Consider the following 68424-nt stretch of genomic DNA (forward strand, 5'->3'; position numbering starts at 1 on the left):
AGCATCCAGCTCCTGGTTTTAACCAGCTCTGTGTCAGTCCGCCAGATAAGATATTAGTAAAAAAGTGATACTGGGCAGGGCTTGGAAGATGGGGCAGTGAAAACAAGAACAGGTCATGCTATTTCTGGGCTCTTCCTTGGCGTGCTTGCAGGAGATATTGTGGACCATTGCTCCTAGGTCAGAACAGTTTTACTGTACAACAGGGAAAGGCAGGTCTGAGGAGGGCGGAGGGGCAGCAGATTGATTGGCTGACTTGATTAGCTGCTTGTAATGAAGTGGCCGTAAAAGAACCAGTAATGAAGATGCTAATGATGGTCTCTGCACATTGTCCCTGAGCAACAGTTTGATCTCATCAGGAAAAAGCAGGTACTTTTCCTGAACAAACAATGCATGCATTGCAGAGGCATCGTTAACCCAGAGAAGTTGCTACAGCAAGCAGCCACAGGATGCTGAAGGCATCAGCAGTGCAGGAAAGTCATCGCGGATGGCTACAGGCAGCATGTGCCAAGGTCTCTGCTGGAGGTGGGGGCCAAGCTCCTTCACTGGTGGTGTTCCTGTGTTCCCAGGTATGTTGCATGTCGTTATTAGGCTCACAGAGCAAAACGCCTACACCCAAGAACACTACAAAGTCACCTAAAACTCCCAGCCAAAAGCCTTATTAACATCCTTTTCCCTGCCTGTCCTAGGAATATGAGTCACAGAAATTCTTGCCAAGTGCAGGGTGGGAAGCCATGTCCTTTGGCCGCAGAGGGGTAGAGGACACATTACACTGCTGCAGAAGAAGTCAGCCCCTGGAGCTGAGAAAGCATGAACCAAGAAAATTGCCTCCTTTTCTTCCAAATAATGCACCAGAACCCAATGCATCCCCTTACCTCGGGGGATACGGGAGTATAATCTGTACTGGTGCAAGTCCTCCTTTGTGGACCAGAATGTGAGTTCAGATTGCAGGTGTGTGCTTGGTTTACTCCCTTCTCCTGCTAAAGTGCGGAATGTGCTTCCAGTGCTAAAGCTCTGGAATAAATGCCTGCGTGCCAGTATAACTGCAGTCATAACGGGTGTGCTTGGGAATACCGTCACTTATTTCAAGCAGTGTCTTTTCATGCATAGACAAGACCTTGGGATCTCTGTGTGTTTCCTCTATGAATATGGCTGGAAAGGAACACGTAAAAATAAGTTTGGGAGGCATCCATGTGTACAGATAAAGAAAAACAGTTCCCCCAGGGTATAAGGCACCATATGGCTGGTCAGTCACAGAGGGCCCCCTCCCCCATGCCACAAATGTATCTTGGCTTCCCAAAATAAAATAATTAATTAAAACCCCCCAGGCTCTGGCCTGGCTCCTGTCTTTACCGGCTGTCACCTATTTAATCTTGTCTCCCGTTCTGTGTTTGTTCAGAAATCCCTCTCTTTCAGTGCAGCTGGAAAGGTTGTTACTAACAGGCAACCAAGCCTGAATGCTGACAATATGAGATGATTACAAGCGCCCAAAGAGCAAACATGCAGACTTTTCAACAGAAGATGCTCCTGCTGCCCCAGCGGGCTTCTGAGATACGGCTCCGGACAGCGGCAGCGATAAACAAGGGCTAGTGTCAACTCAAGAGGGGAGGCCACAGAGTTCAACAGTAGCTCTGTGTGGAAGCTGCCGTACTCAAGAGTTTTGACTTTTCTGACAGGAGGCGACTGGGTAAAAGACGCAGTAATTAGTTGCTTTATGTCAAGGAGGGCCACTCGGTTTATCTTGGTTTTGAAGTGGTAGGAACAGAAATGGCCGAGCTGGTAAATAGCGAAGAGACTGAAGCATCACAATCATTCAAAGGGTGTAATTTTGGTGCTCCAGGTTATCAGTCCACTCTTGAGGACTCATACACAACAAAGCATCACAAAGCAACACAACAAAGTCATCATAAAACTTCCTTGAACTGGTTTTGGTACAGAACGACAACCCATGGCACATGCCCTGCCACATGGGAGCCCCTGCTGGAATTTCAAGTTTGCACATGACACCAAACGGGGAGGACTGAGTGATTCATGCTGCCATCCAGAGGGACCTCAGCAGGCTGGAGAAATGGGCTGACCGGAACCTCATGAAATGCAACAAGGGAGGGACAACCCCAGGCACCAGCACATGCTGGGGACTGCCCAGATGGAAAGCACCACGGCAGAAAAGGACCTGGGAGTCCTGATGGACACCAGACACAGGTCCCGTGAGAAAAATCCCTGAGAGCTCCCTGTAACCCCCCACGGGAGGAAGCAGCAGAGCCCAGAGGGCAGTATGGCACTGCCAACATAAGTCCTTTTCTTGCAAGTTTGCAGTGTATCCTTTCTGTCCAGCATCCCAGCTTTTGTACATAGAGCCTGGAGCTACATGCTCTCCAGCCTGGAGAGCAACATGTTTTCTGTCCCTTCCCAGTGCTTACCAATTCGCCCCAAAACTGGGCAGAATCTGCTCTTCCCAAGGCATGACAATTAGTTTACAGGCTGCTGCTGTAAACACCGCCCCAGCAGCCTGCTCAAGTTTTCCCCAACGCAACACAGCTCTTCTTCACTGCACTTTAAACATTATTTGCAACAAGGCTTCAGCTTTCCATGAAACCCCCGGCTTTTCTTCTTGCTCCAAACAGACCAATTTCTTAGTCTGTCTTCAAAGGTCTTTCAGCAAATGCCCCTTCCTAGACACTTTACAGGCAGGTTCATTAATGCAAGACAGTGGGCAGCAAGTTCAGGAATAACTGATTTTTCCCAGTTGCTCCCTGCCAGCTCGCACTGACAGCTTCCCTGTGAAAGACGGCAGTATTGCAGAAAAAGGCACCTGTAGGCTGAGCATGGCAACTAGAGGCTGCTGGTGGGCTCAGGGCCACTGAGTTCAAGGAGTCTAGGGCCTAGTCCTCAGGACAGTGATGTAGTGGCAGACAGCATCCTGGAAATGGATATAGTCAAGGCTAAGGGACCCGTGCATTAGATAAAAGGGTGCATTAGATGCAGAAGAGCACAGATTGTTCACGGGGATCCCAGCTGCATCTGCTGCCTCTTCCCTCCAGCTGCTGGAGCAAATCTTTCACACACAGATGAAGACTATGTAAAGCCACGTGTAAGGCCATGGCCAACGCTTGAGATCCACATTATTAACTTCAGAGTGCCCCGATACCCATTTCAAGCCTCTGTCCTCCAAAATGTTCTGTGCTTGTTGGGCTTTTTAATCAATGCCAGCTAAAACTCAAGTCCGATTATAAAACTTCTCTCACTTCGCTGTGCCCGTCAACACAAAAGGTGGCCCAAGGAACACACAGCAAACAGCACTAATCCTATGACAGTCAAGTAGTCCTCCAGGAACCAGTTATTTTAAGTTCATTTTGTACAGATCTATACAGTAAAAGCACATATACAGCATTTCTGTCAGCTTTATTTCTTACTGGAAGAAGGAAAAATTTGGTAACAGTTAGAAAATGAAAAATCCAAAACAAAATGTGAGCTTAGAGAGCATCCCATTAGATTTCATTTCACCTTACCCAGCTGCAAGATGGCAATGTCTTACTCTGTAAAGCCATCCTCAGTGGTCCATTTTCTTCATAGCTGTGTATTTCCTTCATACTTGGCAGCCCAGCAAGCCAAATTTTCATTCATGCCGAATCCTGTTTCACTCTGGCAGCACTCCAAGGGATCTTCAATACCAAGCACCACTTAAGTATGCTGTCCTCCTCTAGTACCTTAGCTTAGTGTTAAGGCCAACAGAATGTTTATGTCAGCCGTGCTTTCTTCTCTACCTGTAAGGCTCAGTCTACTTTCAGTCTGCCTGCCAGGTCTGGCAGTGACTTCTACAGACTCTGCCAAAAGTCATTCCTGTCAGCCATATTCCAGCTGTGAATTTTTTAAACGAGATCCATCACCATGGGAAGATTTGCTCCAGGACCCAAGCTCTTGGCTGTCAGGAAGACACTGCTCCCAGCGAAATCCCTTCCCTTCTCTGCTCTTACGTTCAAGATCACTCCAAGAACCTTGGGTGGAGTCTGGTACCGCATTCATAGAACCACATCATCATAGAATCACAAAATCATAGAATGGGTGTGGGTTGGAAGGCACCTTTAAAGACAATCTAGCTCAACCCCGCTGTCATGGGCAGGGATCTTTTTCACTAGATCAGGTTGCTTAAAACCCCATCCAATCTGACAAACACTTCCAGGGATGGGGCATCCATAACATCTCTGGACAACTCATTCCAGTTTCTCACCACTTGCATAGTAAAGATTTTCTTCCTTGTATCTAATCTGAATCTACTCTCTCCTAGATTAAATACAGACCCTCAGTCTGTATTGCTGTTGGGGAATGCCCCCACTCTGGTGCAGAACTTTGCACTTGGCCTCGTGAACCCACATGAGGTTCACTTTGGCCCACTTCTCAAACCTGTCAAGGTCCCTCTGGATGGCATGCGTTTCCTCAAGCGAGCAGCTGTCCCACTCAGCGGAAGGTCCACTCAATCCCACTGTCAATGTCCTTAATTAGGATATAGTCCCAATACAGACCTCTGAGGTACAGCGTTTGTTACTGACTTCTATTTGGACATTGAGCTGTTGACTGCAGCTTTCTGGATGTGTCCATCCAGCCAATTCATTATTCTTCTCACAGTCCACCTGTCCAACCTACAGCTCTCCAATTCTTCAAAGTCCCTTGCAAACCAAATCATTCTAGGGTTCTATGATTCTACGATTTATTGGGGGGGTTAATTTTCTTTAACCTTCCTTTTCTGACCAAAGCCTCATGGGGGATTTCATCAATGCATACAAGTACATGAAGGGAGGGTGCAAACAGGAAGGAGCAAGGTTCTTTCCATTGGTGCCCACTGACAGGACAAGAGGCAACAAGCAAAAACTGAAACACAGGAGGTTCCTCCTGAACATCAGGAAACACTTTTTCATTGCAAGCATGACCAGGCACTGGCACAGGTTGCCCAAAGAGGCTGTGGAGTCTCCATCCCTGCAAATATTCAAAAGCCATCTGGAAATGGTCCTGGGCAACCAGCTGTATGTGGCCCTGCTGGAGCAAGGAGGTTGGACCAGACAACCTCCAGAGGTACCATCAAACCTATACCACTCTGTGATTCTGGAATGTTGTCTCAAATTAGACATCCATACCTACCTCTAACCTTTTACCCTAATGATACCTAGCGAACATGGACTTCCTGAAATAAGCACTTCTAATCACTCTTAGGACAGCAAACTAAACTTCTGAGAATAGCATCTGCTAACACTATCCATAGCTCATGAGATAAAGATGTTCCACTACGTCTCTCAGCAGGCTTGACTGTACAGGTCAGATGCTGTTTAGATGTCACAAAAACAAAACAATGCACACGGAAGTAAGAAAATGAAGAAATCAAAAGAAAAAAAAGAATTAAGAAAATAATTTCCTAAACCCAGTCAGGCCCTCTTCCAGGTAACGGCAAGAATACATGCAATCACATTGTTTCTTCCAGACATTTACTGACCAACCACATTCTTGAAGGCCTCCAAGGGCAGAGATACTATGCCCTTCCTGAAACTATTACCCTCTCCTTAAATTCCAGAAACTTTCCCCACAGTCCATAGAATCATAATGTGTTGGGTTAGAAGGGACCTTTAAAGGTCATCTAGTCCAACTCCCCTGCAGGAAGCAGGGACATCTTCAACTCGATCAGGTTGCTCAGAGCCTCATCAAGCCTGGCCTTGAATGTCTCCAGGGATGGGGCCTCCACCCCTTCTCTGGGCAACCTGTTCCAGTGTCTCACCACCCTCATTGTAAAGAACTTCTTCCTAATGTCTAACCTAAACCTACCCTGCTCTAGTTTAAAACCATTGCCCCTCCTTCTATTGCTACAAGTCCAGTCCAATCTTCCTTGCTGGAATTTAAGCTGCTTCTTGCTTGCATTATTAACCAAGTGGACAGGATGGAGAACCTGCCACATCCTGCTCAACCTAAACAACCCCTGTTCTTTCAACATTTCCTTGTAGGTGGTTTCCTATAACCTACTATTTTCCTCTTGACGCTCCCCAACTGGCTCACCACCGTAACAGGTGAGTGCCTGCACTGATCCCTACACATCAACTGAAATGCTGAACATAGTAACAAAAGTTTAATTTCAATCCTCCTGCAGATACCAGCGCTCTTTCTACATCCCACCTGATTTCCTTTGGTCACAACATCATCCTATGTTACTACGTATTCAGCTTGTTATCAGCCATAGCTCTAAACTGCTCTCTGTTTCACAACTAACCTGAGCATCTTTGCACAGCATGGTCCAGGCATATTACTGCCCTGAGTGATACCAATATGCCCCTGCAGTCTGAAATACGGGTACATTGTACCAACTAACATTCAAGCTAATTACTCTGGTGACAAAAGAAGTTATTCAGAAGTTTTAGGGCCAGCAGAGGAACATTATGAGCACGCAGTACGATCTGCAAAGCACCAGGCGTGACATTTCACCTAGTAAATTCTGGATAAGACATCAGACTTCTCTTTTAAGCTGCAGGAAAGATTTATTTCAGGAAAACAGGCACAAACACAACAGTGTTCATTTCCCTCCTTTAAGAACAAAACTTTCATTGTGCCTTCCTTTTTTCAAGGGGAAAGTTCTCACCCACACCCCTTAATTACAGCAGCGGAGTGGATTTGATGAGACTCATTCAGCTCATAACTCATGTGCTCTGCTGCAGTCTCCATCAATAGGACATTTATGAATAAAACTACCCTCAGTGGACAAGTCATCATTAGGCAATCTAATGCTATTAAGCAAGTTCATCAGCTGATGTAAATCGGCTGCTGGTGCCCATTTATCAAAACAGAGGATGTAGATCATTAAATACAAGTGCTAGATAGTCTTTTATGTGCCAGCATGCAGTTTCCCGAGTTCATGCATTTTGTTCTGCAATACATAGTGTGACAGAATTACACGAAGAGAAAAAATCCAAGCCTAAACAGTGAGGTAGCTGCCCCTGAATTTCTTGAACTGCTGTGCAAACCCAGAGAATTCTGCCAATGGGCAATAAAGGACAGAACTCAGTTCCTGAAAGTCATTGAACTGTGACAAGCCAGTCCTTGGAAAGAAGGAAGGTGTCCATACCATTAAACAGATGCTACTCGTTTAACATCTCATTCACCTGTGCAAAACAAAAAATTCCAACTGACAGTACAAAGCTGAAACTGTTTCTCTCTTGCGTTGACAGACTTTAAGACTTATGAAGAGGGGAGAGAATTCTAAAGGATGCAAACTGCTTAACACTGGGAGCCAGCACCTCCAAGACTGTTTCAAGGGAGCAGGCACAACAAAATCAGCTACTACTTTTTCATTTGGACAGCAGAGAAAGACTCAACCATACTTTCAGGACTCTCTCCTACCTGTATCATTGCAGTTTTGTCTACCTTCCATTTCTGACTTTAAAAGAAGAGTGAGGTGGAATACAGGCCCTTCTTCTATCAGAAGATTCTTTACGGAGAGATCAAAAGCATCTCCCTCGGATGCTCACTGCTCTGCACGGCCAAGCATCATCTGTTCTGTGCAGGAATTACAAGATTGTTCTACAGGCTGTTTGGCTCAGACCTATCCTCTGGAAGAGCTGCATTGCGCTCCTGTTGTAAATGAGCACGTTTTTCAAGTGTTCAAGATGCTGCAGTTTCCGATCATTTCCACAGTGGGGTGGCAATTCACCACCACTCCCAGTATGAGCTCTCGTACCTGATTCTAGAAATATAACCTTTCTTAAGCTCATACACAAATGATGATTCCAATTTTCATTTTGTAAAAGCAGAAAGTTATTGAACAGAATCATGAAAATAGGAACTCCCTCCAGCTGGAAGGCAGGATTAACTACAGTCAATCCTTAACTACAGTCAGTGTTGGCTGACATTTGTCTGATGTGTTCTCAGAGACCCCCGAAGTCAGAGGCTTCACACATTTCCAGAGGTAAAACACTCCAGTACTCTGTGCAGCTGATCTCAAATTGTGTTCCTCCCATCTACTTCTATTTCCTACCAACCGTGGAAAGGGAGCACATATATCCCTTCCTTTTTGTAACCACTTTTTACAGCTTTTGAAAATGGCTCTTTGTGGTCCCTTCTCTTCAGCCAACCCCATTTCTTCAATCTTTCCTTGCAGTTACTCCAGAGCTTTCAACATCCTGCTACCCTTTTAGCTCGTGGGCATTCCTTGAATAGGCTCTGCTATCTTTAACAGTTACATATATGTAACTTGCTTTGTTTGCTTTATAAAGTCAAGGCACTTCACATATTGTTGCTTAACACCTTAAATGCGTGCCATTAAGAGAATTTAGGAATTTAGAAGTTGCCCTCCTCCCTTTCAAATTGAAGGTAGGTAGTAAGATAGGAAGGTAACACAGAACTAAAAGTAAGCTTCCATTTCAGATGAGGCAATTCAGGAGAAGCTAACAGGAAACAAATGCATAAACCTAGGTGTTTCCATGGGGAATGGTCATGCTTCAGCCCCACGGCAAGCCTTCAAAAAGCACCAATTCTGCGATGTTTACACCACTCCTTGGGACACAATCCTACAAGCAGGAAATCTGTGGTGAGGGCACTGCACAAAGTATGACTGGAAACATGTGTTTGCGCAATTGCATGATCCTTTTTTCTACATATGGGCTCCTGCTTTATTCCAAGTATCTTTGTTGTGTCCAAGTATCTTTATTAAAAACTAAAAGCTCAAGCAGACGGTCAATAAGCAGTGTAAGAAACAGTTTAAAATTTTTCTCTGTGCGTTTTGTCACAGTAATGCAATGCAATGAAATGTGTTAAATGCTGCCCAAGATGACAAAACAAAGGATGAAACAACATCTTGAGTTGCAAATTAGAGACTCCTTTTAATCGGTGTTAAATATACATTTGTATCTTCTGAAGAGAAAACATTTTAACCTGAAGAATAACTTACAGGTATAATCAACTATTGAAAACATCCTCCCCTTCAGCGACATGCGTTTTTTTCCATTAGTCTTTCCATCTACAAATACAAAGTCAAAAATCTGACAGGATTATAGTTTTCTGATAGTATCTTTTCATTCACTCAAACATCTATCACATTTAAAGTTCACAACAACAGAATTCTGAACACAAAAGACACAAGGACATTGGCTTTTTTCATTTTAAGGAAAAAATACAAAAAATTCTACCTGAGAAATTATCCCTTATGACGTAACGTTTACTTTATGGAGTAAATGGCATTAGCAGGATTTTACATCTCTCTCTTCTTAATTAAGCAAAGCTAACAAAGTTACTATACCAGTTGAAAAGCCAGCATGACGATTGCCAGAAGCTGAATAATTTACTCCAGTGCTTCGGTGGCAGGAGACCACTGGAACCGAGAGGACTGGCAGGAAGAAGCATGCAGCACACTCCAGGACAAAAAGAGCAGGGAAGCCCCAGACTGCACCTGGAATGATACAGTAGTAAAACGGCTGCACAGCAGTAGCTACTTCATCTCTCCAGAACTGTACCCATTTGAATACACAGCTGAAAACTGCAGATCCACAGAACGCCAAACACAGACTCAACCTACCTCTACCCAGAGAAAGATGGCAAAGCCATGACCCGTAGACAGCGCTTCTGCTTTAGCAAGGGAAGAATGGATACAGGTTTGTTGACAGTAAGGACGAGCTCCATTCAGTACCTTGACACTTGTTCACAAGAACTCCTGGGTCTGTACCGTATATTATAGTCATAACTCACTATAGCAGCTCTACTGTCCTTGTCTGCCCTGCACAGCAGGACTGGAACAAATTTGGACACACATGCTGATATGAAAGCTATTATCCTTCTCCGAAGTACCAAAGAAGAAAGCTTACCTCACCGACCAAAAAGCACAATCCAAAGTCCAATGTTACACTAACACTTCACTTGCAATTATGCTACTGCAAATTCAATGGAAAAATTGGTATTTGTACACACTTCTGCTGACACTTAGAGAAGAGAGCTGCAATTGTCTGAGATGTCTGTTCTGTGAGCCCATGTTAAATGGAAAACTATCAATAACCCCATTTCTATCTACCTGTAAAAAAACAGGGATAGCTATAATTTTCTAAAATCTGGTCAAAACATGGAGAACATGCTAATTGGGACATCAAAACCCAGATTATTTATTTTTTATGGGAAAGACATCCCCATGGCATACACCTTCATATTCTTACAAGAGGAAAAAAAAGAAGCAGAAAAAAGCAGATAACATTCCCTGTCATAACTGCATGCAGTGGTTAGCTCACAAAAAATGGAAGTGTTATTGGAAGGAGTGTGATGTGCATAGTTTCTCCTTCCATTCATTTAGTATTACACCGTTACCCTGTGTCTCCTACATGTAAAGCAGGTGGGTCACACGGGTTCTGTGTGACAGAAACATTCCACTGCCAAGAGCAACCTGTTGCATATTGTACAGATATATCGGTCTCAAATCAAGCATATTTGAGGTACCCATGACTCTGGTGTTTAACAGCTGAATATTCACAGACTCTCCTCTGAAAAAAGAGGAACTTCTCTATGGGATTCTCCCACCCTATCCCTCTCTTAAGCTTGAGAAGTGAACAGTCCCAAGATTTTGATGATCCCAGGAAAGTCTAAGCCACCTGGCCACTGTTCACATTTAAACAGTCAACTGCCCATAAGTTTACTGCAACATTTCTTCCCTATTCTCTTTGTGCAGCTTTTCTTTCGGATTCCGTTCTCTTCAGTTGTCTTTAACCTTTTCCTTTAACAACCTGGAAAATGCACGAAGGTGAAAAAAAAATACCTGTTAAGGAAAAAAAAGTAAATGTCTCCTTAGGAAACAGATGAGAAGTTACAAAAAGAACGGATCTTGATGCCTTCAGGAAACAGGAAGTTACAAACCGACAGTTTCAAAGATGGCAGGCATGCTCTATTAGCAGTCAGGTGGTCAGTAGATTTGAATGACATCATCCCACTCATCGACGGGCCAGACACCGTTGTACTGCACATTGGACGGTGAGCTTTTCCAGTCCCATGTCTTCACAGGAACCTTCCAGTCCGGGCCATAGTTGGCTTCAACATACTGAAGGGTTTCACAGGGCACGTGTACCTTGAGTTCTACAAATTCAGTCCAACACAGAGTGAACTTTGGAAAGAGATACCTGTGTCATAACAAAAGAACACGGTCACTGGCAGAAGACTGAAATACACCTCTAAGTAAGTTCATGGAGAGAGCAAACAACTGCAGCAAGTGGCCATGCTACATTTATAATTGTTTTTTTTTCTTATTTTGTAATTTTCTATCCGCGAAATATTATTAACATACAGGCCAGGGGTGCTATTATTAACAGTAATTGGTTAACATTTGCCACATGTTCTTAGGAAAGAGCATTTCTAATTCTTTTGCTGTTTATTCCCATATTGGGAAAAATTCTACCTATATTCTTCCCAATATGGGTAGAATTTCCGTATTCTACCACCTACAGGAAATCACTTAGTCCCTGTCTCAACTTTTCCACTTAGAAACTAGATTTAATAGTTACCTCATTTAGAAGGGTGTCAAGAGGATGATAAACTTTATTTTTGGGGGGAGATTTTGATAAAAGCAGCATTGAGTATTTTATTATGAGTCAGGCCTTTTTTAAAAACACGTTTTTACCTTTCTTCAATCTTAACAAACAAAGCATGCAATTTCCCTTCAGTAATCATGGTTAAACATGGTGCCAGACTTGGAGAAGCTACAAAAAATTAAGATGCAGCTGCCACCCTGTACTTTCTGAAACCTTCTTGGCCCATTCAGACTTTAAAAATAATTTATTCTACCAAACTGACCTTCTTCTTTACCTGTTGCTTTCTGCAGAAGGTCAAACATAAGCCTTACCTATAAGTATGCTTACAGCAGCAAAGTTTACAGGTAAATTTCACAGTTTGGTCAGAATGACATCCTACAGAAGCACAGTGTCAAAGTCCATGTGTTAAATAAGTAAATACCAAAGCATATGTACTACTCCTGCAGAGGATCATTCCCACTTCTGAAGCTGTGAATTCTTCCACAGCAAAAAAGTGATCTTGAATTTCCTTTTCGCAGCTTAAAATGAAACCGTAAGCATTAAACCTTTTGAAAAGGAAGGTTAAAAGATTTGTACGTTTGCATGAATTAGAAACCCCACATGCTCCTCTAAGCATAAAGGTAATTTTATTTCTAAGCACCGAGCAAACAGTTTCAGAAAATAAAACCTTGCTTTTATGCCTTAAATGGAGGGAGAGAAAAAAAGTGATCAATCACTTTTGAATATATATCCGGAGACTACTCATTAGCTCTAAACTAAAATAAAAACCCAAAAAACCCCACATCAAGCAAGGGGAAAAACAAGGTAAACAAACTTTATTAGTGGATCTATAACCATCAAACAGCTATTTAGCTGTTATTAACCCAGGAAATTGTTCATCCATCAGAATTGCAGTGGGCGTGCATACAGAAAAGCTATCAGCAACCCACTGAAATAATATATCCTCCAGTGAGTGAACTCTAAGTAATAATTCTAAGGAGAACAAACAGGTAATTTAAATAAACTAATCCACAAATTAAAAAGTCAGTTGGAAATTTCACTAAAGTAATTGTTTAACTATTATTAAAACCAAATGTTTACATTCACTGATGAAAGATGTAGCTTTCAGTGATGCTCCACAGTACTGGAATCCTTGTTCATCATTTGCTCATTCCAAGTGGCTGGAATAAGGCTACGTACTCTTGCACATATACACTGCTCACCATTTTTTCTTACAATTTCAGTCTCATCAATCTCTGTACTGGAAAGATTCTATGCTTACACAAATTCCTCTATCTTAAGAGCCTATTTGAAGATTAAAGCATACAGTATAGATTTGATTCCCAGATTCAGTTTTTGTAAATACTTGTTCTCTCCTGAAGAACGCAACTGTCCAGCACTAATTTTGTAAACAAACAGGAAGTCTCAACTGCCATAACTTCAAGCCAAGATAAGTAGGACGTACATGCTTGCTCGTGTCTGCAGTGTTGAGGAAGTATTTGTGTACATGAAAACGCAAACCATACAGCCATACTTGTAAGGTTTAGAAACCAGCTCTCCAACAGAGACTAAATATAACTAATGAAAAATATTTTAGAGACTGAGAAATACTTTCATTCCTCATACTTTTATTTATCAAGATAGATAGAAAGTATGCCAATGCAAATATTTAGCTTTCTGAAGAAAATGTCTTTTACCTTTCATTTTTAAAACATAAATACCTTACAGTAGAACTCTCACCCTATCTGTGATGATCTAGTAGCAACCAGTATCTCTTCTGATACCACATAAACAGCTGATGAGTTTCCTTTAAAATTGTTAAAGCGTATTTAGGATTCAGCATGATTAAACAATCCCTTGTCTTTTGACTGACCACCTCACTTTACCTTCCCCCAAAATTTTGAAAGGGACGAAGACTAAGCAAAGTTGAGGGTCATTCTGGTGTTGCAGGCATTTAGATCAAGCATGCTAAATCATCACTTCTCACAGCTACAAAGCTGTGATATTTTCTCTCTTTCTGAGAAGGTATTTGGAATAATACATGTCTGGAATTATTTGGCTAAACATTCTGAACAGCCATCTTCTGTCAGGGCTCGAGGCCTTTGTAATGGTAAAAAAGCAGTTTTCTTGCTCCTTTTCGGTATGGATTAATTACAGTAAGATATGCCTTAGAAACACCAGTTCAGAATGACAGGCTTCCTTACACTACTATGTTTAAGCAAATTAGTTCTTATTGAACTAAAAAGCCATGTTTGTAAACTTTGAAAAAAATTACCACCAAAAATAAGTACTAGGCTACAAGGAAAGGAAAAGTGTTTTATGAAAGCTGGAGTTCCGAAAGAGCTGTAATATCCTAGGGTACAGGAGGTGGACCATAGCACGCCTACTTTCTATTAGCACATAGCACATCTACCTTCTATTCTCATGCATGGCACCAGTCAAATCAAAGTCATATACTTTAATCTATTTCTAAGTGTGCCTTTTGACTCTAGTCATCAAAGTAACTTCCCCAATCTTTGTTTATCATTTCAAAAGAAAGATAACTAAGACAAGGACTCAGACATTATCACCATTTGGATGGCAGTGTTCACTGAGCTCCCGTTAGCTAAAGATAAGCAAATACTGTTCAGGCAAAATATGAAAGATAATAAATCCTGTCGAAGTCAACAAGGTTTTCAACTAGTTTGCAACTGTCTCTTTCTGAGCTAAAGTGCGTGATGGAAAGAAACAAATCTAATTATCAAAACCTATATTCAGTTTGCTGAGTAGATGAGGGAGCTGTTGTACTTATTTGCTGATTTAATACTGAAAGGTATGAAATGTGGGATCTTATTTAAAATTCCATTTTCAAACATGAACAACAAGGTCTGCAGTAGTCACCTGCATTGCTGTCAAAACATTACAGTCAATAAAGTTTCCAAAGTTACCACCAAATCCAAAACTTTGTTTACTTTGCAAGGACAGTTGAGGCTTTCTGCCATAACCCTCCATCATCAAGATGGATACCTAAGGATTCACCTTTTCCTGTGAGATTAGTTTGTGCTACAAACATAGTTTTACAGATTTCTTTCTCATCTTAGCTGTTTATTTAACTCAGAGCTTGTCACAGTCCAGATAAGATCTGCTTGATATGTGACATGCCAGCATTGCTTTGAGTTTCACAAGAGAATCGACATTTTACAAGTCCAGCATCCCTCTAGTAAGGCATAGTGCTGTTCTCTTTCTACTTACCCGGTCTCAAAGTGCAAAATCCCCACTGATTCTCCTCTGATAACTGATCCACAAAGAGCACAGACTTTGCTAGTCAACAACACACAACATGCCAACACCATACACTAACTTGTTTAATTTCTTTCCTACTAGAGGTACGAATCCAGTTCATACTTAAATTTCTTGCCCGATTTGGCCTGAGTTCCACCATTCCATATGTGGTCATCCTCTTCATAGAAGAAAAAAATATCAAGTTTTATATCACCTTCTCCCTGGAAAGAGAGTTCCAAGCTGTCTTCTACCTGCAAGACAAAAATACACACTGTATATACTCATAAAAATACAAAGCTACTTATATCAGCAGGTTTGATCAGGTAGGCAGGGTGACTCCTCTGACTGAAGGAAATACACTAACTCCGCAATTTCTTTTTTTTTTTTTCATGCCTTGAGGACATTGGAAATTTTCTGCACCTCAGTGGGACTACCTTGTCTTTCCTCCCTCTAGCCCCAAAGGCTTCAGCACTATCCCTTTGTCCTCTGGCACAAGCAAAACAATCTCAGTGAATAAATACGTGATTAGTAGGCGACTTCACTCAACGTGTTTCCTCTATGATAAAACACTCAATAGCATCAATAATAATGTATCACTTGTACTGTGGCTCAACCTTCATATTCCTGTAACTTTGTTTCTCTCTACCATTCTGCAGCCTACACTCTGAAAAAGCTAAATAAAGATCCACATAAACTAATAATGAACAAGACCGGTGCCCCCTTAAGCCATCCTTCCTTTCTGCTAGTTTTACATACAGGGCTACAGATAACCTCAGAGCTACCACCAATCCTCCCATACGATGAGGCCCATCCACTCTCAAAAACTAGGTTCTACCTTGACTCTTAAATTTCCCTAGCACCACCAACACAGATTAGACCCCTTTAAAACTTATTAAAAACTTCTTCTGTGGTGGAATTCAGATTCTCCAAACAGGGCTGAAGCTAGTAAGAAGGGTATTTTCTCACACGCTGTCCAACAGAACACACAAAAAGCATCAAGATTTTATGTTTAGGTAAAACCCTAATACTAAATGGCTGCTGAAGAGACTTCAGATACCCACGTGTACATAAGTGATCTGCAGCTGTACTCAAATTTACAAACCTACATAAAGACATATGAAGCAAACTGTTCATTATATATGTACCTTGCCAAATTTGTGCTTCAGTGGTAACCCTGCTTTCTGAAAGGCTGGAATGATATCTGCTTTGTAGTCCCTTATGAAGACTCCCAAATCCACATCTTTGCTGTGAGGAATGACATTGCACTGTCTATACCAGCCTGAGGAGAAAAAAAAGAGGAAAAAAAAAGGAAAAAACCAAACTATTTAATTCAGGAACGTGAGAAATATATCAACAGAACAAAAGCAACATAAAAATGAACTGCCATAAGGTCACCCGGCAGAGATCTTTGAATGAGGCTATAAACAAGACTTCTGCCTTTCTCTAGTATGAAAGGAACCACGTGGAAGAAAACAAATGTTACTCACTTATAGCCAGCTCTTTTCTCCAGAAAGCCAAGAATGAGAGAGAAAACACTATCTCTTTCAAAGATAAAATATCTTCAGTTTTGTAATCTAAATGTCTTTAAAAAAAAATATTCTTTATCTGGGCCCAAATCTAATCAGCAATGAACAGGCACAAGGCTAGAGCTCCGCTTTTAATTTGAGACTATTACTTTAAATAATATCTGAGATGTTAATCATCTTTCAATCACCACTGCAAAACAGTAAGCCAAGAAATGGGACATCCTTTTATCTGTTTCATTAAAGCAGCTTTTAGTAACTGTTCATTCTGAAAATTATATACCCTAGGACTAAACAAATACAAGTCAAATATGCACACACATGAGCGCTCACTACCTATTCCAGTAATAAAAGAATCTTCACCAGTGATAAGGTACTACTACTTCCATCTTCAGCAGAATTGAAAACTTCCAGTACCTACTCCACTATACTGATATTTTATTAAAAGGATGCATTTTAAAATAAATAAATAAATAAATAAATGTAAACTATATTTTAAAAGTCAGTGATAAGCACCAAATTGCATGGGAAGAAAAACCAGGTGAGAGTCTACCCATCACTGTGTTGTCCAACTAGCATTTAAGTAAATTCCAACTCACACAATTTAAAGAACTGCTGATTACTCTCTAAGCAGTGATCAACCCAACACAGATAATTGCTAACAACATTAAATGCTTCACTGGAAATTTGCTCAGCATCTCCAAGGCTCAAGTTTCTAAGAAAAAGCATTTTGTCAGGTGCAAAAACATCTATTTCAATACAGCTTATGCCATGTATTACTTTCCAACCTGGTACATTTAACCTCAGCTGACATCACAAGCAACAGAGGATGAAATGTTTAAAATTTCAGACGAGTTTAAAAATGAAACATAACACAAATGTTTTACCAAGGCATGTTCCACTGCTCAGCCAGAACTTTACTCCTAAGTTATTCAGTGTCAGGGCAGCCAGATGGAGCAAGGATTTTGCTTTTTTTCTGAACTCTACTGCATCAAGAGAGGCATCATCAGGATAGAGCTGGAAGGCAAAGGAAGACTATGCAACTTATTGTCAGGGAACAAACTTGTCTCTTCATTTTTCAGTGTCCCAAGACAAAAATCACCTTTAAAAATTTACTTAACTAATATCCGGGCAGTATCTGTTTTCACATACACAGCCCAGTTTGAGAACATGCACTGGAATGACAAGTTAAAATTTAAACTCTAAAACATCAATCTTCGGTTTTTTCAAACTAGTAGAATGTAAAGTCACAGTAAAATAGAACAAGAATATATGTATTAGACGCTGATCATCAGCACTTGGGAACACCACAGATGAACTCTAGTTCTGCACAGGCTGAAGTCGATACTCAAGAGTCCTGGGGGAGAACAGGGACGGAATCAGTTACTTCCAGCACAGTAGTTTATTTGGCGCCACCAAGTGTTACAAGCGGATGTTGGCAACTTCTGCCACAGAGCAGAAACAACGTGAACAGAAAATCATGCCTGTCTTCCAGTTACAACTGTGGCAAGATTCTCTGTTAACGCAAAGCCAAAAGCAACAACTCAGCCTGGGCAAACGTTACTAAATCAAATACAGGAACAATGTACCACTCACCACTCAGCTTCATGACTGATTTCAGTAAGAGCTCTTGGGCAACAGTTGAAATGAACACTTACTTTTCAAAACAGATGCCTGCTGCTTGCTTATTTCAATATTAAAGCTCCAGAAAAATTCAATATACCTTCTGAGGTACATTTGCTCTGCCTGAGGCAATTACTGCCTGGAGGTTTTACAGCTGCAGTGCAGCATGCTTACAATTTCTGTCCTCTACAGGGGCAGTGACAACACACAGGTGCCCTTGGGTTCAGTAACCCTCCTGCTACACATATAGGGAACTACAGCCTGCTAGACTGGACAAAGATGGTCTTCCCTTCCCTCCCCATACTGCAGCAGAAAGTGTTCTACTATCTGCTAAATCAGGTAGCAATACTCTAAAAATACTGCTCTAAGTAGTGGTGAAAACATTAGTTTACATGGTCAAAAAGCAACGAAATAAGTCATTACAGCAGGAATATACCGTTTCAAACAAACTGAACTAGGAATATGGAACTGCAGTGCACAGTTCAAAAGAATATAAAATGAAGTATTACTCAGAACTTTGGGAATTTCCATAAGGAAAATTTTCTTAGTCTTATTTACATGAAATCTATTTAATCATGAGAACTGTGGACGTGTTGGTCACTTCTTCTCTTTGAAGTTTTGGAAAATGGAAAAAAATGCACTCACAAGTGAAAAAGACAGACCATGACTTTCAGTTAAAGTTTTAGTTTTATTACAATTTACTAAACTCTGCAGATTGACTCTCGGGGGCTGTATTTAGCTTTATGTATGTGAACAGTCCCATCTAGGTAAAAAGCAGTGAACCGTTTGTAAGCTTGGGTCAATCAGTGAAAAAATACATTATATCTCAGAGACGCTACCACTAACCTGAAAGAAAGCCCGAGCTTCTCTGTACCTACATTCAAGAAATCTAGAGTGTGACATCTCCTCTAGGAAATTGGACGGATTTTTTGGAATTTGGACTTTTAAGTCATCAATGGAAACAAGCAGAAGTTCTGGCCTGTAAGGAAAGGAATATGGGTTAATGTATCCATTCAATTCATTTACAAATCACAAGCCATTTTTTCTACTAGCTCAGGTTAAAATCTTAATGCATGCTACTGGCAGTGATTCCTCTGTCCAAATACACACAAAACCAATTACAAAAGAGGAGCAACAAGAGCTTCAACAATTTCCCCATACACTTCAAAATTTTGTTTAAAAAGAAATTCTACGCTTATAAGCCCACAGTTAGTTTGTCAGATCACTGATTCTTTACTAACTCACGACTCGCACTGAATTTGTCCAGAGTTTTGTTCAGCGCATTTGAAAACGCAGGCTATTTATTTAGTTGTCTAAGTATACACACTTAAGAACCAAATTTTACCCTGTACCTTGAGGCTATTTGCATTTAAAAACTCTTTAGTCTTCACAATGAATGAAATGTGCTATTTAACAGAGTCAACTTCAAATGTTTAGGCACATAACTGGTACAGACTCCATATTTTAAAAAGAAGAAAGAATGGTGTCATTTTTAAAGGAAAAGTTAAACAGATTTATTTGGACCTGTTTGGCTGGTTTTCTCTAATCTATGGCGTATACACATACCCTATAGGAACACTGTTCGCAAAGCCTAGTGGTATGTGCTTGTCTTTGAAAATAGTGACAAGATTTGCCATGATCTGTATTTCCTGAAACACTGCTATTGAAAGCATTGTAAGAAAAGGCAGACATTTACATTAACTTTACCAATGTACCGCAAAGTTTAAGACTAGGGACAAATAACACCACCAATTCAAATGTTCATGAAAGAAAGGAGTCCACTCAGCACGTTAAGGGAACGAGTTAGATGCAATGCACGTGTCTTTGTGGTACAAATGTCACCTCTCTTTATTCATGTTCTTTAACATTGATTGTTTGGACTGTTACTGAATGTTTCTGTTGCTTCCCCTTTTCATTTAATGTTCCGTAACTGGATTCAACTTTTGGATACATATTGTTATAGCAAGAACACCAAGTATCTATCAGCTAGTACTAAATCTCTTGACACTTCTACTTTACCCCTGTGTTGATAGTACAGATGCCTATCAAACAGATTTCAAACTTTTAAGTATATTAACGGTAAACTACTGACTCCAGCAGAAGATCCTCTGGACATGACTTCTTTGACTTCTCTCATCGTTCTGCCTGCTTCAACTTGGCTACACAGCAACTTCCTCTTAAATTCTTAATTTATAAATGGTGGGAAGCTCTTGTTTCCAGGTAAACAGAATTGGGTTTACCGTCATACTGTAATTTACCTGCACTTTGAGGGCTGAACCATACATGAGCTAAATTTTACCACCTGAGTTTAGCAAAGAGAGTAATTTCATACACAGGAAAAAGGAGTTATTTTGGAAATGTCATTATGGCTTTTTCCCTCCTCTGTTTTGAACTCACTTTTCATATGCTCCAGGGTAGCGACCGAAGTGGAGTTTCCGGAAAGGCACAAACTTCCTGTCCATATGTTGCTTGAGTCTCAGGGGGCCATGCCAGAGATAATTACCGCTCCTCTCATAGAAGACCACCAGGTGAATAGCATGAGATGCCAGTTTAAATATGTAGTGCAAGGGAATTTCAATCCCAGACAGGTCATTCATCCCGTCCAAGCGGGGGTCCTTGTTTATAATCTTTAGCCATTGGAACCCCATTTTCTCAGCAGTTCTAAAAAGGCCCATCTAAAAATGAGGGGTGGTGGGAAGGAAGGGAAAGAGAGAGAAGCTAAAGATTAGAAAAACCAAAATTGAATGCTAAATGCTTATTATTAACTGTCATTATTGCCCATTTTCATTTCATAATCAGACCTAAGCATAAACTACTCAAAAAATTCCAAGACCTTAAAGATCGGCAACCACAAGCAATTCCAACCACTACATTTCCTTGCCTTAAATTTTGTCCCTCAAACTATTCGGTAAAACAACAAATAAATGTTGTAAGCCATGCTTGGGCTAGGTTTGCTCCTTGACATAGCACCCTTCTCTGCATCCTCAAACTGTTCTCTAAAGTTATTCTTGTGCTGAACTTGGCATTTGTAAGTCCTTCAATAATGATACCACTAATACAGGAACATTTACTCCAAAATCTTCTTTTATGATGTACACAAATACTTGTTTAAATCTCACCAAACACCGAACATTGCATTAAGTAACAAGCTTTCATGTTTCCATAGAAAAAGGCAATGAAATTCTGGGTGACAAAAAAACAATTCATTAGCATCTGAAGACCCTTTAAATGAACGCCCCGTTAACCCCTGTTTTACACAGGCATATCAGCTTCTCCTTTGGATGCTACAGATATTATCAATGAGCCACAAAGAATGGGGAGATGGATTTATATTAGTGTGCTGCCACACAACCTTATTCTCAGTTACTTTAATTCCTTTACAGCTATGGGTAAAACAACCGCCTGATCAGATCCAGAGTGCCATCACTCTTCACTTGAGTGGTCACAGACCATTTTAACGTCTCCTGCTTTTTCTTAAAAAAAAAAAAAAAAAGCAAGCTGTTTGTCATTGGTGTAAATGGTGTTGAGTACAAGGATGTACTAAAAGAAACGTAAACCAGCAGACTATGATAGTCTTTCCAGCCTTGTCACATCAATACCTGCTTTTTGGCCTTGGTAGATCCCCAAACTCGAGATTTATTACAGCTATACCTACATTACAGTCTTACAGTTTTCATTCTTTCTTTCTAACAGACCACCTTCTTTTATCTTTTTGGTGTGGTGTCTTACTACAAGCAGACAGCTTCTAAAAACTTTTAGTTATCTATAAATGACTCTTAATGTACCCAGGCTAGTGCCTGGATACCTTTTATTTTTTTTTAAAAAAGTCTCCTCTGCCAATACCTTTACAAGATTTCCACACTATAAATTCAGAGGCCTTAATACAAACATGAAAGCATTATGTCGCAAAATCATAGAACAGTTGAATGCACTGTACTGAACTGAAGAAAAGATACTTACTTCATGTCTCCATGTTTTGTCCAGGAGTGCAAATGTAGTGAAGTCCCTTGGAGCACAAAAGTACTTGCATTCTGGACTAGGGCCATCAGGAGAACTTTTGATCTGTTCAATGTCTTTATCAACCAGTCCCAGAATCAAAGGATCGATCAAGTACACCGGTATATTGTGACTGGCTATTAAGCCTAGGAACTTCCTAACCACGTGCTGTTTGACAGAGGATAAAATTAGAAGTTAGAAACACCATCTTTAAAGATACAAATGTTAATACATTAAAACTCTTTGACAGAAGGAAAAAAAAACAACAGCCCACTGACAGAAGGAAATCTTATCTCCCAATACATTTTCTGAGTGTACACTTTACTTCCATGAACAATTGTAGAAATGGAAATTTCTTCTTTCAGAAGAACAGGCTGCTCTCAGGCTTTCCAGGTCTCTAAGACTAGAGTAAAAACCTTTCAGCTTCAATTAGAACTTTCTACAAGTTAAAGCAGTCTAGCTCTGGAGTGTTAGACTTGAGAATGCACTCCAGGCTAAACTCTAGATTCTTTCCAGCTCTAGATTGAGTTGGAAAGCACTTGAATAAACCAGAGATTATAGGGTGAGATGTGATGCACAGGTTGGTGCTGAGGGAGCTGGTGTCATTCTGAGGCTGCTCTGCAACAGCTTGAAAAGTGATAGTGGCCAGGAGCTGTTCCTCAGGTCTGAGAAAAGGCAAATCTCATGCCATCTTCAAATAGGAGGACCAGGGAACTCTAGTCACCTCAATCTCAGTCCCTAGGAAGCTTCTGGAGCAAAAACCCCTGGAAAGTCACATCCAAGCACACGAACGACAATGATGTGACTGGGAAACCCAGCCAAAGGCAAACTGCACCTAACCACACCGATTGCATCTGAAGAAATCTGTAGGCAAACTGAGAGCAATGGACACTGTTCATGCTCGACTTTAGCAAGGCTTTTGACCCACTCCCAAACAGTATCCCCGAATCTCAGGCATGACGCCCACTGTATATGAAGGATGATTCATTTGAGAAGGTAGAAGCAAGTCCTACCCAGTCTTTGGATACTAGTGTACCAGGGCACTCAACCATGGCAACACTGCATAAGGGGTGAAAAGCTGTAGCAAGAAGGTCCTGTGCCTGATGAGAGGATTTATTAGCTTGACTCTGGAGAATTTTAATCCAGTACTTTTAAATGTCCGTGGCACACAGAAGATCTACAGCAATCACAGCCACCCTGCTATTCAAAATGTAGCTCTTGTATTTAACCATAACAGCTAAATTTCATGACTTAAAGTACCATTCTAACCAGAAAAAAATACTTGCCTAGAACAGCACCGTCGGGCTTTATGTCTGTTACATCTGAAAGTTTCTAGAAGATGTGTAATAAGGGAAAACAACAGCCTATGACCCAAGCTACCTGCTCAGTAAGCTGACTCTGGCTTTCTAACTGAAGCTTGAACCTTCCTCCTGTCCAGCTGCTGAGTCAGTTCAGTCAGACTCCACAGGTCAACCTCCAATTCTGGCATGGGGCTTTGGCTTCAGAGAGATGTAAAAACGTGAAGACAGAATGTGGATCAACAAACAGAATTTAGGCAGCAGCATTACATGTTCTGTACAGGCAGAAGCAAGGCTACCCTCTACAGTAATTTCAGCTATATGGAGCTGAAAGGTAAACGATGTGCTAGTATAATTTCTGTGACTAAAACTAGCAGATCGGAGTGCAACAGGTCCCGTGCAGGACCATGGAGCATTCCGCTTTGTTACTAATGATCTTGTAAGATCAAGTTAAAACATAATGAGAACTCTGTCCACAGACTGGGAGGTTGGAAGCCCACTGTGACCATGTCAACCTAACGCCTAGTAGGTAGTTCCAAGGGTTGCCACCTCCAAGAATAGTGAGACATTCCTGGTGCAAGCAAGCAGTCCACAAAACAGCTGGTTTGGATTATTCCCAAGAACAGCTCTTAATCAGAGCACCTTTCCTCTTGCTCAGCAGAAACAAGGAATTTAAATGGATATTTTGCTAACTAGCAACGTATCATATTGCATCCAAAGCGAAAGGCAGCCAGCTCCCAGCGCATCGTACTCTTTAACCATCTGTGCTGTCTTTCCACTGGGAGATCTGTTAACAAAAGACTTCTGTAAAAGTGCTTCCAAACAAATGCTAACTCAAATACCATAACTGAGCTTCTGATTCCCTGAGGCCAACGTGATGTTTTGGTTGCACTCAATCCTGCCAACCTTAAGTAAGACACAACAAATAAATATCCTATTTCAAGTACCTAATAGCACTCCTAACACTGCTCCTGAACACTGAAAATACAGCAACCGGTGAGTGCTGAAATGCAAGAGCTTCCTTCTTGTGAAGAACTTTATAACCCAGCATAAGCACGTAACACAACACTGAGCAGCAGGTTAAACAAATAGAGTAAGCAAAAGAGTATTCTGTGACTTAAGAGCTGCAGCCAATTCTTTTACCATGCTACCAACTACCAAACAAGCTGCATGCCAAATAAGCCGATCCTTTAAATACTCAGTCTGAAAGAACGCAAAAGCCTGGATCAAAACTTGTAAATCAGAAAGAACAAGTTTTGCTTCTTAAAACATCAACAACACTACTATGGACTGCACAGGCAAAGGCTGCTCAGCTGCTAAGCTGTAACTGTTTCTCAACTTCATTTTAAACTGATGTTTTGAAACACTTCATAACTTTGCTCAGTGAAGGAGTCCTTCATACTACAAAATCCCCAGTGAAGAGGAAAGAGAACTGGACCCCGAGTTTGCAACTCCATGTGAGTTCTCTGAGACTTGCAGAAGAACTGTATGAACCAATGACACCGTACATACCCATCTAGTGCTGTCTTGGCCTGACTGGCTTCCTCTGACTTTGGAAAAAACTGCTCCATTCTATCAAAACCAAAGAAGGGGAGGGGGAAGGAGAAAGAAAAGAAAAAAAGTAAGTTTCAGTCAAATCCCTGCTTAGGATTTCTTAACTAGACATTCAGGGGCATTTATCCACTTAGCACTTTTATAATTATGGCTGTGGTTATGTCTCTGGTCACTTAAATACAGTATTGAATGTGAAATCATAACCAACTGGTCTGGCTTAGTGTATTTGGAAGGACAACACAAGCCTTTGAGACTTCCAGACACACAGGGATAGTGTGATCGGGCCTCAGGTTTCTAAATCAATATGCCAGTAAGCGTAAAACGGGAAGGTGACACACACTGTTAGGCAAATAAATACCACTGGGGGAAAGACAGCAGGACTATGCCTCAGTCTTTCCAAACGTAATCCTAGAGAATTAAATTTGAAAGAAAGTATATTCATGTGATAGAGCCCAGGCAGTTAGTGGCTCAGCTTTTAGCTTTTTAAAAGTATGAAAAATTTCTCATTCAGTCTTGCTCTTTACAGTCAAAAACTATAACAAAGAGGACTAAGGTAGCACTAAATTGCCTGCATTTATTAAGAATGTCCTCATCAAAAGAAAACAAACTCAGGAAATATGATACCTATGTAGTTCTTCTGTAAAAATAAAATTAGTTCCTTTGTTGAACCTGCATTGCAACTGTAAACTATGAAACCACAAAAAAAAATATATTTTATTTATAGTAACATTTACCTCTTTTCTGTTCAGAAAAATCACACTCAGCTAAACACAGGTGGTATAAAAGAAGAATTTAATTGATAACATCTAGAAAATTAGGAACACTCAATCACAAAGCGCTAAGACAACTGCAGAAAAAGCTGGGTTTTCTTTTAAAAACATCACTGTTGAAAAACCTGCAACCCATAAATGCTGCCTTCCTTGTTTCTTCGGAAACGCCTTAAGGTAGTGCTCAGTTTGACTTCACTTTCAATAAAAGTCACTTAACAACAAGAGCAGGAAGGCTTGTAAAGATTAGAAGCCGTGGTGGCCCAAACCTGCGCCTAAGAACCCCGAAGAGCATCCCGTTTTCAAATGAATGGGATGCCTCCGGCGGACATAATGACTTGTGTACCAGGCTGACAACTGACACCTGGATGTACCCCCGCCACCAGAAGCTTGCTCGGGCTACCTAGTCGCTTCGTGTCAACGCTACAGGAATTGCTAGCCATGCGGGGGAAGTCTGAGGGTGGCATTACTGCTGCCAAAGGGCTCTGAAGAGAGCAGGCACTATACGGGGTTATTCCACAGCAGCAGGCCCGTGCGGGACGGCTCTCTCTTACCTTCTGTGACAGGTAGAACTTGTAATAGTACAACTGGAAGAGGAGGAAAACCAGGCTGGTCAGAGAGAGGAGCGCCAGCACCACGTTCTTATTGATTTTCTGCATTAGTCTTCGGGGCGCTCTCGATCACCGCCTGGAACCCGCGGGGCCTCGCTCATCTTCTCCGCTTTCCCGGCTCCTCCCTGCGGGCCGGCCGAGGAACGCGGGGCGCGGCGCAGGCCGCACCGCCGGCTGCAGGCCCGAGCCGGCCGCCGCGGCGGCCCACGGCAGCCCTGCGGCAGGGGAGGCTGCTGCGGGGCCCTCGGGGACCGTCAGCCGCACCGTACCGCCTCGCCCGGCCCTCCCCTCCGCTCCCAGCCGGCGGGACAGCGCGCCGTGCTCCGCAAGCTCCGCCGGTCCGGCCGCCCTCACCCGCCGCGAAGCACCGCCCGCCGCCCTGCGCGCATGCGCGGCGCGGGCCGAGGCCGGCCCGGGGCCCACCAGCAACAGTGGGTGCCCCGGCCTCCCCCCCGACCCCCCCCCCGCCCAAGACCAAAGGAGGAAAACTCAGGCACGTCAGGTTTGAAATGTCTGTATTAATACAAAAAGTTGGCATCACACACACCGGTCACAGACATCAGAGTAGCCCGCGGGCTCGGTGGCGCTGACAGACACCTGAGGGAGGGGCAGGCAGCCGGGCCAGGCCCGCAGGGAAACCACGGCCTGGCTTCCCCCCCTCAGACCGTTCCCGTTCAAGTGAGGCTGGGAGGTGGAGGGGGGCGGGGAGCAAATCGGAATAAAGATTAGTTAGTTCCAGTTAGTTCCCTCAGTCTTACTATGAAAGAGCAGTAACGTGGGAGGGTGCAAGGAGGCGGGGAAGAAACAGGATTGGTACATCAGCCTCTGCTTTTTCTACTTGGAGGATGGCTAGAGAAATAAACCTGCCACCCTCTGCCATCCGTATTTGGTATTTGGAGAAGCACCTATCACCTGGATGTCTTTAAATCACTCTTTCTGAAATAAACATCCCCTTACTGCAGTTCATACAGCTTTCCACAGGAACAGTGAAAGCTACAGTTTCGTGATGTATTCAGAACTCAAGGAAAACCTTCATCTCCTCACAAGTTATTCTGAAGTTACTTTAGCAGACTACCAGTAATCAGTATTAAAAAAATAATAAATTAAGAAAACCCTCATTTTGGTCATACAGAAGAAAGTTCCTGTCTAGCCACCAAACACCATCATCTTCAGTTGTCACCAGGTGTATTACTATATTTAACACTACAGAGGGAAAGGACAGACCTTCAAAAGGTCTAATCCAATGCCAAAGAACCACCCCTCCAATCCCTGAAGCGGATTCCCCCTAGGAAAAAGTAACTTCACAGGCTGCAGGCATCCCTCTCCAGCTGCAAGTACAAGCAGTGTGCACCAACTGCCACAAAGTATCACCAATATATTGGTACTGGACAGAAGACACTAGCTCAGAAAAAAAAAGTGTCTAAAAAAATCTAAAGTGCTTAAGGCAATTCTTCATATCCCCATTTACTAAGAACAACTGGACTAGTGTTAGCAGCAAAAATTTGACATCTGTGCAAACTATTATATAACAAATTCATCCTTTAAGGGTAAAAGGTCACATGTTAAGTTCATCTAGGACGTCAGTTAAAATAAAACTTGCAAGTCACAAGTCACAGTATGAAACAGTTCAAGCTTTCTCCTAACTAAGTGTTAAAGAAAAATTACATTTTTACATTGTGCATATCAAATTTACCTTGTAGGTTGCACAACATCTTGCCAAAAAACTTCATAATTTAAATGCTTTTACGTAGGGCTGGAGATGACTCATGGTTCTTTCTCACTACACATTAACTTACTGTAAACATTCCCTTTTTTTCCAAAAAAGGGAAATTTAAATAGGAACTGTAGCTGAACACCCCAAGATTAAGCCGATGATTGGGCAGCGTAACCAGGTAGTAGTCTATTTTGATGTCTGTTTACCACAGTCCTTCAATAGAACAAGTCTCAAAACACAAAGCATCCATCTTAACCCTTCTCTCTCTAAACAGCACCAGGGCCCAAACATGCAAGTATCACTCCCTCACGTACCACTGAATTCGTAGCAGCTGAGCCCCTAGAACTCCCAGTCAGGTGTTCATTGCAGTAAAAAGGGAAGAAACAAGGAAGAAATATTTAAGATTACTACACAGACTATTTGGATAGTAACAACATCTGTAGATAATGTGTGAAAGTTTCAGACACGGTTCATTTAAGAACCATGTCACCTTCCAGTAGCTTTGCTTCAAGACCCTGAACAGTAGACTGGCAGAGGAAGGTACATTTAAGCTGGGAATTGTTTTGGACTTTCCTCTGCAAAAGACATTACAGCTAACTTTGATCACAATGCAAATATTCAGAGATGCTCAAGTTCCAGACATGAAATGAACATTAGAGGGCTCAACCATCTGCCAACTTCATGATTTCTCAAGAGAAACAAAACTTTCTAGAGCAGGTAAACTTAAATGTTGTTCTTAAGTTTTCCACTGAACATCACAACCAATTTATTATGAGTTGTTTCAAGGAATTTCCTCCTCTTGAGAAATCTCAATTGACAAAAAGGACCCACTGATACTAACAAGATTTAACATGATTAGATGGTTATGTTTTTACAGACTAGAAGATACACAGAAAAAAAAAAAGTACTTGGGCGCTGTAGGAAAGGAGTCAATTCATTATGGACCCTATCAGCATGAATTTGAAACAGTTTTCAGACGATACTAAGAAAAAAAAACTTCAGTTAGGAAACTGTTGATTCAAGTGTGTATCTCAAAATTTTTTCAAGGCTCCTGGACTTGTTTAGAAGGAAGAAAGCACATTTAAACAGTCTATAATACACAAGTAACTCTCATTGAAGAGTTGAGATTTTCCATGAAGAATATGACATGACTTTTTCTTAGCTCCTCCACTATTATGAATCATTTAACTATCATTACTAAGCTTCCAACTAGGAGTTGATATAATAGAACATCCAGGCTCAACATTTCACTTGATTCATGAAAGAAATGTATAACCACAGATCGGTAAGTAGATCATATGTTAGCTAGCAAAGCATTTGCTCACTTTCCACTTTTTCCTTGCCCTTAAAAAAGGGGAAGGCATTAAGTCGGAAGTTATAAAGACATCCTCTAGAACACGGTCCTCTGAAAGCCAGTCTCATAGGCACATATACATGGCATATGGTACAAGCTTGCACATTAAGAGTGGGAAGCTACATATATAAGCTCCGTTTCTGCTGGATAAAGAAATCTTGCAATTTTTGGACTTCTCTGGTTATCCAGAAAGTTCCATGAATCCTCACTAGGCAGTCAAAATGGGAAGCAAAAGTGTGTGCCTGGCCTCAGAGGGTACTACCCTATCACCAGGAATCCAGTGCTGCTTCCGCTCAAAGCCAGCTTTGATATTGACACAGCTTTTTGAGAAGTCTTAGCCAGTCTTGAAGCTGGCTTGAGAAAAAGCTGAAAGATGTTTTAGCAATAGCCCTACCTCCCCATCTTCTCCAGGGAGACAGATTTAAACTGAAGCTCTCGCACCTTTGCTCCCAGCCTCAGCTGCACTGCAGCTTTGCTACTGGCAGACAAGATTTCATTTGTCATTCACATCTGATGAACAATGTTAACTATTGATTATCAGAATCCAACCAGAATAATGCCACAAAACTGGAAAGGCAAGAGATGACCCAAAATTAAGAGCTGCTGAGACAGCAGTACCATGCTGTAGTTTTTAAAAAGCTCTGGACGTCTGGTTCTAAACCTCTTACCTGAAATACTTCCTAGCTCAATGGCTGGCTATCAGAATGCATCTTCACTGAGGACTTAAGAATGTTTTTAAATGCCTTTAAATTTTTATATTTTCTGTAACTTGTGATAAATAGGAGCCAAACTTTAAGTATATGATAGTTAAACATGTTAGTCGTGGAAAACAGAAGGATTTATTTCTTCATATCAGGCCTACAACTTCTTACAGTATTCTTATAATATTCTTCTGAAATCATACTGACATGATATTTTGCCAGGCTAGGCTAACAAATCAATACTCTTCTGAAACACGTTTGACATCACAGGTTCTAATGGGAAGCCCAGTAATAATAAAATATACTGTCAAGTAAGTCATGTTAGGAGAGCTAAGAAAGTGGTATCTGTTATATTCTTCATAGAAAAATAATATTCATAACAGAATTAATACTAAAAATCCATAACAAAATGCTTTAATACAGTGATAGAAAAGTCCATAGTTACAGTTCTTGATTTCTCTGCTTCTTTTTCAAATAGGCAACAGTTTAGTTTTCTGTCTGGATTCACAGTAGGTTCCTAACACTTTAGCCCCAAACCTTTGCACTGTCAGTACCCAGGCCTTAAACAGCAGTAGGTAGCAAACCCAGTTTTATCCAATGCTCACAAGCTTCTGTGAGTAGCAGCTACAGAAAAAAAAACATTCAGCAACAGAAGTGTTTGACAGACATTACTAGGCAGTATTGTTCAGGCTGCCTGTTGAGCCACTCAATACATTTTCACCTTTCTGGAGCGTTTTCACAGCACTTGGGACCTGCAATCCAGTACTCACTGTAAGCCCACCACACCAGATCTATGGGAGAAAAAACCCAATTAATATTCTGAACATTATGAAGCATCTACATCTCTCTTCTCCCATCCCACAATGGAACTAACATAAAACTTATCCTGCAGCTGCATTTGTCTTCTATCTTGCTCTCTAGTCATAGCACTCTAAAACTTTCTAATCACACAGAAGCTAATTTTTAAGACCATAAAGTAGAAGTTGCTTCATATACTACGCTTTATAAGTTTATACCCAAATCTAAGACCTAATACTAACAGACTTGCTCCTAATAGCAAAACTTCAAGACCAATGTGCTAGTAGTAAGTACTTGAAATTACATGAAAAGCACTATTCTCACTATGCTCCAGTGTCTGAAAGCAGCACTTAGTTTTAACATGACATAGCAGAACTACGTCAATGTAAACGTAGTATGAAAAACTAAGTTTTGAGAAGCTCCAGGGGCACAGGTGCCAATGACCTCTAGACTACAACTGAGTTACATGAAAGAATGTATCTCCATGTTTATGAATAAATTTGAGAGCTGTATTTAAGTAGCTTGCAATTTTTATTTTAACGGCTCAGACAAACCCAAGTAGCATCTGTAAAGACTGCTATCACCAAGTACTAGGAGCTGTGTGAAATGCAGACTAACAGGCTGAAGCATGGTAAGCAAGTGTTTTCTTGGATGCCTTAGGAACTGAATTAATGAGTCAGCCTCAGCAACGCTATACGTGTCCCAACAGTTCTGCAGCTATTCTGTTCCCCATATGTTGAAAGGGATCAGTACAGCAACTTGTTAGTCACCTCGAAATAAATAGCTAATCAAGACTCCTATTGTCAGTACATCTAGCCAACATTAGAAATTGTGAAAGGAATTCTGCCCGATTCAGTTGTTCAGAGATGCTAGATGTAAGGCTGCCTGGGAAAGTTACTACTTTTCCATTCCTCCTCCACACCTAAATAACTTTATTAATTGGCCTATTCACACTTTAAAATTACCATGCTATGTTTTCTATGGGCTGAATTACAAGAGGCTAGACATCAGTGCCTGGACAGTTGAGCTGTTAGTATGAACTAGCCTCCTCCAGATTCCTAAGATTTCCCAGACCTATGCACTGCTCCCAAAGTATGCTGCACTTGGTAGCATCTTATAACACAGCTAAGGCCTCCAAATTTACTTAAACCAATTACTTACATTACTAAAGGAAAATCAATATACAGTAACTAATCCTTCTCCTGGGCATTTTTCACAAGATACGAGTTTTTAGAATCGCATGAAGTTTTCATTGACTAGCTTAGAGCAAAAAAAAAGTTACCAGTGAAGTGGTAACCAGTGAAGTGACTGTCAAGAAAATCCCACTGGGCTTTTAAGGAATTGAAAGATAGAGTCTTAAATCTCAGAGGGAAGCATCTGGTATTCTGTCTCATGACACTTGCTCTCATGGCTCACAGCATCTTTGGCTCCCATCTGCATCAGTTCAGGGCAATTATTGTAGCAGGCTCATCTGCTACTGCAATGTGCTGTTAATTTACCCTACAAAAATTTAATGACTTTTATTTACGTAGCTGAGACATCCAGGTACAGAGTTCTCCTATTAGAGTGCTATCATAAGCACCACATGAAATCAAAAAGAAAGCAAATAAGCATTTATAAAAGTTATTAGTTAGTCAAAACCAGTCCTCCCAGTTTCCTCCTTAATAAAACAATTAAGTCTTCAATAGACTGAATTCAGTGCTAGAAACTGAACAAAATTTATAGATACTGACCATAAAGCCTGGTAATAACGGTTGAGTAAACTTTGTTCTGAAGGTGTATAACAGCTCCTTTGAGTTTGCATTATAAAATGTGAGCTGACCTACAAGAGGCAGAAAACAAGATAAGATACATGTTTAAATGCTACTGCTATGTAACTTTTTGTAAAATTGATTCTTTTCCAGGGAAAAGAATCCAGTGTTTCCAGAACACACTTAATACAGTCCACATGACTGAAAAATTCTCAGTTAGTAGCTCTGTCACACAAATGAACCCCAGTCATTTGGCATTACAAGAGCACTATTACACAAACAGCTCTGAGTCTCATTTTTCTAAGAGACTATATCAATCTGGAAGTAATGTACTACTTTAGCCTTGTACTGCTTCAACGTGATGCAGATAGCTAATGAAGTTTTTAGCTAAATCTCATAAAACTGCAATTTACCTCCATCGAAGTCGCAGTATACTCCTATTCTGTCTGGAACAGTTATATCTAGAGTTTTGGTTTTATTATTATGTTTTGCTGAAATTGTGGTTTGCAGCCAGTTGTTGATATGGATGCACCAGCTTGAATTAGTCTTTCCCAGCTGGTCAAATTTCCCCAGGTTTCTATATGTCACTCCCACGCTGTAGGATTTGCAGTCCTTCTGGGCTCTCACCTCCCAGTAATGCTGTCCACTTTCAATAGCAGAGTCTCCTACCAAAAAAACCAAACATTTAGTTGCTATAATTAAGCGTACCTTACAATGTTGATTCCTCATAGGGAGCAGTGATGTCTTCCCTGTTTCATTTTAAGGTGAGGCCTTAGAAATACAAAAATCTGAACTATAATGAACAAAAAAATTAATGTACAAGAAAATAGAATAAAAATATAAAATAGAATAAGATGGTTTTTACTTAGACTTATTGAAACAAGATACATTTGACATCAATTCACATTTAATAGCAGTGAATGTCAGTCACTAAGAGCTTTGTAACAAAGAGCTTCCACAGACTTAAAGCCACTTGCTGAGACACAAAATCCTGGTGTTACATAGGCAAAGCTACCTCTGTGCAGAACAGCCTTGAGCAATTGCCAAGTTTTTCCTCAAACTCTTACTTTCCACAGCATTACACCTCTAACAAAAGTAAAAAAGCTCACCTTACCTAACACAGTATATGATTCACCAGTAAAACGATCTCTGCTGCCCCTCACTGAGGATCTTGTGTTAACAGGTGTCCTCTTTGGAGATGGTCCACCACTTCTAAGAGATGAACTGTTCAAGATTTGGATGCAATTAGAAATGCACACTCAAGCAAGTTTTCACGAGACAATGAGGGTTCAATAAACATACATAAGCTACTGAAACAACACATTAGTTCAGCCACTTAACACCTCGAACAGTATGCATGCACAAGAACTAAAGGAGATGACAGCCAGAAAAAATACAAAACATTGTAACAAACAAGTTCAGAGGCAGCTGAGAAAAGAAACAGGAGGGGATAAAAATAGCAGATGTATGGCACGTGGTTTGAATGAAAGCCTGTATAAAACACTGTATTGCCTGTACTATGCAGAACCTCAGAAAAGTCATGTTTATGGTTTTCTGCATAGGATTTCTAATAAGCCTTGTAGATGAGCTAAAAGAATCAGATAAGTACGAAGACACTGCTGATATTGAATGCCAAAATGCTTAACTTTCACTGGTATTTAAATATCAGTAAGAGGAAAATAACACCACTTGTGTTAAAGATAATGTTTTCAGCACATGTATGGCTTGTATAAGTAATGACTGAAATCCCAGGAAAAAAGTCTAACCCAATGAAGAATGAAAGGAAAGAAATGTGATAATTTTACTTCAAAATGCACACGCTGAAGATGCTGCAAAACCCAAGAGTGTCAAATCTAATACCCAATTTATATTAAAAAAAGAGGAAGTGAAACTTCCAGAGTTTAATGCTTCACAACTCCCATCAAAAAAACCAACCCCAAAACAAAAACAAACGCAAAAAGTGTATTGAAGGGTGTGGGATTTTATTTGATTCTATTAACTCTATCGAAGACTAGAGAAAAGAAAATTGTGTCACAACACACTGTTCTGAGAAGCACACAGCAACCCCTCTAGAGTCATAAAATTTAAGAGTCTAATCTCAATCAAGAAAGGCTTAGATTTTCTAGTCATACTTTTGAAAAGCATTCTCAGGAAGCAGTTGCAAAATAAACGAAGACACTTCGCTCTGGAGAATATTCTAATGAGTAATCAATTGCGTAAAACAATAATTTTAACCTACTGAGATTTTAAATTATTTATTTTGCCTCGGTTATGCCCTCAAAAATAATTCCTATCAACATGACTATTAAACAAAATGAAGGCTACTTGCAAATTACAGTGAGTATTAAAACTCAGTAGCCAGGGAATCAGGTCTGGTTATTATTTTAAAAGCAATCAGTAGCAAAGAATGTTAACTTCTCAGAAATAGCTATGCAGTTTACAGTTTAATTTAATTGACAAAAGTTTACAAAGTACAAAATAAGTCTCTGAAACACATGTGAGAATTCATTTAATTCTCATCCTCTGTAGTCTATCATACATTAGCCTCAGAAGAGTTACCACATACAAAAGAAAGTTTTCTCTCCAACTTTTCCTTCAACTACAATTTGGTAAAGGTAATTGCTACTTAAATGCCCATTGATACAGTGAAGTTCAGCTTGTTTCCTTTCTGATTGATTCTTCCCTGATTTCAAGTTTTCTGGAACTGTTCTCAAATACCATTTCATAAAGGATTAGAAAGTATTCCTTCTGATCAATATATTCATTAAAATAAAGTTACATGTGAATCAAAAGCTGGGTGGTATTAAGCTGTCATACATAAGTATGTTAGAATTTCTGGTTCATCTTCATCACTAAGTTTGTTTTATTCCAGTTACAGAAGTCTACAAGAAATCACTGATGAAAAGGCTGTATACATTAGCACCACCATTTATCATACAAATTTGACAGTGCTTATCAGAAGACAGTTAAGCTTCTAAATTGCTTGCAAGAGTTATATGGAGGGGGTAAGTGTATACTGTGCAGGTGCACCACATCAAATGCTTTTGAATTTTGTTAACAGGGAGCAAGCTGTAGTTTACTTACCAAGGAAAAAGGTAACAAGCGATAGCATGAAAAAAAGGCAAAGCCAATAATTAAAGCAAAGTTTCAGGAGGAACTACCAGTCTTTGTAGATTCCATCCTGCTTCAACTGCATCAGAGATCATTCACTCACACTTTCAACAAAAGCTGCTGAAATCCTTCAATCAGGTTCAGTATAAATGAGTTATGCGGAAAGCAACGTGGCCATTTACAGAATCACCATAAGAAAAATGCAGGTGCTTTGCTAGTATTTTCTCAGAGTTAGGAAGACATTAAGACGTCCTCAATATCATATATTTCATTCAAGTAAATGGCCACTGCATGTGCTTTGTCCACTCAAAATCTAACAGCCTTTAACAGTTCAGACAATGACATTAAATATTTGGCATAAAAGTCTGAAAAAACAGCTAGATTCCCCTCCCCCCAAGTGCTTAAGTGCTCCTTCCAATAGGGAAAGGCAGGAAATTTTATAGCAGAAAGTCAGTTTAGTGCCCATTTTCCAATACAGCACCGTCTTCATTAGCTACTATAGTAACTGATGCATTTCTTCTACCACATAGTCTCATCTTATGGTGAGGATTATTGCCTACAGCACTGCAGTTAGTCTCAGTTTTCTTAACCACTTCAGCAAATAAAACATATTCCAAGCAATGTGTGTTCTCTTTTGGAGAAGAAAGGCCGAGGAGGGATAACAGTAGTTATCCATGGAGGGACATCATAAGTTACCCAGAGGCTTTCTTCTAGCCTAAAAGATGTTACAGGTCATTCAGCATTTTATTGCCACTGTATCTTTCCAACCCTTGAAAGCTGCACTTCTAATGTTTAAAACAATTATACTGCAACTTTTTACACCAACTATGAAGCTAGCTTCAACTTTTCCCTCTAATGCAGGGAACATTGCAAATAAATCTTAGCAGGGAAAAAAGCCGCCTGCAGGAATCAAAGCTCATCTAAGTCTCCTGCTAGAAAAGGTCAGCCTGACACGCAAAGTTGAACATGTGACCATGTCCTTCTACCAAAGCAAAGGCCAGAACGAGGGAAGTTCTTTATGGATGACTACAAAAAGACCAAGGTATAAGACTCCCAGAGTTTGTTGAGCAAGTAGCAGTATATCCAAGATAGTTTTAAAACTTAGCTTAGCAGAAATTTATAAGCCTTGTGTAGTAGAACTATCAACTCATCAAGAGCTTGTTTCACTGACACAAACTGAACTTTACTGCTGACCTCAAGCCAAAGGTATATCCACCTGATGGAAGAATACAGAGGAATAAAACCTACGAGAAATTAGGAACCTGGGCATTTGTTTTGGTCCCACAACTTCTAAACCAGTGAAAGAGAGCAAGAAGGAATAATTTCTTAAACAGGATTTTTATTAAGAAAAATAATGAAAAAAATGTACACTAAAAATATGATTGTATGAGGAATAGGAGACTACTTTAGCTGCCTTTACATATCAAAAAAGAGGCGCTGTCGTTTGAACAATTCGGTCTGCAAGTAGAATCGCCATGAAGCTTCTTACATATGGTATCAGACTAAACTTCATCCTCTTTGAAAGTGTAAAAATATTTATTTTCCTCAGATACCTAGTAAAAGCTATAGCACAAGTTTAGAGGCAAAAAGGTTTTCAGAGTCAAAAATAAGAACTAAAAAAAATACTTTAACGTTCTCAGAAAGGAAATCTTTACTGCATTTGTAAAAAAATTTAGTGTGCCATCATGTGCCAGAAGGTTAATAAGCATCAATATATCTGTAAATAACAGGGATCTTTGTATCAACACTAGAATACGTAATTCTCATCCAGCTATTGGAAGTCATGTCTCCCACACACTATGACACACCCTTTCAGGAAGACTGTTTTCTAGCCACTGGAAAATATATACATAATCTCTGAATCCAAATTAAACTTCAAAATATTTTTTTAAAGCATGTGTACTTTTACTGATAAAGGCTATTAGATTTATTTCTCTCTACATCAAGCAAAGGAAAGCAGCATAAGGCTCCCAACAAAACTAGGTGCTAAAACCTAGGAATAAAAGGTATATTACCACCTTCTATTGCTCTTCAGCAAAGGATTCTGGCCACTGTCGACAGAAATAAGTCATCATTAAAGAACTGTTCTATTATTACAGTAAATTATCCCCACTTCTAAGATGCCATTAAAACTTACTCTACCATGCTTCTGGTAGTATATGCCTACAGGGAAGGTATTTATTCATAAATTATCTCAGGCAGTGCTCTTTATTCTGAAAAGCACACACTGAAAGTCAATTATTTGTCTTTGAGTAAGAAGTAGTCAGTCTTGTGGACAAGGCAAGAGCGATGGACACTGTTCACACCTTAACTTCAGCAAAGCTTTTGACCCATTCCCACACAGTATCCCTAAACTGAGATGAGATGTAGACTGGGCAGTGGGCCATAGCTGTGTACAGAACCAGTCGAACATCAGGCTCACAGTTATGGATATGTATTCTCCAGACGAGAGAAACCCATACAAAAGAACAGGCTGGGGGACAACTGAGGGAAGAGCAATTCTGCAGAAAAGCAGCTGGGATTCTTGGTGGACAACAGGAGTCGACAACAGTGGACACCACACTGCGCTGTGCCCTTGTGACAGAGGTGGCCAACCACATCCTAGGCTGTATCAGTAAGACAGCAACCAGGAGGCAAAGGCAAGCAACTGTTCCTCTCTATTTGGCATTTGTCAGATGAGCCTGAAGTCCTGTTTCCAGGTCTGGGCTCTTCGGGACTATACACTGACATACTAGAACAAGTCCAGTGGATGGCCAACAACACAATTAAGGGACTGGAGCACAGTAAGACAACTGGGTTTGCTCAGCCTCAGGAAGACTTTAATTTATGTCTTTAATGACATAACAGAATGGTACAGAGAAGATCAAGCCAGGTTTTTCTCAGAGGGGTGCACACTGATAGCAAAGAGGCACCTGGTACTCATTGCACCACCAGAAATTCCAGTCAGGTATCAAGCTATTTCTCCCCTCCCATGAAGGTGGCCTGAAACAGAGGCCCAGCAAGTGAACACATTCTTCATCCTTAGACATATTCAAGGCTTACTCAGAGTAGACTTATATAGTGATGTTCTTCCAACTGTATTTCTTCAGTGATCTGAATCACTGAATGATTTGAGTTGGAAGGGACCTTAAAGATTATCTAGTGCCAACCCCCCTGCCAACTAGACCAGGTTACCCAAAGCTCCATCCAACCTCCCCCTCTGCTCTCGTCCCTTAATTGCCAGATGAGACATCCCAGACAACATAAACATTTACAAAACAGAGCTCTTACCCGCTTTTATTTTCCTTCCCTTTTACTTTTTCTTGGCCTTTGCCTCCAGTAGGATCCCATTCAACATAGGTATCTTCAACTTTCAAGTTGAGATGAGATGAAGTACTGTCCAAACTGAACACAAATGCTGGTCAAGACAAAATGCAAAATAGTGAAATGGTATAATGTTCTCCCAAGACTGGCTATTCATAGAAAATTATAGAAGCAGTAGTAAAATTGTAGCAGAACACTTTTTAACTTAATAGAAACATCAGCTTTTTAGTCTGATGCTTGTAATCAAGGTAAGGATCCCTTTAAATGAAGTCCAACTATCTACCCTCAGTGCATAGGTTACAAAGTAAGTTTTCTCATACTTACAGTGCTGCAGCATCAGCAATTAAATTCAGCTAGTGATTTCTGCTAGTTAGAGACTACTCCTTAGATTCTTACAGTCATGAATGATTTAAAAAGGAATGCTTATTTTCCATGCTTTGCAACACTGATTCTCCAACAAGGTGTTTATGATTAATAAGGACTGCAAAATTGGAGAATAGTAAATTGACAGGATAGCACACACAGGCAGAGTTGAACTCTGATGTCAACTGCAGATACAACACCACAGAGGATATACGCTACTAGAAGAGACTTGGTATTTGTTGCAGCCAAGTCCTTCATCCAAGAAAACAAAACTAATACAACGTGCCAAGTTCCTTAAAGAGGTTCATTTACAGACTATTCTGTAAGTGTCCTAATACCATCTGATATTAGTCTGATTCTAGAAGAAAGTATACTTGACATTTTAAGAGTTTATAGCTCAATAGCATACAAGTGTAAAAGATAGTAAGATAAGCACGCGGATGAGGATACTGAGTTTTTATAGGCTGATTAATAAGAAAGTGAACTAAATGTTCACATAGAAATAACAAAAATAATATGGGAAACATGGTAACTGCCCAAACAATCAAAATCAGAATTATTTTCCTCATACTGGAGTGAGGAATGTAAGTGACTATTAAATGGATACTATGTATTTGACAATGACTGTGGCTTAAGAGTACTAAAACGACATCAGGAAAGTTACCAGAATGAAATTGCATATAGCTTTGTTTTTATGAAGTAACATTCACAGGTAAGAAAATTTATATTTCTATTATCCAGTTCATATCGGTCATTTGCCCTTCACACTACAGACTTGTCTGTAATTAAAGCTACAGGATCATTATCTCCACTATACTAGTTAAGATTTGTGTTCTGTGAAAAGACATCCCTTCCAATAAATTTTTCTTCTAGTTTATTTACAAAACTATGTTAGGAAGCCACCATCCTCAGATCAACTGATTTCTAACACAACGATTTAAGTCCAGAGGAGGGCCATGAGGATGATGAGAGGGCTGGAGCACCTCTCCTATGAAGATAGGCTGAGAGAGTTGGGGTTGTGCAGCCTGGAGCAGAGAAGGCTCCAGGGAGACCTCGCAGCAGCGTTCTAGTATCTGAAGGGGACCTACAGGAAAGCTGGGCAGGGGCTGTTTGCAAGGGCATGTAGCGACAGGACGAGGGGCAATGGTTTTAAACTAGAGCAGGGTAGGTTTAGGTTAGTCATTAGGAAGAAGTTCTTTACAATGAGGGCGGTGAGACACTGGAACAGGATGCCCAAAGAAGGGGTGGAGGCCCCATCCCTGGAGACATTCAAGGCCAGGCTTGATGAGGCTCTGAGCAACCTGATCTAGTTGAAGATGTCCCTGCTTCCTGCAGGGGGGTTGGACTAGATGACCTTTAAAGGTCCCTTCCAACCCAACACATTCTACGATTCTAATAACTTTAGCAATTTAGAGCTCCCTTTTTATTTTGAATATTGATAGTGATTAGAACCTACAGCTACAAAGTAAAAAAAATACTTTTCAGCACCTTCTATTTACAGAAAGCTATTACTTGTCACATGCTAAGTACCAATGACCAGCCAACTGCGCCAACTGTTTAGATGCCCTAAGAGTCCTAGCAATGCTCAGCCACAACGTTCATCTTATTTCGCTGTACATTGGCATGATGCAGCAGCACGTAATACCGTTAATCCACAGTTCAAAACAACCAATGTCAAGCTCTACTGGAGAAAGTTACATCACTACCTCATTTTTTGTGTCTGAATGCTAAAAGGCCAGCTTTGTGCCAATAAGCTTCTTAATCCTTTACAGAAATGGTTGTTTTCACTTAGCGCACACGTTTCAGCAGTGCTCATGAAGAAACAGACTTAACATACAAGTTCATTTATGAAGCCAGAACACACAGTTTTCACTACATCCAAGGTTAGAGTCCTTCAAATTTTACCTTTGGTTTCCAGAGTCACAGGATCGGAGTATTCCCCAGCCACAGCTTTGTTGCAAGCTTGTACTCTAAGGTTCACGTATTTTGTATCAAATTTTAGACCTAAAAAGTGAATGTTCATAAACTTGAGTTGACATTAGTTACTGACAATTTTTACAAGACTATATTCCATGTAGCGCTCTTCCTTTTATCTCAATCTGGCAAGAAAAGCTTAAATCAGCGTAAACTTCATTTAAGAAATGATTTTTTATAAAACCTCAAGGTCAAATTAAAAAGGCAGAGCCATTATCATATAAACCACCCAAGGCTAATGTGAAACAATGGAAGCTTCGTTGCATTCCTGAAGTTTTCCTGCATACAGGAAAATGGGTATTTCACAAAACTTCCAAGCGTAAAGAGTTGTATCAGTATTCTTGGTTTGAGCATAAATAAAACAACCTTTACCTGATAATGTATATTCAGTGGCTTTGATGTAGTCTATCAGTTCCCAAGGCTGTTCATCTTTTACTCGAGGAAGCCCAAAATTGGTTTTCCTATACTCTAGTACAAAATGATCAATTCTGCCATCATCTTCAGGCATTCTCCATGATACTGTTATGCAGTTATCTGCAACCAGACATGCTGCTAGATCTATCTCTGGAGCTTTAGGGACTGCAGAAAGACAAACATACAGATCAGTTTAAAGAGAATGGACTGAATATTAATTTGTTCTCTATGGATTTATAGAGTTCAGAAGTTGCCCTTGGCCTTGTAACAGTCATTCTTTTTTGAGGATCTGTTCCATTAGCAAGGCACAATAGGAGACTAGGCATATTACTTTGACTTAACACGCATTTTACAAAACAAGAAATATGCATTATCTCTGAAGCAAACATTTGCATCGCATTTTCCTGTTTTGTCAGTAAGTTGGGCTGATTTCCTTCTGAAAGCAATGAGAAGGGCATGTTAGAGTGGAGTGGACTTACAATTATAACCCTACATTCAGAGGAACGCTACACAAGAACATTAAACAGCAAACTTTTACTTATGAGTTTTTGGAAGGTAAGTACAGCTGCAGCCCTCAAGCAATATCACTTAAGTTTATGTCCACCACTACAGACAACTATCAGTGTAATAGTTTCCACTAGCCAGTCGGCAGTTACCTAGTTTTCTTTCCTTTTCATCCTTTGTCTCTTGAAAGAAGGGGAAAGAAGTCCTAAGATTCACTGAAGAAAATACTGACATTTTGTTTCAAGACCAAAGTAGTCTATTTCTATGAAATCAAAGAACACTTAAGTCACTGGAAAATATTTTTCAAAAGAAGGCATTTACACACTCTTCATAGTGTCCAAAGTACATTAAAGGAAGACTTTTGCTGGAGGAAGTGAAAAAGATGTTTTATTGTTTGCATGTTTTGTAGGAAGGATCTGGAAGAGCTCTTCATTTGTTTCAGCATTCACAAAAGCTTGAAATAGATAGAAGTGGCCTGCAAGTCAATATATCAATCAGGAACATCAAAAAACATACAATACTGATGCATCTGTGGAACTGACAGACCCACAGATTTTGTTTGTCAAAAATCATACCTTCTCACAACACTGAAACCCTTAACTGTGTTGTTTGGTAACGTGACCAAGTCCTAAGTACACACAGGTTGCCTTTATGCAGTTAAAACAACTATTTCTTGAACAGATTGTTAGCCATGATTCCCCTCCACAATGACTGATGACAATAAGCATCACATTAATTATGGCTGAGGCACATTTAGAGATGTGCAATTTTACCATCTAGATACAAACACCTCCTAGCTATAGCTAGCTAGAAGCAGTAGGCCTAGTTTGCTTTATGCACACTACTTCACACCTTCCCTTCATGATCTCATCAAATATTTCAACCTAGCACTACTGAAATGCAGCCTTTTATGTAAGCCAAGCAGGAATTACACTGAATCTGGTGGTATAGGTTTAAAATGCTTAGGAACAAATAAGCAGCACAGAAGAGACTGAGAGCAAAAGTATTCAAGTCTGTACTAGTTTTGGTTGGGACAGAGTTACATTTCTTCATAGAGACTTGTGCAGTGCTAAACTTTGGATTTGCGATGAAAACAGTTCCAATAACACTGGGGTTTTAGTTATTGCTCAACAGCATCAAGCACTTTCCTGCTTCTCACGCTGCCCCATCAGCGAGTAGGCTATGGGTGCACAAGAAGTTGGGAGGGGCAGCTGACACCAGCTGACGAAGGGATATCCCATAGCATATGGCATAGTGGTCAGCAATGAAAGCTGGGGGAAAAAAGAGAGAGGGACCTTCAGAGTGATGGCATTTTGCCTTCCCAAGTAACCACTACTCATGATGGAGCCCTGCTTTCCTGGAAGTGGATAAACATCTGCCTGCCAATGGAAAGTAGCAAATAAATTAACTTACAGCACACAGCTTTTGCTTTACCTATTAAAGTGTCTTTACCTCAAGCCACAAGTTTTTTCAGTTTTACTCTTCTGATTCTCTTCCCACCCCACCACAACAGGGGGGAGTGAGCAAGCAGCTGTGTGGTGCCTAGCTGCCTGCCAGGGTTAAACCACAACAAATTCTCAAGAGTTAACCACATGCATTTGCCATCAAATTTCAAAAGTCATGCAACAATAATTTGAGAATAGTATCAGTAAGATCCCTTCATAGGCAAAAGAAAAATTAAGATGAGGCAAGTATTTCAGAATACACCTGTAAATCCCTTCTTAGACAAAATTAAGAGGAAGACAAGTATTTCAGAACATATACCTCCAAGTTTAGCTACCTGTCCCAATTATTTTTGGCATGGTATAAGATACCAGATAGAGTGTCTTCCATGTGTTTGGAGTGACCAAGTCTTCAGCATAATTCTGGCAAGCAGCATTCAAATTGTTTATATTACCACAACACCAAACCTGTTTTCAAGTTCCCACGCTAGAACATTAGTATTTCTTGATATATAAAGGTCAATCAATGCTCAGTACAATTTTGCCTGCAACAGTTTGAGCTATCAGGATTTGGTGTCAAGTGTAATTTTATAGCTTGACACTAGAGTAGAGGAAAGTAAAACTGATATCCAGACAGTTAATTTTTCCTGTTTACAAATCAAAGCCCCAAACAATTTAAATTCCCATGTATTTGATAACGAAGACACACATATAAGAAGGGTCATACTAAATACTATCTTCATCTAGATACAAAACCTTGTTCACACTTGCTGTTAGATCTTTAAGATCCCATTCCTGTTAAACAGGTACACTATGATTAGCTTACCTACCTTGTTCCCTTATCTATGAAATACACAGCAATGACTGCTACCCAGAATCTAAGACTAAAAGGTGAATTCCCACCTAGACACTGCTAGCTGACCACTAGGAATAATGTTGGTAACTTACTACACCTGCTAAGACATACTGCATCTGCAGCATACAAGATAAATGGGCAGAAATGTAAACCGACGCTGCCAAGTCCTTAATGGATTTGGATTAGTGACCTAGAGAAGAAACAATTTCCATCCCTGCCAGCACTATTCTTGTCAATATATTCTTGGTACCAGTCAAGGGCAAAGTGGTTTAAATATGAAAGCAGTAAGAATAAAGAGACATGAAAGATATATACCGGAATACTGCAACTAAGTTTACTTTCAAACAGGAACAAATAGATGCATCAATACACATTTTATATTATGGTAATATCATTGCCTTAGTAGACTGCTCTCTTGCATTTCAGACCATTATCACCAGTCTTGTAAGTGACATATTAGCTTACAGTTCCATGCATAACACTACTGCAGAGGACTAGGGCTTCAGAGTGTTACTGAGGATCAAGTTAGCAGCTACAGTCTTGAGAAACACAAGACAAGTTCAAGAAGTACAGAGGAACTGACAACTCAAGAAAAAACATGGTCTCGAAGACTCATTCTCACTTCTGAGATCAATGTTATTTTCTGAAATGCTGTATTATGTAGAAATTAACACAATAAAATCAGAAAACCTTTTTACCCTCAAGGTATTCAGCTTAAAATACAATGAATAAGAACAACTTTAGATACTCTGAAAAAACTGCGCATTAGGGTGCAAGAGGTGTGGTTTTGTTTTGTTTGTTTTAAATATAGAACATTATTAATGTAGTAACAAATTAAACTCACTGCATACAATTTTTACCTGGCAAAAAATTTACAGCCTGGAGAAGGCGCCTTTCCAGAGTGAAGTCCACCATCAAATGAGTCATACTATCACTGACCGTTGGTTTCAGAGAGATGCGGAACGCTGAAGCCATTGTGACTCTAAAGTCAAGAAAGCAGCATTAGCAAAAATGTATTTTGCATTGTTTCAGTCCTATAGCCATTTTCCAAAACAGCAATCAGATAACCTGTGTCATTAATGTCAAGCTGTTAGCCAAAATAGTGATCAAAGACCAGAACGCTTTTCTAACAGATAACTGTTTACCATGTAGCACAGACTCCAAAATAGCAAGTTTTGCTAATGTGACTGTCTCAAAGACAAAATGGTGTGAGGTCTCAGTTGTTCCGTATTACTAGGCAAAGAAATACTAAAAGTGACTAGAAGCTTAAAACTTTTTACTTGTCAAAAAACTTGGATAAGAGACAAAACAAAACTCGCACAACACAAAATCAGGAAGTATGAAGTATCTAAAGCACTGCAGAATGAGCATCATATATGTTTTATATACTTAGAAATTTGAAACATAAACCTTTAGTTTAAAAAGGTCCAAAGACTTTTCTGCTTGACAAGATTGACTCATCACCCCCAAAATGCATTTTCACATGCTAAATAGAAGGCATTTATAAATAGTGAACAGGCTGAATACCCCAATTTCCTATCTACCTCTGATCGTATCCGGGGATGAAGAAGCATTTAAGTTGGAACATGCAAGTTCAGTCTTACAGGACTAAAGCACAGCTCCCATTTCCACTTCTGAAATCTTAGCTCAGTCCTTATTCTGAGTACTCCTAAGGCACTGCTGTACTCCATCAACTAGACCACAAAAAAAGGAGGACAAGTCTCTTTGCATAGTTCTGTAACTCTGAAGACATCACACCACGCAGCAGAATTTGAACAACATTAATTCAGACAGCACACAGGTCCTAACTTCTGCTTTAAAAACAGATTCTTAATTGGGAAGTTGTATACACACTACAAAAGCAAGTCAACTGCAAAAAGTTGTATCTAATTTACACCCACAGATCTGTGTCAGCTCTAGAACACCTAATAGTTCACAGGAAGTGATACACATTAAGTATTCCTCTAGCATGTAAGAGAAATTGTGTGCTAACTAAATGTACATTAAAGAATGGCAAAAACCAAAAAGTTCAGGTAGTGAAGAAGGGGGAAGCAATATGAAACTGAGTATAACGCTCAAGCGTTACAATTATGGAATATAAGACAATTATGTCACGGAACATCACAAGAGAGTCAGGTTAATTCATTTCCTAAGACAGAGTTGCCCTTCTGAAATTCATTATGGGCTGCCTAGCAGATGCCACTGCTCAGCCAGGCAGGTAAGTCTCTCCTTAAGGAAGAATAATTCTCTGATTAGCAGTAAGAGAATACTCAGTAGTCAGCTTCAGACAGCTTTTTAACTTCTGTTTAGGCACCAATCTTAGTGAGATCTCTCAGAGAGAGAACCAGCCACATTTGCTTCAAAAGGATTAGATCACACAGCATTTCAAGAAACTAGAAGATTAAGAGAATGCTTATTACAGATAAAAAGTATTAATATTCCTATCACTGCCACTATCCCTCTGATTTGTTAAGGACACTAAAACTTCACCCTTGGAAAAGCAAAGATTAATTACTTTTAAATTAATTTTTTAAAATTAATACATTTAATTAATTAATAATTAATTTATGAGAAATTAATTAATTACTCATTTTACACAAACCTTCAGAGAATTTAGACAATCAGACCCTTCCTGGACAACCCATAAATTGAAACCCAACGTACTTGCTCTATAAGAGCAATATATGGTGGAAACACCCTGTGAGCTGTCTTTGAAGATATTATGCACATCACAGTAAGTTTTCTGAACCAGGTCAGACTCTCAGAACATAGTTATCCTTCTTCCAAGTAAAGAAAAATAACCTTAGCATTTATTTTGAAACCTTAACATTTTGCTTTCTAAACAATAATTTGAAGACACAGTTCAAAGAAGAGCTACAAGAAATAGCAGTTCCACTGACATCAGTCAGAGTGATGTCACCAGGAATATTTCAACACCTACAAGACTTTTTACATTCAAAAGGAAAAGCAGCTAGCAAAAGTCTGTAAGTACTTTAAAAAAAAAAACCACACCAAAATTTTCTCATAAATTAAAGGGACCAAGTCAGCTTGAAACATTATTAAATTTCAGCCATCTGGCATTAATAATAAATCAACAGTTTATTAGTAATAATAATTAATTATATACTTACATATACTTAAAGAAATAATAACAATAGCTGTTGCAGAGGTCCACTTCCCTGCATTAAAAACACCTTTCTCTTATATTAAGTCATGGAAGGCCAACAGCCATCAAGGAAGCATTAGAAGTTCTTAGCTCTCTCTCAGAAGTTGCGATGTCAGAACAAACACTTAGGAAAGAGTCAATTAATTTAATTTAAGCTGACTATGACCCTTTCAAAATAAATGCATTTTCAAGGATAAGATTAATTCAAAGACATAAGAGCAATAGACTTTTTACTGTACCTCTCTTTGATCTGTCTGGCAGCCTTGGGGCATGTCAAGGAGAAAAGAGAGAAAGTAGGTTAATAGTATTGGTTAGAACTGCAATAAGGTATCACCTGTGAAAAACTGATCAACACCTCCACCAAACTAATTCCAAATTACTCAGCTTCCTGGGCATGACTTTTTCTCTTCCCATTTAACTACCATGGTATTTTCTGTGAAACTATAGCTTGTTAGTAGCACATAACCATACCTGACCTGTTTGGCTATACATCATATGATGTATACTCTGACAAACAAGGAAAAAAAAATAGGACTTGCTTCAACTTTTCCTCTGAAAGTTATTATACTATCACAATACTCCCTAGAAGGCTCTCTCCATATGTCACTATTCGAAACCATAGAATACAGTTCTTTCCAGCATTTAAATAATACCACTGAAGCAGATGCAGAAGTGGTGATGGCATATTTCAAAGATAAACATTAACTGCAATTTGGAAAGGCAAAATCCCCGTCCTTCACCAAGAAGAACTGCAAATTGTTGAAGCAGTGATGGCTGAGTTAAGCCTGCTGAATTCATGCCTGGAGTTAACCTTGCTACTTGATCTAGTTGCCATTCAGCTGAACTACTTTCGCTTCCGAAGAGGGGATAAAAAACATCAGGTAGTTTCTCAGTTTAAAGTTAAACAAAAGTGGAGGACTTCCAAATTTTTCACTAAATACAAAGCACGCTCAATGAAAAAATAACAAAAGTCAGTTGTACATAAAACCAATTTTATATTCCCAAAGTGGGAAGCAGAAAAAACCCAGAAGTGTTTAGAAAAAAATTAGTTTACGAGGTAGCTTTGTTTTACCTCAAACCAAAGTTATTCTAAGAACTACTGACTGATTTTCCTACATGACAGCTGTAGACAGAACCAAAAGCCTTCTTCATAACCTCTATACCTTATAGAGCATGTGGTAGCCAGGATTCAATGAACAGTCTTCTGCAAGACAGTCATGGCTTAACCTCTTTGAATTCGGTTTGTTTCCAGGCTACTGGCAAAGAAGGGTATCAGCCCATCTCAGATGAACTGCCCAGTAGTGTCAAACCACATCCTGTCTAATCACTGAACCCTCCTGTATGCTAGCATTCATGTTCTTTTGACTTCCAGGTAAGCCAATTCAGCAAATAAAGCCACCAGAAACCTAACATAGAAAAAAATAAAAAAAATAATCATAGTTTAGTCTTACAATAGTTTCCCATGAACTGATTTCCTAGAGGATCCGAACAAAATTTGTGCTGATAAAAAAGTCAAGGATGGAGCTGCTGTTTCAGGAACACTTGGCATTCCTACCAGAGGAGCAATAGATTTAGCTAGCTAATAGCCAAGGCAACACTATCTTAAAATGCCATATCAAAAGGCACATTTACAAGTGCAAGCTAGTGTAATACAACTTTCAAATCCTAGATATTAGAGTTGACTAAATTAGATTTCTGTATCTTAAGCCTCAGAATCCAAATTTAAAGAGATTTTCCCCCCAAACACTCAAATAACTTTCCTTAGTGCATTTGATTGAAAAAAGCATTAGAGACATCTGAAAAGAAACAACTTACAACAAATTCAAAGTTACATTCTGCACTCTGCTTAAGAGCTAACTTAAATCTTTACACATTGCTATGACAAGACAGAAAAAACAATTCCAACTGAAGTGCTAAGAAAAATACTCAGTTTAGGAATTGTCACTCTTTAAGGCAAATAAAACAAAGCTGACACTCAGGAAGCGTGACAGCACACAAACATGTTGCCAAAAGGTATAACTGACACAGTAAGACAGCTTTCCTGTCCACTCTTTTAGAATAATTTGTGTCCTTGTTCCTGCTAAAACATAGAAGGCAAAAGTAATTGGGTCTTGAATTTGTCATGGCTGACCCCACTACTAACACAAGGATTATAATAGCAAGCCTAGTATACCACATAAGTGTATATGTAGAACTGTTTTATTAATTTGTAAGTAGATTCTTTCAGTTAGATACATGTTGCCTTATTTACAAGTCTGCTGTTGTAAAGTACATGTTATTTGTATTGGAATCACAACGCGAGGCCCAAATCAGGCTCCTGCCTGCACAATATACAAATGCATTAGAAAGTTTTGGGGGAGTACAGGAACCATTGCCCTGAATTCAGTTTCATAAGATCCTTCAGGACAAGTGTAGAGTTCATAGTTGTAAATTAAAGATTTACAGCTTGCATGAAGTTCTGCAAAACAAAGATCTTATCAAACACTGACGGCTGCAGCTTGAGTACACAAACTCTCTGCAAGTGTCACGTAACAGCACTGGGCAACTGACAAAGTCACTTGCCACTGCTTTGACTGCTTGCCATCAAACATTTTGTAAGTCTTGGTTCCGTTTCATAGAGATTTATTTCACCCTCACTTTCTGGGTTCGCTTACCTAACGTCAGTACAGGTTGGCTTAACACTGACAGTTGTCCAGGAGAAGGTATTCCTTTCCGTCCCCCCTCACTCTAAATAAGAAAAACCTTATTTTATTAGAGATTGCATAAAAACCCAAGACTATAGTGCTTGACTTGGCCTCCTCAACAGAACATTAACTGTACTTTCATAGGCCTCTCTACTCTTACTCTCAGTGCTCCTGGTAAGTTTGCAGGATCCACTACAGTACTGCAAAAGATATTTCAAATTGAGACAAATACCAACATCTGCCTTATGCATATCTGTTCCAAGTTTCCTACCTTCAAGAATTCCACAGGGTCCTTTATGTCCAATGACTGCGCAGCAAGTTCCAGCAGCTCTTCAGAACTCTCTAGGGCATTACTACACTGGCTAAGCTGCTCCTGAAGCAAAAACAAAGAGTAAGAATTTGATGCATTCACATTTAAAAAGTGGTTTACGAACTACCAGTACTAGAACTACATGGCTTTGCTATGCATTTGTAACAACTTATTACCTTACCCAATCAAGGCTATTACTTCTGACACATTGTGTGAACTAGAACTTCACTGTGCTTGAAAAGCACACAGTGACACATGGCACATCCTATAAATCCAAAGGGGAAACAGTTGGATAGATGGTGAAGTCTGATTTAAAAGCCAGATTTAATTTGAAGGCCTGTTTCTCTCAACATCAGGATTTCAGAAGCAAAGAAATGCTTACATCTGCATGCACTACAATTTCTATTTACAGAACTGCACTTCACCAATGAACTGATATTGTTTAATGTAGCATTAGCCTTGAAAAAGGCAGTTATTTTATCTCCAACCAGCTCTAGAATTGTCACGAGACAATCCTGAAAGTCAGTACTGCTGTACAACAAATGGGAATAGTAGAGGAAGGGGAACAGAGGAAGAAAGGCAGAAGAGCCATTTCTTTCATGATTATCTAAAACAATACCTAAACTACCATTGCCAGTACACAAAACAGCCCACAGAGAACACCTGGTATTACATATACGGGTATATCCCTAAACAGATTAGTTTTGAATCCACTGCAGGATCCTAAACATACCACAGGTTAAACAAGAGGTGTACTTTAAGCCTTCCAACAGCTTTTGCATCACCACTGAATCTACAGCTGTTTTTCTCTTCATGTGGTATTTACTGTAATATCTCAGAACAACTCAAACAGAAAGTAATTATTTTTCTTTAAAACACTTCATAAAAGACAGCTTGGTCTAAAGAAGTCACTGTCTCAGAAGCAACCAACGCTTGCATCAACTTTGAGAACAGACTGGTCTGAAGCACTTCAGAAGTGTAACTGGTTTTGTCAAGTGTGGTGAGTTGACCTGGGCCAGCTGTTCCTCAGATTTACTGTGCAAGGATAAAATAGCAGTAAGGAAACAGTCCAACAGCTAGAAGTTTGTATGCAGTTTCCAGATAACTTCTGAACCATGCCATTAACACAAGTTGTCATTCATCTAATACAGCTGCTCTCCTCTTTGGAGGATATCCAATGCTGACAAATTCAGATATACCATGATAGTGCCAAAATGTCCCAGGCAAACACCTCAAAAGAGAGAAGTTAATGCCAGAGGCATTTTCAAACAGCTCTGCAGAAGTGACACAGTAACTGGATGCTTCCATTATCATCTTACGGAGATGCATCTGCATTTGGGAGTTAAAAATAAATACTTTAGTGTCATTAAAATACACTGCCCCAAAATGAAGCAATGTATTTTCAAAGCAAAGGTTTAAGGAGAATTTCTAATTTTCAGCCTTAACTTCCAAGGAAATTATTTGGGAGGGATCAGCCTAAATACTAAATCCTCACCCTCTTCCACCATTATGTAGCCCCAGTATTTTAAGTTACAGCTCATTCTCAACAAGAGCATTTAGTCAACTCAGAAGACTAAATATAGCACAAGCACTTTAAGAGGACATAAATTAAGCAAGTCCATTCCTTTCAACTGGATGTTTAGACCTCACTGAAGTTCCTTGGTTTCCTCATACAAAGTTTCAGTTCCAGCCAAAGATAATGGCTTGCATTAATACATTCAATGCAACAGTTTTCATCTGTTAGTTTGGTTTGGTAGATTTGACTGTTGGGAAACGCCTTCTTGGACTGCCTGTTACAGAGGAAGCTTGGTCTGTCATCAAGTAAAGAGAATGTTCTTTGGGCCTGTAGTTAGAGAGGAGCCTCAGCTGAAAGACAAGTAGGGCACTTAGCAACTATGTCAGTGATCTGTAACATTCCACTTGTCTTCATCCACTTCAGACTAAGTAGCAGATCAGCTGTTCGACACAGATATCGGGCAGCAATTCTTGGTACAGCTGTAACACACTGACAAGCTTTCTGAAGAACTTCGTTCAACCACACCTGAGCTTGATCAAATGAGCTTATCTATCAGAAAATTAACAGACAGTACCAGAATTAACAGAAAATGTCAACAGTCAAACTGCCAGATGAGTAACTATCAAAACAGTTTTCAGTTCCAGAATCATTTTTTGCAAGATCAACTTTAGTTGATCAACTCCACTAGAAGGCAGAATAATTGATACATGCCACAGCTGAATTTCTCCTGTGAGCTGTTCATTGAGAAGCACTTATTTTTTAAGCATTTAAGTCCTAAGTGTCCATGGATGTAGCTAGACCTCTGTCTGTTGAGAAACTTCAGAAGAACTTAAAACAGACATATGGAGAGAAATAAGCGCACTCTTCCATCTCCAATTTTAAGTGCTTAACTCAAATTGTGCACTCAGAAGTTCTGGAGTGTTTTACACCCAGAGTAAAAAACAGACCTTGTAAGAAAGCCTGTGGAAGTTGTTTCAGGAATTTAAACTGACTAGACACAAGAAGATGAAGTTTTTCAGAAACAAACACCTTCCTTATTGCTTTTCATAAGCAAAAAGAGCTAGGTAGAAGAGTGCTGCAACTAAGATCATTTAAAGAAAAAAGACAGAGAAACAGCTTCTGCTTAAAAGATTTAACTGTGCTTTGACCCCGTGCAACCAGACTTTCTGAAAACTAGAGCCGACCTGCTACACACTACTCGAAAAACATAGACTTATACATGTTTCAGAAAGCTATGTTTTTGTTTCTGTTCTCTGAGACTCACTGGAAACATTCTCCTGCATGAAATTATACAACTACAAGCTGGTGAAGTTCATATAGCAGGTTTAGTAGCAGGCACCAGTGTAACCTGTTCCCAGACAATTCCCATATGTATTCCAGTGTGCATATACAATTTGCTTGATGTTAACAAATGGAAGATGGCTAGGTCTGTCAATAGGAGATCAGCCTCTGTGCTTCGGATACCTGACGTGATTCTCAACTAAGTTCAAGTCTGAACAAATCACTGAGGCATGTCTACAGGTTCAGATGCTTATATTCCAAAGAAACCAATTTCAGTCCACAAGCTGTTCATTAGTTTGAAGGAAGCAAACATATCTAAGTCCTGCTCCGACGCAGCAAATCCCCACCTGTAAGCTCTACAAGTACTACTACATCCTTTCTACATAACAACGTTGAGAACATAAATATGCTAGACACCATCAACTACCCTAGAAGAAGGTTCCAGAGAAGTACTTATAACAAAGAAAACATCTACCTTACACTTACTGCATTTCTTGCAACACTACCAAAATCACTCAGTTGAGATTTAAAATAGCAGTTTAAAAATGCTTTGACCCAGCTGTAAAAATTTACAGATTTAGTTATATAGTTACCTGCAGAGCTTGAACTTTACGGGCCTCTTCTTGCTGAATAGTGCTGGCCATACTCCCCTTCATCTCATCCAGTAGAGAATACAGACCATCAAATTCTTCATCCAACTCACTGATTGCATTAGAAGAGTTTACCTAAGAAGAGAATTAAAACTGCTGCAATTTGTACTGGAAACAATGCAGACTAGTCTTTTAGACTGAAAGTCACATTGTTTGCCCAAAAGAGCTTTGCTATGACCGCTGAATACCTTGTCACTGCTCCTCATCTTATCAAAAGTGATGGACACCTCTTAAGCAGACTTTACATTAAAACACCGAAGACTGAAATCCATGAAAATTCCGTAATACTCAAACTTGCACAGAACCAACATAATTGTTAACTTTGTTCCATGCCAAAAGGCCTTGAGTTCTCTCTCACAATTATATATTTATTGTCAGATGTTTGTAAGGAGTTAGTTATCCAGCTCCATATAAAACAGCTTAATTTGATACTAAAAACTGCACTCAAGAAGACAGCTTAAAGATCTGCCGGATAATTTTTATTTCTGCAGGTAAATTTGCTGAGCTTTAACATGAAAAAAAGAGCTTAGCGTTCATTGATAGGCTAAAGAAACCTAAACCTCATCCTAGTGTAGATGCTCTAAAAATTAGGTCCAACTATTAACTTAAGCCCAACAAATAGCAACTACTAAAAAAGAGAAAGAGCAAATAATTTTATCTCCAGTATCAGAATGGTCTCATTTTTAACTCTGCCAAGCAGACTAGAAGTCTAGAAAAGACACACTACTTCCAGTTAACAGGAGTTTGAGATCTTGCATCACAATTCAGATTCTCTTCCACACAAACCCCACAATAATTTTTTTTTTCATGAAAAGCAAAACCACCATACCTTTCAACTAGAGACAGACTTAAAAAATAAAATGTTTTTCTACCTGGTTCCAACATGAAGATATATTTAAAATTTGACTCTTTCATCCCATCCCTTACACACTACCCAAACAGTTTGAAATTGACAAAACTGAAAAGTTGCTCCCCTCTCAGCTACAATCTATGAGACTTAATATATATACCTGAACATTTTTTATTGTATGGTTCAGCATGTCAATGAAGTTGTGAATTTCACCATTTTTGTTCGCTAGATTAGAGACAATCCTTTGCAGAGCCTCCTAGAATTACAAAAACAAGTGAGTTAAGTTGTAAAAGAATCTTGTAATTTTTTTTAACCATGACCATTTCAACATACATGGAAATTCATCATATACATTTCAGTTCTGGTGAATTCAATTTCTATTCTGATGAGATCAGGAAATAAATTTTCTTAGAAAAGAGAAAGATTATCAAAGGTCTAAGAAGCATTCCACCAAACTAAAGATCTCCAGCTGTTAGTCTAAGAGAAATCAAGAATCTGTTTTATGATACACCACTCTTTCACATGTTTTGCTACCCATGTTTGTGCAACTCCCAAGTCCTCTAAACCAGACTACCTACTGGCACCACACTCCGCCATATACAGCTCCTCCAGATGAGAAAGCTAGTGCAAAAACAACCGAACAGTGAACCAATAAAGGAAAAAAAAAAAAAGCTGGTAAAAGTTAACCCAGAAGAAAAATAGCATTTTCTATTGTCAAAAGAAGCTAGTGTTAAATAATTAAACTGACAGTTTATCATATACACAGAAAAAAAACCTTTAACAGTGATTTGTAAACTTATTCTACAAGTGGTAAAATATTTTGGCAAATAAACTATATATTCGAATGAAAAGTTACCTCAAAGAATAAAGCTTACCAATAGCTGAAAAAGAGAATCAAGGTTATTTCTCTGGTGTACTACTCCAGCTATTAAAAAGGATTAGATTCAGCTTACAAAACACATACTAAGAGGGCAAAACTGTTAAGCACAACAAAATGATTTTTAAATTAAATAAGACTACCAAGTTTAGTTTTGTTGAGTAGTCAAATGCATATTCTAAGAATTTGACAAAAACACATCAACAGTTAGTACTTAAAATTGAGTCGCATAATTAAAGCACAGAGCACATCAGCATATTTAAGTAAAAATAAAGGACAAGGTGAGGAGATAACTAAGAACTTTCTGTTATGTAATTCAGGCTGGTTGATAATAAGTTTTAGAAACAAATCTGACTCTAAAATGCTAGATTTGGCTTTTTTTAAAAAGTAGAACATTCTTAATCAGTTGGACTCAAGAGTTTCACGTTGTTCAGCTTAATATTATTGATAACAGTGAGGAAATCAAGGCATGGAGAGCTAATAAGCACAACTTAAGAACAGCCTGACCACCAAAAAGACATTGCGATTTCTTAATAACCATTTACTACTTATATCACATTTGTTTGCCAAAAAGCAAGAAAAATATTTTGTCTTTTCACAACATCCACAGTGAACTTCAACACTATGTCCTGCTTAAGGAATCTCTCCACTAGACCTAAGCCACAGAATGGTTTGGGTTAGAAGGGACCTTAAAGATCATCTAGTTCCAACGCCCTGCCATGGCCAGGGACACCTCCCACTAGACCAGGCTGCTCAAAGCCCCATCCAGCCTGGTCATGAACACTTCCAGGGATGGGGCATCCACAACCTCCCTGGGCAACCTCTTCCAGTGTCTCACTACTCTCATAGGAAAGAACTTCTTCCTAACAGCCAATCTAAACCCACCCTCTTTCAGTTTGAAACCATCACCCCTTGTCCTATCATTACACTCCCTGATAAAGAGTCCCTCCCCATTCCTCCTGTAGGCCCCCTTTAGGTACTGGAAGGCTGCTATAAGGTCTCTCTGGAGCCTCCTCTTCTCCAGGCTGAAGAACCCCAACTCTCTCAACCTGTCCTCATAGCATAGGTGCTCCAGCCCTCTGATCATCTTCGTGGCCCTCCTCTGGACCCACTACAACAGGTCCATGTCCTTCTTATGTTGGGGGCCTCAGAGTGGATGCGATACCTGTTTCTTCTGACCCATTCCTGAACAGTTTTCAATGAATCTACAATGATGTTGCAGTATTGGTAGTCCAACCCATTGCCTGTTTGCACAGCGTCATGCTCATAAAGTTAAACCACTAGCAGAGGAAAATGAAATTTTACTGCTTTTACCACAGGCATTGTTATGCTGTTATATGAAGATAAAAAGGACCAGCTAGTAGTGACTGAAATTAGGACTCTGAAGAAAAGAAACAAGACCAGATCAGTTTCTTTCAGAAGCAGAGTACAGCAACTCTTGATCACTTCATTACAGAATATTTTCATTGTCTGGTTAAAACTGAACATGCTTAAAGACACGTTAGAATGTCAAATGAAACGCCACTGTCCAACCAGCTGCTTCGGCATTCACTACTGACCAGAGGCAATTGTTTTTGCATGTCAGAAACATTAAGCCTTAGATCCTATAAACACAACTGTCAATTTGGATGAACAAGAAAACTCACAATCCTCTTTCAGATAGGATATTAGGGCTTACTCGGTTGCACCACATGGAAAAAAAATAATTAGTCTTCTTGCACATAGTACTGAACAATGTTTTTGGTTTTCATAGTTACACACTGATTAAAGGAAGAGATCTACATCTGAGGAATGCTTAGAAAGCCTTTACACAGCCAAATACGTGGCTGCAACTGGAAGATAACTGTCAAACAAGGTTTTCCACTACATCTAAAGTTAAAGTCACCTGAACAAACAAGGATCAATATGGCTTTTTTTAAGTAAGCTACCAGTTTCTCCAAACAGAAACTCCACCAGGTTTGGTCAAACTCGAATAAGTATAGACACCTTGTACAAGTGCAGTTGCAAGAGGCCTAAAAATACTGACCATCAGTAGACAGAATTTTTCTTAAACACCAATGCACAAACCACCAGAACAGAAAGTCAGCTTTTAGGAATCCCTAACATATAATATTTTCCATTGTAATTTTTAATCCCTACTATGTAATAAACAGATTTTCTTCCAAACATGTCAAGACACAAGTAAAATTCAAAACAATGCACTGTTGTCATTTTTACCTTTTCATGGGAATTTCTGAAAAGTCATTACAATTACGTGTAACAGAAAGGGCATCAGAAAAATTACCAACATAAGCAGCAGTTGAGGCTTACATTCTAAGTTACTTTATAAAAGAATTACAATGGCACCAAGCTCAGCAAATCTTCTTGGTATTTCTACACTGAAGGAAATTTAAATCTATTGCCCACAGACAAACGTTGCATTTCATAGAATGGTATTACAAACAATTTTCTTTTAGTTTTCTCTCTCAGAACAGAGTTTCTGAAGCAACATTGGGCCTAGGACAAAATCCTGTGTCATACTAACCTTCATGTGCAGATCAAATTTCAAACAAGAGGACATACTTACTTAGCCTCCATTAATTTAATCTTCTGCACTTTGAAGTCCACATGTTGAAGTTGCCAGTTTGAAGGTGTACTTAAGACAATACAGGTGACAACAGCAAATTAACAGACAAAGTATTGTAAAATATGGTATCAACTGCAATTTTACCACTTTATTCAGAACCTCTGAGCAGCACCAAAATTCAAAAATGATCAGTGACACCACTCAGGAACATCCACCTAGAGCACCCACAACAGCTGCAGCCCTTATTTACTCCTTCTCCAAGAGACTAATCTCACATAAAGCAAGCAAAGGCACACAGGCTCAAATTCACGTAGTATCTACCAGGGGCACACTTTTTTGGCATTTCACATCTTACCTTCCAAAACACAGATGAGCACAAAACGGCAGTGCACAAGGACTTAATTAAAATAGCAAACATCTGTGATCTCTAAGTTTCAAGCCATCAGCAGTGCTAGTTATCCAGACCCTACTCATAAACTACCTTCCAAGGTAAGGAAAGCACAGCCTTCACAGAGACTAACAGAAGTCCTTTTGGAATGCCAGACTGAAAGCCAAAAGGCTGAGTCAGAACTTTCTGCAGAGAGTATCATTTTCAGAAAGCCCGGCCCTTGGCCAGGCACATCTCTGCTCCTCAGCGATGTGCCCCGGGGGGCAAACAGCAAGTAAGGGAAGGAGGGAATTATAGAGCAACAGCCATAGGAAAAATAACCCACGAAATCCTTTTATTAATTAGTTCCCTTCAACACAGGATTACATCAAGGAGAAACAGAAGGGCCTATGTACGCACCATAATTACTTATGACAGGAATACACAACGTAGAAGAGCTCCACACCAGAACCGTACTTCATTAAGATGCACCAACCGCGGCGGTAAGTGCGGCCCCCGAGGCAGGCAGGAGGGGAGAAGCCCCCCTCGCTGGGCGCCCCTCCGCTCCCGAGCCTCTCCGCAGGAGCAGCCCCCCACCACCCTCCACAGCCGCCCGGGGGGAGCAGGGCCTCCCTCAGCGGGCGGATAACGTCTAACCGCCTGAGCCGCCGCCCATCTCCTCAGGCAGTCCGGCCGAGCTGGGGTAAAGCCGGGCTACCCGGGGGTAACGCCCCAGCGGCATTCGCCGGCCACAGCCCCGGCGCCCGAGCCCAGCGGCACAGCGAGTTGAGGGAGGGCAGCCCACCCCCTCCACCCACCCCCGCCCAGCCCAGCCCAGGCCAGGCCGGCGCGGCCGCCCGCCAGCGCCCCGCGGGGAGGCCGGCTGCCGCCGCCGAGCACTCACTCTGTGCGGATCCATGATGAGGAGGGAGCGGCGCCAGCACCGCCGGCAGCGCCCGGCCCCGCGTAAACACGGCCACGGACGCCGCCGCCCCCCGGGCAGACCACGCCCCGCCCCGGCCCGGAGCGGCGCGGCGCACGCGCGCCGGGGCTGCGCATGCGCGCTGCTCTCCGCCCCATACCCTCCCTCCCCTTCGTTTCCCCCTCGCGCACGCCGGCGGCACGTGCGCCTCGCCTCGCCGCCCCTCCCGGGAGAGGCCTGTGGGCATGCGCTAGCCGGAGCCGGCAGCCGAAGGCCGGGGACAGGCTGCGAGCGGGCTGCGCTGGTTGCGGCGCGTTCGAGCCCCGGCACCGGGAGATGGAGCGCCCACGCCGCGGGTGTCAGGCAGCAGGACAGAGCCGGGTCTCCCCACGCCGAGGCCGGTGCCGAGGCCTGGGGGAGGCAGGCGGGCAGGCACCCCAAAACTCTGGGTGGCGCCCGTGGGAAGTCTCCAGGCCGGCGCAGCCCTCCCCGTGCTTGCCTCCCACTGTGGGTCGCGGGGCAGCGGTCCCGCCACAGGCAACAGAGCCCCCACCCCAGCCGCCATCTGTGATGGCAGCAGCGCCACAGCGGCAGTAGTGTACCTTCTGTTGTGCTGTGTCGTGTTATCATGCTGTATCGGCTGTACGTATACTAGGTTAGATGTCCCGTCAGGCAGCTTTGCTTTATCTCAGAGCTCACTAATCCCATTTAAAAAAAAAAAAGGATCGTTTCACTGCAGTATTGGAAAGAAATAGTAATTTCACTTTACAGAAATACAGCCATAAAACAGCCGTGGGGCTGAAGCGTAGCCTTACGGTTTTATAGCTGCTTTGAGTGCTGCGCTGATACTAAAAAGCAATGCTTTCCACATTGGGTGCACAGCAGCAGGAGCCCACTGCTAGCGTGGAAGTTTATCACAGTTGGGACATTTTGCCACCTACCAGTGAAGGTATCTCTTTAAATGCATTTATGCCCCTGCGAGCCCTGTCTCACCATGGTTTTAACTTCTCCGTGGGCAGCGCCGTACGAACACAGGGCAGGAGGAACCGCAGAAGCACAAGGTGGTGTTGACCTGCCAAGAGGCGGAGCTCCAAGTCTTCCCTGCTCCGTCCAGAGGTCTCCTGCGGCTCCGTTACCAGGCACAGGCTGGGCCTTGGCTGAGGTTTGAACATTTGTTGTAGTTATTAGAGGTACCTGATATCTTATGTGTTCCGATTACCGCCCACAGCCTGTGCTAGTAGTTTCCACTTGAAACCTTTGAAAGAAGAGGAAGAAAAATCATGTCTGGTTGTACCACAGCTCAGTCTGATAAGAGGCAAGGAGTCTTACACCCGCAGGAACAACACTACTGGGACCAGCACATACCCCTTGGCTACCCACAGCAGAGGGTCTGGCCCTGCCTTGCACAGCTGCTGATTTTGCTGGTCCTGAATAGAAAACTCCAACTGCCTTTTGCTTGAGGAGAGCACATAAATCTCTTGGAATGGTTTCGGACCATTTGGAGCTCAGGGCATGGCTGCTGCTACAGAAGTTGGCAGCCTGCAGCTGCTGGGGGACGTGGCTGGTGGTGGCAAATGGGAAAGCATTAGGACCGAATGATAACTGGGACTGCTCCATTGCAACCCACCTGGACATCCTCCCTTCATATGCATCCTTTCTGTTTCATCCCAGACGGGCAACAAGGGGTTTCAAAGTTGGGGAGTGGTTTCATCCTCTTAGTGATGACATCCATTCAGAACAGGACTTACCTATAGTATCTTCCTGAGGGTTAAAAACATGCTAAATCTTTTCAAGAAGACAGCTATTGCTCTTAAAATGAACTTAGTGCCTACATAACTAAACACAACTTCTCAGGGAGACTGCAGACTTACCCTGTACGTAACTCCGTGAATCAAGGATCAAAAGGCATCGATGCTGTTTCCCCCAAACAGTTTAGCAACAAAATAGTAAAACTCAAAAGGATTTTTGATGTTTTGGCCTGGGAGAGAATTTGTCAGCTAGGTCAGAAGTAGTGCCTGTGGTCAGACACCCGGGGTGCCAGTAACGGGGCACACATGCCTCAGGAAGGGGCACATTTGACTCTGAAACCTTTTGCAGTGTGTTGGGGTGGGTGGTTAAATTCATGTCTGAAGTTGCTGGCCCACTTCTTAATTCCAGTTCTGGATTATGTGGAAAGATTCAACCACACATCTTCCTGTATGATTTCTCATTTCAAAACTGCAAATGCAAGGGAAGAGTCACCATCCAGAAATAATTCCACGGTTTTATGGGTTTCTTCAGCACTCTTGTGAACATAAATTGAGCAACAAAATATCTACTAAGAAGATTTTCTCTAGAGTTGTTCATGTTCATTTTTTATCCATGATGGGAGATTTTTAAAAAAGGAAGGACTGGTGAGAAGAAATATTCCAGATTATTAGAATAGGCCCTAAAGGAACCTGTAATGACATATTACTGCTTTATACACTGGGAAATAAGAGAACAAGGCAGGAACATGTGCAGATCCTTGGCAGCCTTTGAACCTGGGTCCTGGACAAAACCCCTGTTAGGTAGGGTGCCTGACAAGCAGATGGTCACTAAGCTAACATATGAACAGAAACACTGCTGGCAGGATACTAGAGAGGATAGAGAGTATCTTCTAAGTTAAGGCTCTTAGCTTATTTTAGGCCAAAAAGAGATGCCACAGGAAGAAGACTGAAAGGAAACAATGGCAAGAATTTGGAGGAGGAAGAAATACTTCAGCTCCCTAAAACAAGAATGGACCAGCTTGGGCAGTCAATACAGAATTGATACAATAAAAATACAACTAGAGGTTGGATTTAATCTGTCTCTACACAGGATGGTAAATTAGACATATCTATTTATCAAATTTGTCTTTAAAACAGAGATTAGAAATTTAAGGAAGGACTTTTCCCCAGAGGAAATTTCTTCTGGCACCAAACATGCTGTTTCCTTACAGTATAACACCTGAAGCATAATAGCCTTAGCTGGCCACCTCCTAGGAGCTCTTGCTATCTTGAAACTCATGAGAATTACAATATTAATATTCTTTTCTTCCAGCTCCAAGTATAAGATTATGCCCTTTTTGTATTTTCTTCAAACAATAGTCGGATGGCAGTACTTATATTTATTTACAGTGCCAGATACATCTATGTATCATGTGAGGAGGAGGCAGCAGGTTGCATTTCTGTATCGTAGAAGGCTTGGAAGTGGTTAAAACTGATACTAAAACTCTGTCTGAGAAACCAAGCTAGCAAAATAACAAGGTAGGAAGACAGCTGTGGATGGCCTTTAAAACACAGTATATTTGCTTTGTGCTGGCTTTGAGGAGGGCTGGACCCTGTGATGACTGCTACAGACATGAGAGTTGCTTATGTGCATTTCAGTGTGGCTCTGGCATCAACTAACCCCTCTCCTTGCGCCGCTCAAAGTCACCATGACCTGTTGTTTTGAAAAGGCCTTCTTTTCGTGTCTTAAAACAAGGCAGCTCACTCCCACCATTGACCTGGAGCCCTTTTGTTCTTTTGAGCATATGGGCAAGGGCATGTACCAAAGCAAGGGGCGAGTGCCAGAAAAATGCCCCAACAGGCTCCTCATTGATGCAGACTTTTCTCGCTGCATCAGTTTTTTTCTTTTTTTCTTTTTTTTTTTTTGAGCAGGAGGTCAGAAACCACCAGCACCATCAGAGAGGAAGATTGGTGGAGCAGCAGAGAAGCCTGGATGCCTCGGTGTATGGGACCGAGTCTGCCCCAATAATCTAAGAGCACTAAAGGCTTCCCTGGCTTTCCTCCCAGCAAGCTCCCTGAAAACAGCAGGGCTGGGGAGGAGGGTTTTCATGGGTCGTGCCCAGAGCTTCCTGGGAGTCACTGTGGATGGGCTGAGATGGCGGTAATGCTGCTCCTTCAGTGCTTGATTATTACATCGGTACCTTGATGAATACCAACGCTTCGGAAGTCAGTCTGGTGATGGCTGATTATGTTAAATGTAATTACCGCAGTGTTTCCATCTTGACTCAAGAAAATAAGATTTGTGCAATTTCCTTCTGAACGTCTTTTTTTTTTTTTTTGAAACAAATTAAATATTAGCTGCAGTTAAAGAACAGAGAAATTTTGATTAAAATGCCCCCTGCTAGTCCCAAACTGGTAGAGGTGCGCCTGTCTCAGAGTGTTCTGCTTCATATCAAGACTGGAGGACAGCGGGCAGAGGGAAACAGGCTTTCTTTGAATCAGTTAGTCACTGCACTGAAGGAAACACAGTGAGGTTTTATTTAAGCGCATGCAGAGAAGGCTGTGGCTATCAAATCTCCTTTATTGTTTCAACAGGCTCTGCAACCACAGAATTAAAATGTGCACACAAACATTGCTTTGAGAGAAGAAGTGTGCGTTATATACGTACAGTGTAGTAGGGCTTTAATTTTTGATGAATTGTCTTAGTAGTTGTGGGAAAGTAGCGGAAAATCGGCGAGGACGATTGTAAACACGCTCAAGTGACTTGCTCCTGCCTTGTCAGAAAACACATATATCACACTAATTGTTCTTTAGTCTTGTGTGCTCCACAAGTAGAATACATGTGCTTAGATAACATAGGCCTGCTATGGAGTCAGAGGCACCTTATCGAACATGCTTGAGATGCCTGCCCTGCTGTCAGAGATCAAAACACAGTGGAAAACTATGCCTCCTGTCATCCCTAATATACAGGTGAGAACAGCCAGTTCGAACTCTCTGTCTTGCTAACATGGACCCTCCCGTTATCAAGGACTCTCTCACTGTGCCTGTGTCCCCCACTTGCATGCCTCTGCCCGGGGGGTGCTTCAGAGATCCCCCAGTCCGCGAGGTATTGAGATTTAAATTTGGTCTTTGCCTTTCATCTGTGGTTTTGTGGTTGTTCCCATGTCCTGCCTTTGTCAGCTCACACAGCAGTCTTCCAATTAGAAAGGGAAGAGAGTAAAATGTGTTCTGAGACTTGAACAGTTGATTTTCCTCCCCTGGAATGCACATTAAAATCTACTGCATTGCTGGTTTTATACATACTAAGGCATTCTTTAAAAAAAAAATAAAACAAAACAACAACCTAGAATTGAAAACAAACAAACAAAAGAGAAGTGAGACTTGCATTGCTCTTCACTAATGATACTTTCATACCAGCGTAAATAAGGTGTCAAATGAGGTTTTGAAGCTTTTTAAATAATATTTTCCTCATTTAAAGCACTGTAAGTCAGTAGTGAATCTGCCTTTAAAGGCATTGAATTGCGAGGAGGGAGGAGAGGAGTTTGGTGTGTGATTGGTGTAAAAACCATCATCACCACTGGGTACACAATAAATCAGGATAGGCAGGATGAAATCTTTTTCACCAGAGCTCCAACTTGACATCATCACTGTTACAGAAAAGCTTGGAGCCTGAATCCATTAAGGACACATCCTGCACCAGGTAGCAGAGTGCCTCCCTCTCCCTTGCTCCGTGCAGCCTGGAGTTCAAGCCTTGGATATTTCTGAGGAGGAGGGAAAATAAGAAAAAAAAAGAAGAAATGTGGCATGGAGCATCTCCTTGATCAGGCACAGCACTTGGATATGGAGGTTTTGCGGTTTGCCTGTGTAGAAACCTGACTTCTCTGAGCACAGTTTGCTGCGAAGGCGATGGATGTACAACAGGCTTCCCAGCAGCTGGTCCTGTAGGTCAGGGAGGGGAGTATTGCCGGCGTGCCATTGAACCACAGCCTCTTCCAGAAGACCTAAACATCCTGCCCCATGCAGATTAATTTTGTAGGTTTGGTGAAAGGGTCTGTACACACTCCAGGTGCTCCACATGTTATCTGCACGTGCCCCAAAACCTGCTTTAAAAAATTCCTGAAGACACAAGAGAAAATCATACCTACGCTAATGACTTAGACACCTTGTGTTCTTCTCCAGAGTTCCTTTTACTGTTAAGTTCCACATTTATTTTCTCTCACACTTCTTTTTCCCATATCCATAGTTTCATACTCTCAATATTGCTACTGTGTGTGACCCTCCCACATATACCACATACCACTGTGCACCCGTATTTTAAGGTATCTTCTCCGTCCATCACTGTCAGAGCATATTTCCCTTGGGGCAGGGTCCTAAGCCCCTTGGCTCCCAGCCCATGCCGTGGTGCCAGAAGTATCACAGAGACGCTTGCAGCTGTGCCTTGGGTCACATTCTTGTTCAGATTGTTAGGGACATAGTAAAAACTGTATGTGGTTGCAGAGGAAACTGAAGAGAGATGAGTTGTGCACATTTTGGGTACACTTAAGCCTACAGAAAATACCCCTCCAGTGCCACAGATTGTGACAGAGCTCACGATAACTGGGACTGAAAGAAAATAGCTATCCTCCGTCCCAGGAAACTGGCCTTACATTAAAATACATGAGCTGTGGGAGTAATAAAAAGGAGCATCCAAGCTGAGTAAAACCAGACCATTGCCCAGTGCTGGTACCAGCTTGTTGGTAGCACATCAGTGCCTTAGCACAGCACCAAGCTTGTGCCATCTCTGGGAGCCAGCGCTGCTGTGAGTTTTGTTCTCCTGCTACCGACTCACTCTGTTGGGTGAGATAAATTTCAAAAGCACCCAGCTCATTTGAGTTTGGCCTTCAATTTCACTTAACTACTGTGGATTTCTGTCTTCCATTCCTGCCCCCCCTCCCCCAGAGAGAGAGAACTCTTCAGGATACAGGATGTATCTATATAGGGAGGACATACCCACATACACTACTCAAATAAAGCAGAGCCAAGGAAGTTCATGAGAGCTGCTGGAAAGAAACGAAAGACCCATTACGTGAAAACAAAGTATATTGCTCAGGAGTCACCCATCCATGAAGACGAGGGCTGAGTTCTTCAAATCACATCATTTTGTCAGTTCCTGAAGTTGCTCCTCTCATGCCGAAACGCCTGTTGGAATAAGCGTTGACCCGTGTTGAAAAGCGGTGAATAAGTACATTTTCTTAGCCACCGCCTACGAAGGCTTGGCCCAGAGCCGCACAGTCCAGAAGTCACTTCACGTTTTAAAACCAGATTTTGAGAAGCCCTGCAGCCAGCCAGACAGGCAGAGGAGATAAACTGGGGAAGAGCAGAGGCAGCAGCAGGAGAAACAGCAGAGAAAGGCAGCTTTTCCACATGGCATGAAAGCAAGCACACCTGGGAAAAAGGGCCTGCTGCTGCCTGTGTTGCCGGTAGAGAGTGAGGGAGCAGGAGGTAAGAGGAGATGAGGAAATAAGAGCTCTGACCTCCAGGGAGAGATGTGCTGGCATACTCCAGTGGAGAGACAAGTTGAAGTTTGGAAGAGAGAGAGCATAATTAATAAGGTTTTCAAGGCTGGCTGCACTTTGCTGGGCTGTACGGTCAGCTGCACTCATCTGGTCATTAAAAGTTCAGGAATACTTCTTTTCCAACATGCCACCTGGACTTCCCCTCTTCTAATAAGATGTTCCCAAAGCAAATTGTGGGCAAAGGCTTTTGCCCCCGTGGCAGACTGCCACTAGTGCTGGGGCACCGCTGCCCTCAGGCAGCCAGTGAGTGCCAGTGGATGGTGGGGCGCACCATGGAGGATGCAAGGCTCCCTAAAGCTGCTTCATAGCGAGGATTAGCCACTGTCCTCTTAATGGGCTCAAGACCTCCTAATCCTGTTTTTTGTGCTGCAGACTGGTTTGCCCTCCTCACCTAGGGCAGGCACAGGCCCTGTGTGCACTGTTGTCCACCGCAAGGAGCTTGCGGAGGACTAAAGGTGTGGCTATATGAAGCCCCTGCCCTCTGGTAGGAAAGTCGCCTGGGCTAGGTGACAGGCGGGTGGCTGCAAACGCCCAGCTGATGGCACTGTGTCTTCATCAGTCTGTCTGGCCGGAGGAGAGCAGAGGGTTACCTGCCCGTGATCTGTGTCTAGCAGGAATGCTGTAGCTCCTCTAGCAGGAACGCTGTAGCTCCAAACGTGGTGCATGGCCTGTCGTGTTTACCCTCTAGTTTGCTGAACAGGGTGGTGGGTCTGAAGGCTTTGCACAGGAGGAAGCTCTTGCACACACAGAGGCGGTAGCCTGGGCACAATGGAGCTGGAGGCTGTGGTGCGGAGGGCAATCCTGGCTCTCCTCTTGGGAGCTGCAGACCGTCTGAAAGCCAGAGCCAGACAGCCCCACACCTTCCTCCCAAGGACAGCCACCTCCAGCTCCACCCCCAACATCACCAGCACCCTCCTGCAAAGGAAGAGATGCACCCAGTCCTCAGTTCACAACCTGTGGCCAAGCAGATGCATTTCCCCTCCCCGTGGTGCCTACCTGCTCTCTGGGGCAGGGTGAGCCATGATGCAACCAGTCAGAGACATCCCATGCCCTTCATGGCCTGCCGGCTCCCTCCACAGGGTGGCATGGCCACCCAGGTCAGCAAAGCTCCACAGTGAAGCTCCACAACATGCTCCTGTAGAAGGGTGCAGCTGTTGCCAGAGACCTGCAATGGAAAGCAGGCTGTTGTGGTCCTCGAGAAAATGTCTGTGCGTTGTGCATGCCTTTCTTCACAGAAACAGCTGCCTGCTGGTAATGCAATTTGGATGTGTCTGGCTTGAAGGCCCTGCCGTTTGCTGGCCAGCTGGCCAAATGGGTAGCTTGCTGGTCACTGACAGGCATTTATAGTTTATAATGTTTTTTTACTGGATCCTCCTGGGGCCATGTCCTCTTCTGAAGTGTCTGCAGTTTTGCTCAGGCAAATAGAGTTTACCGACGTTGTTGGGGACACGTGAAGAACTTCGTAAAAGATTTGAAGATCAAAGACAAGGCAGAGAGATGGGGGATTTGAATTTGCAAGCACTTTTGCTGG

The 68424-nt window shown here is 41.1% G+C and overlaps 3 protein-coding genes across 11 annotated transcripts in view; all 3 read right to left on the reverse strand.

Moving 5' to 3' along the window:
* Positions 1–8797: 8797 nt before the first annotated feature.
* FKTN (fukutin) lies at positions 8798–26517 on the reverse strand. Of its 6 annotated transcripts, none has more exons than XR_010068997.1 (10): positions 26081–26516; positions 24718–24777; positions 21872–22075; positions 20309–20586; positions 18758–18890; positions 17176–17305; positions 15911–16044; positions 14889–15016; positions 10760–11117; positions 8798–9412 (listed from the first exon to the last, which is right to left on the reverse strand). XR_010068997.1 is itself a non-coding variant. In XM_063319372.1 (10 exons), the coding sequence occupies exons 1-9, from the start codon at positions 26183–26185 to the stop codon at positions 10904–10906; spliced, it is 1386 nt and encodes a 461-aa protein (XP_063175442.1). In that variant the 5' UTR covers positions 26186–26516; the 3' UTR covers positions 8798–9412; positions 10858–10903. The 6 variants fall into 6 exon arrangements, 3 of the variants coding, with proteins under 3 accessions (XP_063175442.1, XP_063175440.1, XP_063175443.1); XR_010068996.1 differs by having other exon boundaries at positions 9539–11117; XM_063319372.1 differs by having other exon boundaries at positions 10858–11117.
* A 118-nt stretch (positions 26518–26635) lies between these two features.
* Positions 26636–59704, reverse strand: FSD1L (fibronectin type III and SPRY domain containing 1 like). 4 transcript variants are annotated; one of them, XM_063319367.1, is made up of 14 exons: positions 59594–59704; positions 55040–55135; positions 53973–54104; positions 50544–50645; positions 47828–47850; positions 45283–45404; positions 41579–41785; positions 41138–41236; positions 38837–38963; positions 37585–37617; positions 33570–33679; positions 32869–33120; positions 32438–32526; positions 26636–30697 (listed from the first exon to the last, which is right to left on the reverse strand). In XM_063319367.1, exons 1-14 carry the CDS (start codon positions 59606–59608, stop codon positions 30578–30580), a joined length of 1527 nt encoding a protein of 508 aa, XP_063175437.1. In that variant the 5' UTR covers positions 59609–59704; the 3' UTR covers positions 26636–30577. The 4 variants fall into 4 exon arrangements, with proteins under 4 accessions (XP_063175437.1, XP_063175436.1, XP_063175439.1 ...); XM_063319366.1 differs by having other exon boundaries at positions 37582–37617; XM_063319369.1 differs by lacking the exon at positions 37585–37617 and having other exon boundaries at positions 33570–33667.
* Positions 59705–67570: 7866 nt separating this feature from the next.
* Positions 67571–68424, reverse strand: part of LOC134508687 (uncharacterized) — a 3023-nt gene continuing 2169 nt past the window's right edge. Inside the window, exons 4-5 of the mRNA XM_063320605.1 lie at positions 67890–68058; positions 67571–67808 (exon numbers count right to left, since the gene is read on the reverse strand). Of these exons, the coding sequence (XP_063176675.1) occupies positions 67571–67808; positions 67890–68058 (407 nt within the window). The remainder of the gene's footprint in view (positions 67809–67889; positions 68059–68424) is intronic.

This window comes from Chroicocephalus ridibundus, chromosome Z (genome assembly GCF_963924245.1).
Source record: "Chroicocephalus ridibundus chromosome Z, bChrRid1.1, whole genome shotgun sequence".
NCBI lineage: Eukaryota > Metazoa > Chordata > Aves > Charadriiformes > Laridae > Chroicocephalus > Chroicocephalus ridibundus.

Coding starts and splice junctions, on each gene's coding strand:
- FKTN (XM_063319372.1), bottom strand. CDS start 26,185: ATGCAGAAAATCAATAAGAACGTGGTGCTGGCGCTCCTCTCTCTGACC. Junction 20,587..21,871: donor ACAAAACATGGAGACATGAA/GTAAGTATCTTT, acceptor CCTCATTTTTAG/ATGGGCCTTTTTAGAACTGC. Junction 11,118..14,888: donor AAATCGGGCAAGAAATTTAA/GTATGAACTGGA, acceptor GTTATGACACAG/GTATCTCTTTCCAAAGTTCA.
- FSD1L (XM_063319366.1), bottom strand. Junction 50,646..53,972: donor GTAAAGTTCAAGCTCTGCAG/GTAACTATATAA, acceptor TTTTTGCTTCAG/GAGCAGCTTAGCCAGTGTAG. Junction 32,527..32,868: donor ATACTGCGACTTCGATGGAG/GTAAATTGCAGT, acceptor TGCCTCTTGTAG/GTCAGCTCACATTTTATAAT.